Source organism: Balaenoptera ricei, chromosome 1 (assembly GCF_028023285.1).
Source record: "Balaenoptera ricei isolate mBalRic1 chromosome 1, mBalRic1.hap2, whole genome shotgun sequence".
NCBI classification, from domain to species: Eukaryota; Metazoa; Chordata; class Mammalia; order Artiodactyla; family Balaenopteridae; genus Balaenoptera; species Balaenoptera ricei.
In genome coordinates, this window is record NC_082639.1 from 12,776,147 (window position 1) to 12,838,913 (window position 62,767).

The 62,767-nt window shown below is 45.4% G+C and overlaps 3 protein-coding genes and 2 pseudogenes across 7 annotated transcripts in view; all 5 read right to left on the minus strand.

Moving 5' to 3' along the window:
• Window positions 1-163, minus strand: part of ATP13A2 (ATPase cation transporting 13A2) — a 21,527-nt gene extending 21,364 nt beyond the window's left edge. For all 5 annotated transcript variants that reach the window (XM_059914679.1, XM_059914689.1, XM_059914698.1 and 2 more), the window contains exon 1: window positions 1-163. This exon is cut by the window's left edge and continues 18 nt beyond it. The gene's annotated coding sequence lies outside the window, so the exon portion shown is untranslated.
• A 6,955-nt stretch (window positions 164-7,118) lies between these two features.
• Window positions 7,119-44,328, minus strand: SDHB (succinate dehydrogenase complex iron sulfur subunit B). The gene is made up of 8 exons (XM_059914720.1): window positions 44,060-44,328; window positions 33,833-33,960; window positions 17,348-17,433; window positions 14,644-14,780; window positions 13,880-13,996; window positions 11,372-11,473; window positions 9,967-10,089; window positions 7,119-7,352 (listed from the first exon to the last, which is right to left on the minus strand). The coding sequence occupies exons 1-8, from the start codon at window positions 44,129-44,131 to the stop codon at window positions 7,275-7,277; spliced, it is 843 nt and encodes a 280-aa protein (XP_059770703.1). The 5' UTR covers window positions 44,132-44,328; the 3' UTR covers window positions 7,119-7,274.
• On the minus strand, window positions 21,804-23,627 carry LOC132348018 (E3 ubiquitin-protein ligase makorin-2-like). The gene has a single exon (XM_059895164.1). The coding sequence runs from the start codon at window positions 23,611-23,613 to the stop codon at window positions 22,363-22,365; it is 1,251 nt and encodes a 416-aa protein (XP_059751147.1). The 5' UTR covers window positions 23,614-23,627; the 3' UTR covers window positions 21,804-22,362.
• On the minus strand, window positions 29,763-30,987 carry LOC132348027 (protein FAM210A-like; annotated as a pseudogene).
• Window positions 44,329-52,077: 7,749 nt separating the features above from the next.
• On the minus strand, window positions 52,078-54,071 carry LOC132348033 (polyadenylate-binding protein 4-like; annotated as a pseudogene).
• Window positions 54,072-62,767: the final 8,696 nt, after the last annotated feature.

The window sequence follows — 62,767 nt, forward strand, 5'->3', positions numbered from 1 at the left end:
CTCGCGCTCATCGCCGGGCCCGGGCGTCGCGATGCCCCGCGGTCGGGGCCGAGGCGGAAGTCCGGGGGCGCGGGACGCGGCGGGGCTGGGCGGCCCGGGACACCTGCAGAACTCAACAGCTGGAGCGTCAGCGAAGGTGCCGCAGTCAGGCTCTGCGCACCGCCAAGCCCCGCCCCGTCCTCTGCGGCCCCGCGTCCGCCCGCGCGCCGCGGGGTCTGCCGGGATTTGTAGTCCGAGGTCTCTCCCAACGCGCACGCAGGGGCGGGGCGCCGAGAGACAGACGCGACAGCCCTGGGCCAGACCGACACATAGAGAGGAGGACACTCAGGGAATCCGACAGGACAGCCCTCAGACACATGAACACATAGACACACTCAGAGGAATTAGGCCTTAGATGCACAAACACAAGTACACAACGCCCCTCCCACTCCTCACAGATTCGCATAAAGAGAGAGTTGTGACCCAGAGATACACAATTCTCAGACACGCACACAAAAGCAGGACACTCAGGGAAACAGGACAGCTTTGGTACACAAACACACAGGTACACAACAACCTCGGACACCCACATAGATACACACACACAGAGGCTAGACTCCCAGGACACAGACACAACACACAGATTCACACACGGAGGTGATACTTAGAGACAATGCACACATACCCAGTAGTGTGACACTTAGAAACAGGTAAGACAAGCCCCCACCCCCGCCGTTAAGTACAATGCATGGCTGGTTCAAGCTGGTCCGTCTCTTGTAGGCTCTGTGAACTTGGGCAAGCCACTTAACCTCTCTGGGCTTCATTTCTTCACCTATAGGAGGACGATGACATTAGCAATACCTGCTTGATAGATTGTTGTGAGTCCCACAAGAGAAAAAGCAGGTAAAGCACTTGGGACAGTGCCTGGCTCTGCTGCATAAAGGTCAAAGAAAGAAGATAACACCTGCCCAGAGACTCACAGGCTCAGATACGTGTCACAGGGATATGTGTGGACACAGGGAGGTACTGCAGTGATGCACGGAAGGCCTCTAAAATGCCACAGAAACAGCCGAGGCATAACCCCCTTCTCAGAAGCCTCGCAACGTGACCACAGACAAGCCTGCACAGGTGGGAACAAGGAAGCCCCTGAAGGGCACCAAGACCTCGTGTTTGTATGCAGTGTTATCACATTACCTCATAGCGACAGGCACAGACAAGGTGTCCCCTGACCCTGGGGTTGATGGCTTCTGGACTAAGGATCTCCAAAGGATCAGAGACCCCAGGCTCTGGGGCAAACCAGGGAAGGATCACATTAGGGCCAAGGGTAGGACTGGGCTTGAGACATCATCATGTATCCAGTATGAATTTCTGCAGTGCCAGGCACTGTTCTAGGAGCTAGGAACGGGAGGGTGAACAAACAGACATGGGGAGCAGCCAAAGGCCAGCAGAGGAAAACTCCAAAGTAACCTGTGGTGGAAAGGGCTGGAAGGAGACAGAGCTGTGATGGAGAGTAATGGTGGGGGAGAGACTCCAGAGGGGAAGCAGGGAAGGCCTTGACAGCATCTGATCCATACCAAGAACTCAATACATACACTTGATAAAGGGGTGCATATCGGCAGGACTTGCTGATGCATGGGAGGTGGAGGTATAGGAATGGAATCAAAGATGCCTCTCCTCCCTGGGTTTTGGTCTGAGAAGGTAGCGGGTGGTGGAGCCATTCGCTCAGCTGGGGCAGGCTGCTGGTGGAGCAGGTTGACCACCTGGGGGATGGGGCTGGCTTCACTCAGTTCAGCTGAGAAGACCTGTTTCTTCTGCTGATGCCTCAGTGAGGGTAGCCTACTGAACTTCTCAGAGCCCCTGTTTCCTCCCCCAGGGCTTAGCTGGATGTCTGGCGGACCGCTTAACCAGGGGAACCCTGATTTCCATGGCAGGCAGGATGGCTAGGTTTGTATAAATGACTTGCTCAGATGGCCTTGCCAAGAGGCAGTGTGGTACAGTGGCAAGGGGCTGGGCTCTGGCACCAGAGAGACCTGGGTTTGGATGTGCATCAGTTGCTGTCTAGCTGTGTGAGCTTTAAAAAGTCACTTTCCCTCTCTGAGCCTCTCTCTTCATCTGTGAAATGAAAGCTGCTGGAAAGATGAAATGGGGTAGCAGGAACTTGGCAGAGGCCAGTTGCTTTCTTGAGATCCTGGTGCTGGGCTAGAAGCTTCATAAAAGCAGGGGGCTTGGGGACGGCGTCGCAAGATTGGTCCCTCATTCTTCATATTGCTACTTGGCATTTAAGAGACTCCATCCTCTGAGCCATCTGGGAAGGAGCCGCACCTGCCGCTTGGTCCATGGTCTTCATGGGGCAGGAGACCAGAGGAAGCTTCCTTCCAAACCACAGAGGATGTGGGAGGCCTCGCCTCTGCCCAGGGTTACCTTTGGGGAAGCGGCTCTCCCTGTGGTCATCTGGGCGGTCTGCGGGCTGGGCTGCAGTCATCTGTGGGCTAGGACCCATGGAGGAGATTCCCTTCTGGGGCTGTTGCTCCCTTGGGGGCCCACAGGAAGGACATAATATGCCTGGTCCTGCAACCAGGTAGGGTAGGGAGAACCCGGAGAAAGAAAACCAGGCACGGCTTTCTTGACATAAGAGAAGCCGTCTTTTGTGATCTAAGCCTGGCCACAATGCTTGCCCTAGGACAGGTCTCAGTAATTAATGATCTTAAGGGAACAAAAGAATAGACGACTGTTATCAGGCAAGAGAAGTAACAATAGCAAAGATATCAGTTGTAAAGACTCCCAGTTCTGTTTCAGTGGTGAAGATTAGCCTGAAATGCTCAACCACCAGATCAACTGGAACCTGAGGGATGATGATGTTGACCTTTTCTGACCCTCGTGACTTCAATCAACTAAAGCTTGGACTCTGTCGACCGCCCAAGCCCCTTCATGAATAGGTATGTACCCTTAGCTTAAAACTTCCCCAATTTTGCTGTTGGGGAGACACTGCTTTGGGAGAGATCCCAGTGTTCTCCTTACTTGCTGCAAAGAATAAATCCTTCCCTCTCCTGATCTTTGGCTTGGTTGTGTCTTTTGCCTCAACACCTACCAAGAGGTAAACCCAGTTTTCGGGTAACAGTCCGAGTGGCAAAAAGCTGGAGAATTCACTAATTTGTACTGGTTTATTCTAGAGCATTGCCAAACTTCTCAGTTTCTCTAGTTTCACTAGATTTTTGCAACAAAAGGGATTTTCTCACCTAGTGACAAACCCCATGACAAGATTATGGCTGTCTAGACACATAAGGTGCAGTTTCAGCAGTCTGTGTCGTATATAGTTTCCCGGGCAAGGAGGAGGCTGGAAGAGAATTTGAGTGTTGGGAGTCAGCGGCACACCCTCTGGCACCCAGCAGTCAGTGTGATGTGGGAGACGAGAAATGAGCATTTTTAGTCTTGCACAGATAATCCATCCTCTGAACAGGAGGTCTCTAACTCTGGCCAGCTGTGTTGGAAATACACCAGTTTTCAAGTCCAGAGAGCTGGGAATTAATCACCTTTTTTCTTTTTTCCTGGCTGTGCTGCGTGGCTTGTGGGATCTTAGTTCCCTGACCAGGGAGTGAACCCGGGCCCTCAGCAGTGAAAGCATGGAGTCTTAACCACTGGACCGCCAGTGAATTCCCAGGGAATTAATCACCTTTGTAGTAGGATTCAGCCTTCCACACAGTAGGTATTTGAGACAAATCAGTTAAATTGAGTTTATGGAGCATTTGCTCAACTGCAAGCTAGATGCTTTTCACATTTATTATTATTATTTTTTAAACTCATATATGTTAAGAATTTATTTTTAAAGTTTTTTTTTTTTTTCAGCTTAAGTATAATTGACAACATCGTAAGATATTTAAAGGGTATGATGTGGACTTCCCTGGTGGCGAAGTGGTTAAGAATCCACCTGCCAATACAGGGGACACGGGTTCGAGCCCTGGTCCGGGAAGATCCCACATACCGAGGAGCAACTAAGCCCGTGCGCCACAACTACTGAGCCTGCGCTCTAGAGCCGGTGAGCCACAACTACTGAAGCCCACTCGCCTACAGCCCATGCTCCACAACAAGAGAAGCCACCGCAATGAGAAGCCCCCACTCGCTGCAACTAAAGAAAGCCCGCACACAGCTATGAAGACCCAATGCAGCCAAAAAAAAAAAAAAAAAGTGTGTGATGTGATGATTTGATATATCTATATACATTGTGAAGGGATTTTTCCTCATCAATTAAGACATCCACACCTCACATATTTACTTTTTTTTTTTCTTTTTGGTGAGAACTCACATTTATTCTTATGTAGACTTCACCCACAATTCTGAGAGGTAAATGCTCTTAATTCCCATTTTACAGATGCGAAAATAGAGGCTCAGAGGTTCAACAACTTGCACAAACACCAGGTAAGAAGGGATGGCTGGCTTCAGCCCTAGAGAAACTTGAAGCATTCCACAGGATGCTTTTTGTGAGTGAAAGCACATTGTCTGGACAATATCAGAGAACAGAAGTAGCATAAAGGACAAAACACTGTCTTTCTCCGCTCAAGCCTGCAGTTTCATTAGGAAAGTCTTTGTGACTTGAAATAGAACATTTGCCTGCAATCCAATGAAAGATTAAATAAGCAGTAAGCTAAACTATCAGTTGATAACATATTCTAGTTTAGCTCGAGTTTAAATGGGGTGAGTGACCTACAGTTGCAAACTTGATGTCTGATGAAGCTGATTTGAAGTGGCAACTCCCCCGCCTCTCCTCAGAAGCTGGCTGGTGCAGAACTCATCTTTACAAGCCATTAAATTAGTCATGAGAAAAAAAAACCCATCTTTCTCCCTACAGGTCTAGTGATTAGAAGCAAAGTCAAATTACCCATGAATCCAAGGAATGCGACCTTCCGCGGGGCTGTCTGAAACCAATTAGGTGTGAACAGACCTGGAAGGCAGATTTCGCCCTACTGCCCTCCCAGCCCGGGTATGGAGGGCTCCCTGAGGGTTTTTCAGTTCTCACTTCCGAATCTGGAGCTTTAACATCTGAGGACTGTGTACTGTGTGGTCTTACTGAGGTGGCCGAGAATTTTGAGATGCTAACATAAGAGCAAAGACTGTGTTCTCTAAATTTCTAATAATTTAATGTTGGTTCCTTTTTTTTTGGTGAACTTGGCTCCTAGGTGGGAGGGGACAAATCTTGTTCATCTTTACCCCCAGCACCTCACCTCTCACAATGCCAGACACTAGTGCTTTTGAACCCATCCCCTTTTCAAGCCAGAAATACTCATTAAGATTCATTCTTGGTGAGTCAGATGTTTTTCTTAGCCTCCTGATACAAGAAGCCTGTTTCCAGGATGATCTCAATGCTACAACTTAAAAACAGCCTTGGAGTATTCCTAAGAGTGAAAATAGGGTCCACCCGAATGTGCGTTAACAGGGGAAATGGGTAAATAAGTAATGGTGCATCTACGCCACAGAGCAAGAAACCAGTGGTTAAAAAAGCTAAGGTTGACAATAAATTTCACACACACACAGGTAGATCTTTAGTAGCACCAGAGGCCCTTGTGTATCGTGGGGTAAAAGTAGAAAGCTGCTGTTATTCACAACAGCTAAAACATGGAAGCAACCGAAATGTCCATTAATGGATCAATGGATAAACAAAATATGACACGTACATACAATGGAATATTATTCAGCCTTAAAAAGGAAGGGAATTCTGACACGTGCTGCAACAGGAATGAACCTTGAGAACTTTATGCTAAGTGAAAGGTGTTACAAAAAAGACAAATACCATATAATTCCACTTATATGAGATAGAGTAGTCAAAGTCACAGAAATAGAAAGTAGAAGTATGGTGGCTAGAGGCTAGAGGAGAAGAAATGGGGAGTTAGTGTTTACTGGGCAGAATTTGAGTTTTGCAGGATGAAAAAAGCTCTGGAGATAGACTGGAGTGAGGGTTGTATGATAACGTGAATGTACTTAATACCACTGAATTCTCCATTGAAAAATGGCTGCGGTGGTAAATTTTGTGTGTATTTTACCACAGTGAAAAAAAAAGACAAAATAGAAAGTTGCTAATATCAATATTTTGTACCTTATTTTTTTTTTTTTTTTTTTTTAATTATTAGCACCTTTAATTATTATTTATTTATTTATTTATTTTTTGGCTGTGTTGGGTCTTCGTTTCCGTGCGAGGGCTTTCTCTAGTTGTGGCAAGCGGGGGCCACTCTTCATCGCGGTGCGCGGGCCTCTCACTATCGCGGCCTCTCTTGTTGCGGAGCACAGGCTCCAGACGCGCAGGCTCAGTAATTGCGGCTCACGGGCCCAGTTGCTCCGCGGCATGTGGGATCCTCCCAGACCAGGGTTCGAACCCGTGTCCCCTGCATCGGCAGGCAGATTCTCAACCACTGCGCCACCAGGGAAGCCCTTGTACCTTATTTTTGAAGGGAAAAAAAAACTTTACATATGCTGCACATTGTAATGACATAAAGGTCTGGAGGAAATGTGTGAACTGTCAACAGGGGATGTGAAACTTGGGGAGTTTGAGGGGTTTCCATTTTTAACTTGACAAACTTTTACACTGTTTGCTTTTTCAGTGTTTACCTTACGCTTTTGTAGTAAGCGTCAGAGCCAAGGCAGCAGTGGTGGGAATTCATGCTTCCCGTGCGAGGTCTCTGGAGGTCATTTGTGGAACTAACTGGAGTTTATAGCTGTGCTGGAAGTTATCTGTAACCTGGCCTCAATGAGACAGAAAAAGACTTACCAAGATTTGGTTTGAAGTAATTCTAATAGTGAAAGCTGTAGAAACTGGGATGCCGTATAATGACGAGCCGCTGTTTACCGAGCACCCAGAAGTGCAGGCGTCCTCACGCCAGGTGGCTGAGGGTGGCACAGCTAGGAATCCCATTTTACAGATGGGCAAATGGAGTAGCAAAGAGAAGGGACTTGCCCAGTGTCGTCCAGCTGGTGAATGGCAAAGCTGGGAACAGGCCCCAGGTCCTGCGTGACACCAATTCTATGCTTGTCCCCATCGTAGCCACCCCCAATGGTGGCTCAGTTCTGGAGCCCTGGCCCCCTCTTCAAGGACAAGGACTCCTCCTTCTGGCACCTTCACATCCCACTGCAGCAAGTACAAGGAACAGGCTTGCTTTTTTGTTAATAAAGTAGAATAACATTTATTTATTTATTAAAATTTTTATTATACATGCTGTATTTGTGGGAAATCGAGACCTTTGAAGGAACTCAGATTAGATACAAATTACATTCAGCTGAGCTGGTTACAGTCATGTTTAGCATGGGAACACTTAAGCTGAAACTTTCTTTTCCTTATAGGTTGCCATCATTTTCTTGATTTCAGCAATAGCTTTCCCTGGATTCAGCCCCTTGAAAAAAGAGAAGAGAATCAATACCAAATGGTAAGTGAAACTGAATGGAAGAACCCCACGACCTTGGGCGACCCAGGACCTCCTGACCTAGCTGGTCAAAGCACGGTGATTACAAATCAAGTCCTTTAATACCCAGGGGTTTGGGCTAAGAGCTCTCTTCTGTTTCCACTCTTAGACGTTTGAAAACGGCCAGCTCTCTCTGGCAGGAGCCCTGTCTCACTGAATTCCTGCTGCTGAGCCTCACTGTGGCAGGTCAACGAGCCCAGGGAAGAGTCATCTCTTCTACGACTACAGTGTCAAAATCAGCCAGTTATCTCTGAAGGTTTCACATCATTACCATTATCATTCAATCATCATCACCAGAAATCTGCATCTGCAAGCCCTCAAAGGTATGTGGGAGAAAGAAGCCTCTGTTAACCTTCCTAAGCACCACTGGTTAAGTGGCCCACAACACTGGATTAGCTGCAGCTGGCCTCACAGCTGTACATCTGTCCTGCACGAGGTATGGCAATTAAACCCAGTGGGGGCCAGTCTCGTAGAAGCAGGAAGTGAGATCACCAAATATTTGGTAAAATTAGACAAGTACTCATCTGAGGCTAGTGAAGGGTCCCCTCGTTCAATTTAATTAACTTATTTATTTTACGTGGCTCTGCGCTGAGCGGCATGTGGAATCTTAGTTCCCGTGCCCCCTGCAGTGGAAGCGTGGAGTCTTAACCACTGGACCGCCAGGGAAGTCCTGGGTCCCCTCCTTTTAGAAGGACAACTTTAACTCTGAAATTAAAGTGTGGAAAGAAAGAAAAAGAAAAAAGATCTTCAGAGAGACAGAAAGGGAAAGAGAAGACACTCCTTAAAACACTGATATGGAAGGAACCCCGAAATGTGTTAAGTGAGAAAAGGCAGACACTGTGACAAAGGACACGTGGAACATTTGCGTGTAGCACAAACTATCCCTGGAAGGACACACAGGAAGCTGATAACACCACCAGGGAGGGGGCTGGGGCTGGGGCAGGAGGAAGGCCCTCCACAGTATTTCCTTTTGAACGCTGAGCCGTGTACGTACCTGCCCCATCAAAAGGAATTTAGAGTCAGCAACCAGACTGTACCCAGTCCCAGCGCGGGAAGGAGGCGCTGGGAGGCGGGTGGCCTGCTTCTAGGCCTGCCCTGCCCCCAACCGGAGAGTGACCTTGGCAAGATGCCCCCACCCCCAACTCCCGCTCATGGGCTCAGCTTCCCCACCTGTAAAAGGGGCTGCACTTGACGATTTTTGAGGTCCCTTCTAGTTCAAACAATCTGGGCCTATGTCTAGCTTCACAGCCCCAGTGTCCATCCCTGCTTTACTGAAGGGGAGGGCAGGACAGAGAAGTCTGTCCTTGGTTGTCTGGTCTGTCTGCTGTCCTCTGCGATGCAAACATTCACGCCTAGGAGTGCACCTCAGGATCCTCTGCGGAGCTTTTGAAGAAATACGCAAGCCAGGCCCCAGCCTTGGAGAGGCTGTCTTCTGACTGACCGGCTCAAACGGGCCCAGAACCCGTTTGTTTTGCTAAATAACAGAAGGTCCCATTAAGTGCTTACTATGCGCCAGGCACTGTCCTAAGCACTTCAGGGGCATGACTGGCCTCAGAAGCCACAAGGCTCGCTGAGCAGAGCTGGGTAGAAATGCAGGCAGCAGGAGGCGGAGCCTGAGCTCTCCCGCGCTGTTCGGGACCCCACCAGGCCCCGTGGCCCACCCCAATGCCGATGTCACATGAGAAGCACTCTGGCAGGGGAAGGGGGGGCCCTTGAGACACTGTGGAATTACCCAGTCTGGATTTCATGTTTGTTAAGATGTGCTGCCTTTTCTTTCTTTCTTTCTTTTTTAAGCTGCTAACTGGTCGTGCTAGAGTTTTCCATCTCGCTGCCTGCTTACTCACTGCACCTTTAAAATGAAATTGCTCTGCCCACGGTCTCTGCTCGAAGGGCAGCCCTGGCCGCTCCCCGCCCACTGACGGGACCAGGGCTGGCACCTGACGGTAGCTGGCCGGCCAGCTCTGACGTGGGCTGCGCCGTGGAAAGCTAAGCTGGGCCAAGGAGACTCCCTCCGAGGAATGTGAGCTGAGAAATGCGGAGAGAAGCCAGGCAGATGCCGAAGCCGCAGGCAGGGCGAGTATGAACAGGAAGCAGGAAGTATGAACAGGAAGGGGGAGTGAAAGCTGAGCAAGCAGGAGCTCCGAGACTGAGGAAAGACGCGCAGAGGAGAAAGCACAGGCTGGCTGCCAGGGAGCCGAGCGGACCGGCAGCCGTGTTGCCACACAGAGACCTTGGGGCCCGAGAGGGAACGTAGCCCCCACAGCTGCCTGTGCCCAGACGGCTTTCCCCCCGTGCTTCCCACAAAGTCAGGGCAAACCCAGGTTCCTGTTCATGGGTCCTCGCGGCATCCTTGACTCCCACCAGGCCCGTGTGAACCCGACTTGGAAACCCTTCTCAAGGGGGCCCGAGTGAGCCTGTGCCCCGCAACGAAGCGCCAACACCCGCAGGCTCACACGGAGGGGAGAGAGCTCTCTGCTCCCCGCCCGCTGCCTCCTCACGAGCACACGGCAGCGCTGGGCCGCGCGGGGCGCCGCAGCCCGCGTACCTTGGGACAGGTATTCGTGCAGTTCATGATGGTGTGGCAGCGGTACAGAGAGAACGGGTCCTGCAGCTTGGCCAGGCGCTCCTCTGTGAAGTCGTCTCTGGAGTCGATCATCCAGCGATAGGCCTGGGGGAACCGGGGACTGGTGGGCTGAGCTGTCACCTTAACTGGCCAGAGCAGCGCTCTGGGTCAACTCAAAGCTCCAGGCGCGCAGAGGAACAGGAATTCTCAGCTTGGAGGCCATCTCCACACTTTACTTCTTGCCATCTTTCAAGGAAAGGCTCCCAACTCTTTTGTAACATCTCTTGATCACCTTGACTAATGAGCCCCACCAACTTTTGAACCACATGCACCTGGTCGCTTAATTATATACCATCAGGCATGGTCTTCTACTGATTTCATGTTGCTCGTTAGCTTCCTCCCTAGATCATGAATGAGTGAAGGCATGGGCGGTATCCTTGACTCTCTTTCACTGCCTTCAGAGCACCTACCCACTGCCTTTGAGTGAACTGATAACAGACCTGCACAGAGAGAATATCTGTTCTACTTATTGATTCTTTTGATTAGCGTATCCGTCGCAGAAGCCTGAGATCAGCCAGCTGAAAGCTGATTAAGCTCCTGATCACCGGGCTGGCTCCAGCAGTGTTACCGACACCACTTTTACATCTCCCAACAACTCAGATCACTGGTACAAGCGCCAGCTACAAATGTACCTCATTACTCCATCTTTAATTTGGCCAGGAATCAATCAGTACAGCTGCTAACTGGTCACACAACCACAGAACTTCTCTTTTTGTGGGAAAATGAGAAACAAGAAGTTGTTTTTTTTTTGAGTTGCTTCAGAGTCTATGAAAAGCACTGACCACAAATCTAAAAAGTATGAGCTTTCTGGGAACAATGACAGTGACTCTGTCTGCAGTGAACTACACATATAGTGAAAGACAATGAAAAACAATACTACTTTTTTTCCAAGCAACCCCTAGGCCCAGTACTGCAGGCCTTCACTAGCCTGGAAACAATTTCCAACCTTGCAGCTGGGTAACTGCTCCTCAACGAAATTTCTCTCTCCCCTGCTTCCATGTTAAAAATCCCGTGAGAGGGAGATGGGGAGCCTTCTGACGGACGCAGTCCGGGGAAAGCGGGCAAGTGGGCAGGGAAGAGCCAGCAGCACAGGGAAACATCTGGAACATCTGCAAGGCATGGTGTGCCCACCCGCAGCCACCGTGCCTTGGCGTGACCCTCACCACACTAAATGAAGGCATTTTGCAGATGAAGCCCCAGATTTACTGAAAGCCAAGCGAAGGTGATGCAACCAAATACCATTTGTAATGGATGCCAAAGAAGGAAGCCATCACCCCTCAGAACATCTGGTTTCCATTTCTCTTACAGTAATGAAGGAGCACCTTACCTGCATAAGAACCGCAGGTCCCAAGTACTTGTCTCCATTCCACCAGTAGCTCGGGCAGCTGGTGCTGCAGCAGGCGCAGAGAATGCACTCATAGAGCCCGTCCTGTGTGGGGAGAAAGGGCAATCAGGAGTCCACCATGGAAGAGATGGTCGTGTCCTGAGCTGATTAAATGTGAGGTCTGGGGTCAGTGCACGAACAAAGTGCCTATTCGCACGTGAGTTTTCTTGGCAAAATCCTAGGAGTGGTTTGCAGAGATTTATCAGATTCATAAAAAAGATCTTGGAATTGAAATTTAGACATTTGCTGGATTAGAGCCCAGAGTTCTTAAGTCCAAGTACAGTGTACTCATCCTTTAATAAATAACCCCTCACTTATCTTAAAAAAAAACAAAAAAACATGGGAAGAACTTACCACCTTGCATGCAGTCTAGCAGCAATTAAAAAGGCCCTGAGTGCTGAGGCATCTAGCATCTACACCAGTCTCTGCCCTGGCTCAGCAGACACCTCAAGTTTTCGATAGGAAGATCAACATCATCCTAAACAGCCAACCAGCACTGAGTACCATGTGCCTTACTGACTACCTCATTTGATTGTCACAATAATCCTGGGGTGAGTGCTATTAGATTCCCATTTTACAGGTAAGGAACTGAGGCTCAGACAAGTTAGGTCACTTGCCGAGGGTCACACAGCTGCAAACAGCAGAGCTGGGATGGGCCCCCAGGCGGCCTGACTCTGGAATCCCTCCTCTAACACTGCCACACTGACTCAACATGCCCAACCAGTTCTAACTGGACTTTCTGATTTGGGGAACAACAGAAACTGATTAAAAGTGGCAAAACAGGAGGGCACGCTGACATCTGAAGTGACAGCTGAAAACAGATGACACAGAGTTGATGGTCATGATTGTAACCACGAGTCTTCAACAAAAATTATGTTCTGTTCAGGCAGCTGGTGAGAGTGTAAACTGGCCCCACTGTCTAGAAAGCGTAAGGTCACAGGATTAAGAGCCTTCACGATAGTCATATTCTTTACTTATAAAAGGGTAGTTGTCGATAGAGATTACCTTTGGGTGGTGGAATTATAGATTATTTGAAAATTAGTTCTCTTTTCCAATTACCTATAGTGAGCATTATGGCTTTTAAAATCACGAAAAAAAGTTAGGTTCAGCAATATTAATTGGAAGAAGTGAAAAATGCTAAATAAGCAAATGTTTGGTATTTAAATGAGTGAATTTTGACTACCTAGAAAACATGCTCAGGGGAACCCTCCAATCCCTAAAAATAGTACATCAAGGAGATGTTTATAAGCTACAAGCTTTCCTACCTGAGGAAAGCTGGGCCAGGGTGGCCAGTTCCAACCTGGACCCTGGGATGCGTCAGACTCCCTGGAGTTAGAAACTGGGGCAGAGCTATGTCCTGAGAACAAGAAACTCTTGGAAGAGAAGGCAGCTCTGCTTGCTCTGAATTACAACATCACCATGCTGACCCTCAACATCTCGATGACGACAGAGCTGGGTATTCTTACCAGGACCTTCCTTTCTTAATATTTTATGGGGAAGAGGAGAGGGGCTAAATGTTCCCCCAGACCTAAAAGGCAGAATTCATTTATTCATTCACACAACTCATATTTGTTGATAAGATAGCACATGCCAGGATCCTGGGATCCAGAAAGGGGTATAAGACACAGCCCCTGCCCTTGAGGTGCGCTCAGTCTGCTCACGGACTGTCATGTAAACGAATGAAGTGGTGACCGAGACAGCACGAGTCCTTCCCTCGTGCAGGCATGATGTTGGGACCTATCTCCATCTGGTCCCCTTCCCACTTCTTCCTCTCCAAAGGACACCAAGTGTGCAGGGAGTGAGTGTGCGTGCCTCCTTCTTAGAGGAGGTAGTAGTGTACACGAGAAAGAGACTACAAGCTTGCTAATAACCCCTTCACTTTCAGAGACTTCATAGCCTGTACCCAGGGTAGCAACTCCAAGAGTGAGTGGGCCTGTCACAAGCCCACACCGCGTCACTAGACGTGTGGTGTCAGGAAAGCACAAAGTTCTAGTTCCAGTTTTGCTATCGCTTCTCTCACTCCCATCTGCAAACAGGGTGGTGGCAGCAGGACTGCAAACAGCCAGCATGTGCTTTATTTGCCCACAGGGTTAAAGAGTAACTCTGATTTAGCTGTCAACTTTTCAAGACCTGGCGATCTACATACTGGTTTCTTTTGAAAAAGACAAATATCCGGCAACATGGCAGCAGTGAGCCCCTCTAGGCAGAGCACTCCAGGGCCTTGGTCCTCTCTGGGCCCTTCACAGGTTCTCACTACCCACCTGGCCCCGATAGGATGGGTGTCCAACCCTTGCACAGATGGTTCTGAAGTTCCTTTCCAGAAGACGCTGAATGGTCTGCATCATCTCATGCTGTGCCCCCCCCATCCCCTCTGCCCCTAAGCCCCACTTCCTGGCAAACATCTTTGCAACAAAATTCCTCAAGTCAAGACAATGAACAGGGACTAATGACCAGTTTCTCACGATCTTCTATGGACTGCAGATACTGCTCCTTGCCTTCCTGGGATTCATCCTTCTTCTTTAAATAAGGCTCAATGGACTTGTACTGGGCATAGAAGTTGCTCAAATCCTGAGGTTAAGAGGAAGAAGAAGAAATGGGTCAGATTCCACCACCACTCCTTAGCTTTCCTCCTTATCCCATTTTTGGGACACTGCCCTCTTTTCTGCCCTGTGACAGGCAGTAGTCAGACTCTCTTCCTTTGGCATGGATACGTGCAAAGATCACGAAAGGAGAAATGGTCACATGTAAGCGTGGTTAGGGAATTTCTCCTTCACCCACTTGGGAAACTTTCCAATCCCACAGTCCTTTCTCCCCAGATGCCCTTGAAAACACCCAGTCAGGGAAAGGGAGGTGGCCAAATATAGGGAGGTAGAAATTAAAACACATAAGAACGGCTGCATTCCCAACTGATATTTGCCACATGAATTCTTTGTTGTTATGGCCAAATTCTTCATTTCTGAAACTGTTCCAAGTCTAAAATTCTGTGCCCTGCTATTCCCAAACAATCCTCACCAAATGAGCTGCTGGATGATCTAGGCCATTTACCTTCTGCCATTCAAATTCCTTAACTAAACTCAAGACAGGAAAAAAAGCCTGCCCTGAAGAACTATAGCACAACACACATACCACCTGCCCCCCTTAAAAAAAAAAAAAAAGCAGGTGGGAGGTGCCGGGGAGGTGGGGAGAGAGACACACACACACGGGCAGGAACTCACAGGAACAAGATCCTTTATCACATACATATGTGGAAGAGGGTAGATTTTTGAAACTTTGTTGAGGTTGGTGTCAATCCTTCGGGTACAAGCGAGAGTGTTGCCTCCATTGATGTTCATGGCACAGGAGCCGCAGATGCCTGAGACACAGCACAGTTAACACTCCCCTACCCAGCTGCGGGCAGTCCAGCTGCAATCCTCCCTTCCGGACTGTCCTTGCTCTACCAGCAGGAGCAGCACTGACATGGAATACACCTGTGCAGAGGTGCCCGCTGCCTTTTCTCCTTCCCATGCTTCTTAGAACGTAGATCTAACGGCTGTAGTTCCAAAAACCACGTTGTGAAACCAGGAGGCAACCCTGAGGTCGGAAGCTATCTGCTCAGGATGGCACTGGAGCACAGAGGAGCCTGGGGTGCTGCTGGCATCACGGAGGGCCCACGCCAGTCCTAGCTCTTTGCTTCATATATTTTGAGAGAAAAACCAGCCTTTGTTTTCTTTTTTAAAGTCACTGTTATTTGAACTCAAACTCTATTTTTTTTAAACTTTTTTTTTTATTTGGCCACACCACAAGGCTAGTGGGATCTTAGTTCCCTGACCAGGGATTGAATCCAGGCCCGCGGCAGTGAAAGCGCAGAGTCCTAACCACTGGACCGCCAGGGAATTCCCTGGACTCAAACTCTTAACAGATATAACACCCCAAAATAAATCAACACTGTCTTGGTCATCTTCAAGTTGAGGCCTGGATACAGATTGTCCAGAGACAGCTCTCATTCTATTGTCTCCACAAAGCCTATACTGGGGACATGAAACCCACAAAAGCTGCCTTGGCACTGACTTTTCAAGGAGAATGAGCTAATGTGAAACCAAACCAAAGTCAGCAAAATAAGGTGCTGACCAAGGACCCTGAAATGAGAATTTTCTTAGCCTGGACTCATTTCCTGTGTATGGACTTTCCTAGGTATTTCAGAGTTACAAATGACTACGCACTCTAAGCCCCTGCTACCACTTCTTCTGAAGCTGTTTTTTGAAGGTAGTTAGGCCGGAGAAATGTGGTTACTTGTGAAACTTGAACTGGGTTACCACTTTCTCTCCCTCTCCTGTTAATCTTAATAAAGGTATAACAGGACACAAATATCCATCTTAAGCAAATACTCCTACAGTTCCCCAAGAGATCGAATATTATCAGCACATTTATGTGTGCCTGGCATACAACAGAGCAGTATGCTTTTATAAGAAATGGTATACAATAATAATAATAAAAAAAATCCAACGAAACTTCTCTTAAAAAGGTTCCCCTGGAAATTCTCTTCACAAACTACAAGGGAAACAAAAGTAGCCGCAATTAATATCATTCTGCCTCATTTTTAAATTTTTGCCCACATGGGCCACACCTTGTGCTCTTGGCTCTGAAAGAGTCTTATGGGGAAACTTACTGAAAAGCGTCTATTTCCTGTGTTGTCAGGACTTATGTGGGAAGGCTGGTACTTAATTACAGCAGAATGTTCCCTAAACAGCAGGATTCAGCCAAACTACCATACCCGTTAGCATCTGCTACATTGAATCCAATCCTGTAAGATTAGCTGAATCAAAACAGATGTCTTAGAAGTAGGACTTTAAATGCTTGAGATGTACAGCAGAACACAGATAAAGAGCGATGGGCCAATAGCTATAATGACTTTTTCTTTTATGGAAGGTTATTTTAGGGAGAAAGTTCGATCACGGCCCTTGGTCTTGGCCCCAGCTGTTTTGGTTTTATCCCAGGTTTTCCGAGCCCGGCCAGGGAGTGTATCACCTGAGAGTGCAATTCTGGAATCTGACAACTTTGGCTGAGTCCTGGCTCCCGACTCACCATCTCTGTGTCCTTTCAGAAGTCCCTTAACCTCCCTGGGCCTCAGTTTTTTCACACGTACGCTGAGTGTAAATGGTAACAGCACCTGTCTATCTCACGTAAAGTGCACAGAATGGAGTCTGCACAGTCTGTGTTCCACAGCCATCAGGATCAGTTAGCCGTCATAGCACCCCGTGTGATTTTTCCCACACCTGAGAACCATCTGAATGATTACTTGGGAGTTTACTTTCAATCAACTCATTTTACCTTAAATTCATATTTAAAAATCATTTCTATCACTGTTACACTGTCATTAGTAATTATATTTTTCTAGTACATAAAATCAATACATAGCTATTAAGGAACATTGGTATGCACACTGCCTGGAATCAGCAGCACACTGTAGGAATCGCTGTTTCCATCCAGAACATTCCTACTGACCACCTGCCCTGTGCACGTGTAATGCTGGGAGCTGGAAGGGGACGCATGTCCCCCTTGTTGGACAAGTGTTAAGTGTGCACGAGCACCAGCGAGAAATTCCCCACTACCCCCCTAAAGAACGAGCTCCGCGGTGACCAGCTAGCATATCTGAGCTGGTCCTTGAAGGGTGCAGCAGCTCACAGGGACCGCCAGAAGCAGTAACCATGCAAGTGAAAGCTCCTGAAGGGAAGCAAACTTAGAAACCAGAACTTATACCACAGTTCAAATTTCCAACACTTCTGCCCAAGAAAAGGACGTGTGACTTGTGGCAAGGTCACCTGGCAGAGCGCTGCAGCCATCCTCCAGGTATCCCCTGGTATCAGTTCTGGCCAGCCCAGGCCTCTTTTGGGAAACAGAACAAAAGTGTCCAAGCCTAACAACAGGGAAGGAAATGCTTACCTTCTCTGCAGGATCTTCGGAAGGTCAAGGTAGAATCAATTTCATTCTTAATCTTGATTAAAGCATCCAACACCATAGGACCACAGCTGACAAAAAAAAAAGAAAAGAAAAAAACTCACAAAAATAACAAACAGACCCAGTTGTATTTATGTGAAGTTCAATCTCCCTACACTTTATCATAATATGATCTGAGACAGCTGCATATATTAGCTGCTCTTCTTATCCATGGCCTTCTCAGGTCACATTCAGAATTTTTTCCATAGTTTTATTTGTGCACATTCTTACACATTTTAAGTACAGCAGAGTTCTTACACATTTTAAGTGCCACACTGCATGTACATTTCTAGGAAATGGAAAGTTAAAGATGAAGAGAAATATTTAGGTTAGGAGACAACTTCCATATACTGGCAGTTTTTAGTTTTTCTTCTAAAGCTCCCTGAAAAGTTTTCCCAAATAATTTATTTCAAATTTTAGTTTTATTTTTTTGGACAAAAATAGTAAGTAGCTTTATATGGTTAGTTAACAGCTTCCCATCTACAAAGCACAGAGAGCAACGCCCACATCTCACAGGACTGCTGCAGGTGAATTAACATACAGGAAAATGAAACACTCAGAGCAGTGTCTGCCACATACATTCGGTCTCACTATGATTATTATCATGCAGAGACTGTGACTCTATGGAAATGGCTTATTCTCTCTGAGTCTCAGTCTCTTTATCTGTAAAATGGAATTATTATTTGTATCACAGGATTATTATGAAGATTAAATAAAAACATGCAACAACAAGGTCCTACTGTATAGCACAGTGAACTATATTCAATATCCTGTGATAAACTATAATGAAAAAGAATATGAAAAAGAATATATGTATAACAGAATACATGTATGTATAACTGAGTCACTTTGCTGTACAGCAGAAATTAACACAACACTGTAAATCAACTATACTTCAATAAAATTAAAAAACAAAACAAAACATGCAATTGTCATAGCACCTGGCACAGAGAAGCGCTCAGCAAATCTATTTCCTGGTTGCCACCCCTACCCGTGGTCCTCTCAGTAATTTTCTATGAATGGGATTTAAAAAAATATGCGCCCCCCCCCCCAATTTCCTTTCTTTGTCTCTATTTCTTTTTTCCCCTCAGCTTTGAGATGATTGACAAATAATAGTGTGTAAATTTAAGGTGTATAACATGGTAATTTGATATATAGTGAAATGATTACCATAATAAGGTTGGTTAACATACCTGCATTATCTGTACGTATTTCTACCGACAATATACTATACCCTTTTCACTATACCTCTGCTAACACTGGGAATTGTAACCTTTAAAAACCTCTGCTATTCTGAGAATGGAGAAGTGTTATTACTGTCAGTGTTTTAATTTGAGATCTCTGAATACTACAGTGGTTGAATATTTGTCATAAATTCACTGAGCTTTCCTCACTTACCAGTTATTTACTGAAAGCCTGCTCTGTACCAGGTTCTGTTCTAGGTGCTAGAGATACACCAGAGGACAAAACAGATGCAAATTCCTGCCCGCACAGAGCGTTCATTCTAGTGGACTAATTCTATAGACTCAGTCTGTCCATGTTCTTTGCCTTTTGTTTACTGAAGTCCGGGGATTTTTTTTTTTTTTTTTCTTTTAAAGATCTGAGCCTACCATCTTCTAAAACAAAAACTCTTCTGTTTTTCTGTACTACTAACTCCCAGTACTTCACTTCTAGTCACCAAATGTGTGGGTGTCTTTCCCATGCCAAGCAATTCTGCAACACCAAGTGGGTGTCCCACAGTATAACTCAATTCTGCCACTATCAATCGGAGTGGCTCACAGAATTAAAAAAAAAAAGTTTACTGACTATATTACTGGTTTATTATAAAAGGATCAACCCTGCAACAGCCAAATGGAAGAGGTGCACAGGGCAAGGTATGTGGGAAGGGGAGGAGAGCTTCCATACCCTCTCCTGCAGGCCACTTTCCCAGCACCTCCTGGAGTTTACCAACCCAAGTTCTCTGAACCGTGTACTTTAAGGATTTTTATGAAGGCTTAATTACGTAGGGATGATTGACTATACCATTGGTCTCTGGTAACTGATTCAACCTCTACCCCCTCTCCCCTCCTGGGAGGTCAGGGGATGGGGCTGAAATTTCCAGCCCTCTAATCACATGGTTGGATTCCCTAGCAACCAGCCCCCGTCCAGTGGTTATCTAGGGGCTTTTAAGGAATCACCGCATTAATATAAACTCAGGTGTGGTTGAAAGGGGCTTGTTATGAGTAACAAAAGATACCCATTTCACCTTTATTATTTTCTGAAGCTATTTCAGGAACTGGGAACGAAAACAAAATATAACAAAAGATGACCCTATAGTTCTTATTCTTTAGGATTACAAGGGTTTTAGAAGACAGAAACGTAAGACCAAATATATATCACAGTATCACACATCTAATACATCTGTTGCTAATCTTGCTCCCGCCCTCAACCAGCAACTGGCTATCTGACTTCTGATTTTGGTAATCAAGTTTTTTTTTTCACTTTTATTTTTTTTAAAGGTCGCTCCACGCAGCATGTGGGATCCTAGTTCCCCGACCAGGGATCAAACCCGCGCCGCCTGCACTGACAGCGCAGAGTCTTAACCACTGGCCCCCCAGGGAAACCCCCAGTAGTCAGAATTTTAAAACACACATAAAATTTAAATGTTTACATTGTTAAAAGCTGACCACTTTTCCCCTTATGATACTATCCTCTTTTAAGTCTAAAAGACCACACTCCTTCCTGAGGTTTGATGAATATTTTGAATTTTCTTCCATTTCTTCCATTTTAAAATTATTTCCCCCAAATTGCAAAAATTGCTAATCAACTGCCCCAAATCACTGACTGACTAAAAACCCTCTTTTGCTTCTGATTTGTGATACTCCCCCTCCAACCACCCCATTCTATACTAGAATTTTATATATAATGTAGTCTATTTTGGAACTCCTTTTTTTTTGGCCATGCCGCGTGGCTTGTGGGATCTTAGTTCCCTGACCAGGGATTGAACGTGGGCCCTTGGCAGTGAAATCATGGAGTCCTAACCACTGGACTGGCAGGGAATTCCCTAGAACTTTTTTTATTCTAATGATCTGTCTATTCTTGTCCTGGCATGTTTTAAATTACGTATTACAAAAGCTAGTATTTGCATTTTATAAAAATTAAATATAAATAGCTAAAAAGCTAAAGCTCTTCCTTTAAACTGTCTCATGCTAAATTTCATAATAGGTAGGCAATATTAAGAGTCTGGTATAAATTTTCTCAGACTTAAAAAAATGCAATATATATATAATAGTATCTTGCTTTTTTCATTAAAAACAACTCTGCCAAGGGACTGTAATTACGTAACCATTTTCCTATGGAAGAACACTTAGGTTGCTTAAAATCCTTCCCTATTACACACAATGCTGCAAATAACATTTTGGTACATAGAAATCGATTGTTTTGGCTATTCTTTGTCCCTTGCACTTCCATATGAATTTTAGGATCAGCTTGTCAATTTCTGCAAAAAAAAGGCTACTGGGGTTTGAGAGTGATTACAATGAATCTGTATATAAACTTGGGGGTGCACTGCCACCTTAAAAATATTAAGTCTTCCAACCCAGAAACATGAAATATCTTTCCATTTATTTAGGTCTTTGTTAGTTTCTTTCAACAATGTCCTATAGTTTTCAGTCTTGCGTTTCTTTTGCCAAGTTTGTTCCTAAGTATTTTATTCTTTTTGATGTTACTGTAAATGGAATCATTTTCTTATTTTAGGATTGTTCATTGCTGGTGTACAGAAATACAATTGATTTTTATATACTTAACTTGTATCCTACAACTTTGCTGAACTAATTTATTGATTCTAATAATTTTTTGGTGTGAATTTGTTAGGATTTTCTATATACAAGGTCATGTGATCTGTGAAAAGAGAGTTTCCTTTTTTTTTTTCTTGATAATTTGGGTTTAATTTTGTTTTTATTGCGCCTGACAAAATACAGTTATTCAATTTGTTATTTTAATAAAATAAATTAAATGTAGGTTTAATGGCTGTTTCCTCCTTTTAAATCCTGAGCTCACAGCTTGAACTCCATTTGTTCATGCCTTTGGGAGCAGAACTCTTGGACTGAGTTCTGATTCACAAGGTTATGTTCGTTCAATTAAAATCACTACTGATGACAGAACTCAGTTCTCTTCAGGACCACCGCTAGATCAGAACCAGAAAGTGTTGTTGGGTGCTGTTAAGTTATTATAAAATTTCAAATCAAAGCCAGGTTTTACAGATAAAAACACACATGAGCCCTCGGGGCACAAGCCAGCAGGTGAGAGTTTCCCTGGAGGCATGTGTGCAAGATTACTCCGATTGTGACCCTAACACAAACCGTAAAAGAGGGGCCGTATCTCTGCTTCCTGCTACTTCAAGAGCCCCCACCCCCACCCCACCCCCAGGTAAGAAGGTTTATACCTGTCTGCTGAACGTCCCGCAGCAAGACTTCTCCCCTGATTTGGGACACTGCGGAGCCCTAAGTCAAGTTTTGTGCTAAGGTGTGCAGCGTGGTTTTGAAAAGCAATATACAAATCCAGTGTTGATCACACTATTTCAGTATACTAGGGAGGTTCACCACACAGGAATCCTTTGGTAAGATAAATGAATCTGCTGCTTTTAGGGGCACCTGCACGGTCCTCGAGGACGGGAGCCAGGCTGGTCTGAATCAATCAATGAAAACTCTGGCTGGTCAGCTGCCCCCCCTGAGGAGTTTGAGGTGCAACTAAGATAAATAGCAACTAGAGAAGCAGCGATTCCATATATGTGTTAAGGTTATTTTATATCCTCACTCTTCCCATGGCTGTAATAATGGAGTGGATGAGACCAAGGTTAAATACAACCCCACTCAAATCCAAGTGACACGCCACCCCAGGCTGCCGTGAAAGAAGCTCTGCACACCCTGGCTTGGGGAAGGCTCGGCTGGTGGAGCCGAAGATGCAGGGCGACCACCTACTCTTCAGGGTTCTGATGACTCCACTCCGGAGAGGTGCATGAAGAGGTCCCAAAGCTCTGTCATGTCGACGTCTTCAGTGTTGTGGACATGCTGGCTCTCTCGGTTCTCAATGAAATCCCAGAGCCGCACTGAATTAAAGAACCTCACAGTGCCTTCAGAACTGAGCTGTTTCCGAGGCTTCTCTGGTTCCGCTAGCCGCCCATCAGGGTAAGCATGGCGGTAAAGGCATTTGCTTCCAAACGGGCAGGTCCCTTTGCCTTGCTCAAAGTATTTACAAACTTTTTTTCCCATTCCCTGTTTGAAAGCTTCAATCAACTCGTTCTTTTTATTCTGATCTTCTACCCAATACACACTTGGAATTACAAACTCTGATATCACATGGCACTCTGGACAAGACTTGATGATTGGGTTCTCAAACTGCTTGGCACACCTCCACTGCCGGATGCAGGACAGGCAATACGTGTGGTTGCAGTTGGAAAGGATCCCGAACCTCCGCTCCGAGGCTGACGCCTTCTCGAGGATAACCTCCATGCAGATGCTGCACACTTTGTCCTGACTCGCCTGGAAGGCAAAGGCCTTCTCCATCTCGTGTTCGAATGTTGACATGCAGATCTTCTCGTGAGCTTTCCTGTGCTCTGGGTCGAAGGGGTGCAGGACTTGTAACCTACAGATTTCACAAACTTCCCCATGCAGGTAGACACAAGCATCCCCAAATCGGCACTCCCCGGCAGCTGCGTAGGGGCACAGCTGCTGCTCGCTGCTGTAGGAGATGCTAGCTTCTAAGTTGTCGAGACCACTGCTGATTCTTTCTAGGTAGGAATGCGGCTTCAGCTCCGGGCTGTTCTGCAGGTCGCTGCAGCCTCCGGGATTACTCACCACACTTGGGCAAGTCTTTTCTTCAGCCATGCCAGAGAGATTTCGGTCTCTAAGTACCAATGTCCTCTTTTCACGTTTCCCAGGCTCGTGTAAGTTAGTTTTCACGATTGATGCAGTGAGGTAAGAAGGAGGGTGAGGACTGTGGAAACCGAGGGAGGGCACCCCGTGGGGAACAGTGCCCATGGCCCCACCAGCTGCAGCAGAGGGCCTCGTGTGATCGTATCTGCAACAAGTTCCGTAGGCGCAACAGCCCTTCTGGTAGTATTTGCAGATGGTAGATGGCTTGCTGTTTGCCAAGTCCTGTGAGAACAGGCACTGGTTTCCTTCCCGACACATACCATGCATAAAATACCTGCAAGTGACCTGCTTGGTGCTCATGGCGGTCGGGTGGAAGGGCCCGAGAGTTTCCTTCTTACTTTCCAATTTCCTTTTCTTTCTTTTTCTTGCCTAATTTCCCTGGTTAAAACCTTAAAATTCTGAATGGTTGATGCTAGTATAAAAAAATTATTTTTGCATATTGACCTTGTATCCTGCAACCTTGCTAAATTTACTTAGTATGTTCTTGTAGTTTTGTAGATTCCTTGGAATTTTATATGTAAACAATCATGTTATTTGTAACTAGAGACAATTTAATTCCCTCATTTTCGATCCTCATGTCTTTTATTTCTTTCATTTGCCTTTAATGCACTAGTTAGAATGTACAGTAAAATGATGAATAGAAGTGGAGAGTGGACATCTTTGTTTTGTTCCAGGTCTTATGGATAAAGCATTCAATATTTCACAATTAAGCATGTTGTTAGCTGCAGCTTTTTCCATACATACTCTTTTTTTAAAAAAAAAGATTCATTTTTATTTATTTATTTACCTGTCTATCTATCTTGGCTGTGTCGGGTCTTAGCTGCGGCATGCAAACTCTTAGTTGCGGCATGCGTGCAGGGTCTAGTTCCTTGACCAGGGATTGAACCCGGGCCCCCTGCATTGGGAGCGTGGAGTCTTACCCACTGGACCACCAGGGAAGTCCCTAGATACTCTTTATCTGATTGAGGAAGTTTCCTTCTTTTTCAAATTTGCAGAGTTATGGCTTTTCCCCTTTATCCTTTGTATGATGAATTACAATGATTGATTTTCCAGTGTTAAGCCAACTTCATATTCCTGAGATAAACTGAAACTTGGTCATTAAGGCATTATCCCTTTTTATAGATTGCTAGATTTGAACTGCTAAAATTTCTTAAGGATTTTTGTGTCTATGTTCACGAATGATACCAATTTGTAATTTTCGTTTTTGTAATGTCTTTGTTAGATTTTGGTATCAGGTTATGATGGCCTCATAAAATGAACTAGGAAATGAATATTCCTTGTTTATTTTCTGAAAGAATATTGGTGTTAGATTTTTCTTAAATGTGTGATATGATTCACCAGTGAAGCCACCTGGGCCTGGATTTTTCCATGTGAAAATGTTTTTGATAACACATTTAATTTCTGTAACACAGAACTATTCATATTTTCTATTTCATCTTATGTCAATCTGGTAAGTTGTATTTTTTTCAAGGAATTTGTCCATTTCATCAATTATTGAATTTGTCATAAAGTTATTCATAATACTCTCGGTATCATTTTAATATCCATAGGCTCTCTTTCTATCTTGATATTGGGATTTTGTTTTCTCTTATTTTTCTCCAGTCTGGCTAGGAGATGATCAAATTTGTTGTTTCCAAAAAAACCAACTTTTGGTTTTATTTTTTTCTACCAGCTGTCTTCCCCCCAGCCCCCATCCTATTTGCTCTTATTTTTATTATTTCCTTTTTCTACTTGCTTTTGGTTTACCTTGCTCTTATTTTTCTACCTTCTTAGGGTAGAATCTTAGATCACTGATTCTAAACCTTTCTTCTTTTAATGTATGTATTTGAAGCTATAATTTTCCCTCTAAGCACTGCTTTAGATGCATCTTGCATATTTTGAAATGCTATATTTTCATTATCATTTAGTTCAATATCTTTTCTAATTTCCCTTGTGATTTCTGCTTTGATACCTAAATTATCTTGCTGTCACTGCTTTAAATTTTAATTCCACTGTGGTCAGAGATTATACCCTGTAAGATTCCAACTTTCTGAAATTTATTGAAATTTGTTTTATGGCCCAGTATCTTAGTGAATGTAGCATGTGCACTTAAAAAGAATGTGTATTTCATAATCACATTTATGATTGTTATGTCTTCCTGATAAAATGATCCCCTTATCATTATGAAATGTCCCCTCTTATTTCCAGTAGTGTTCTCTGCCTTGTAGTCTACTTTATCTGATATTACCATAGCCACTCTTTTTTATGTTTAATGCAGATTGCATGGATATTGTTTTCCACTCTTTCACTTTCAACCTATCTGTGTCTTTATATTTAAAGTGCACTTTGGGGGACCTCCCTGGCAGTCCAGTGGTTAAGGCTCCACACTTTCACTGCTGGGGGTGAGAGTTCGATCCCTGGTCAGGGAACTAAGATCCTGCATGCCCCACAGTGTGGCCAAAAATTTTTTTAAAGTGCATTTTTTGTAAATAGCATGTGGTTGGGCTTCGCTTCTTTACTTATCCTGACAATCTTTGCCATTTAATTGGAGTGTTTAGTCTCTTTTCATTTGATGTACTTATTGATATGGTTGGATTTGGGTCTATCATTTTACTATGTGTCCCAACACGTTTTCCCTGTTCTCTCTTTTCTGCCTTCTTTTAAGTAGTATTTTTAGATTAAGTAAATATTTTCAGAATTCCATTTTGATATATTTAATTTATATATTCCAATTCCATTTTAGCTGTATATCTCTCTGCATTAAAAAAAAAAGGTTACTCTAGAATTATATGTCCTTAACTTTTCAGTCTATTTAGAGTTAATATTGTACCACTTCACGCAACAACATTCCAACCTCTATATAAGTTATATTTTATGTAAGACAATGTTATAATTTTGTTTTGTTTTTAAAAAATGCTATTATTTATTTATTTATTTAGGCTGCGCTGGGTCTTTTAGTTGTGGCATGTGGACTTCTTACTTGTGGCAGGTGAACTCTTAGTTGTGGCATGCCAACTCTTAGTTGCAGCATGCATGCGGGACCTAGTTCCCCGACCAGGGATCAAACTTGGGCCCTCCGGACTGGGAGTGTGGAGTCTTACCCAATGGACCATCAGGGAAGTCCCTATGATTTTGTTTTAAACAGTCATATCTATTTTAATTAAGTTAAGATGAAAAAATGGTTTTGTATTTATCATATATGGTGCCTTTCATTACTTTTCTAAGAGTTGAGTTTCCACCTGGCATTATTTTTCTTCAGCCTGAAAAACTTCCTTTTTCATGTGGCACAGGTCTCTGGCCCACCTGGTATTATTTTTCTTCAGCCTGAAAAACTTCCTCTTTCACGCAGTACAGGAAGCTATGACTTCTTTTACTTTTTGTTATCTGAAAATGTCTTAATTTCATCTTCATCTTGAAGATCTTTTTGCTGAATACGGAATTTCAGTTGACAGAGCTTTCCTTTTAGTAACTTAGAGAAGACATTCCACTGTCTTTTGGCTTCCATAATTTCTGATGAGTAGTAAACAATCATTCATATCCCTGCATGCAATGTGTTTTTTTCTCATAGCTTTCAAGATTTTGTTTATCTTCAGTAACTTGATTATGATGTGCTTGGGTGGTTTTCTGTGTATCTACCTTGCTTGGAATTCACTAAGATCCTATTTATTTATTTATTATTTATTTATTTATTTATGTTGGGCTTGGAGTTCACTAAGATTCTTTTTTTAAAATTTATCTATCTATCTATCTATTTACTTATTTATGGCTGCATTGGGTTTTTGTTGCTCTGTGAGGGCTTTCTCTAGTTGCAGCGAGTGGGGGCTACTCTTCGTTGCGGTGCATGGGCTTCTCACTGTGGTGGCTTCTCTTGTAGCAGAGCACAGGCTCTAGGCGTGCAGGTTTCAGTAGTTGTGGCACATGGGCTTAGTTGCTCCGCAGCATGTGGGATCTTCCTGGACCTGGGCTCAAACCCATGTCCCCTGCATTGGCAGGTGGATTCCTAACCACTGCGCCACCAGGGAAGCCCTCACTAAGATTCTTGAATATGTAAATTATGTTTTTCACAAGCTTGAGGAATTCTTGGCCATTACCTTTTCAAATATATTTTTTGCCCATTCCCCCACTCCACTCCTTCTGGGACTCCAATTCCACATGTGTTAGACCTCCTGATACTGTTTCATGGATCAATGAGGTTCTTTTTTAAAAATCTTTTTTCCTTTTTGTCTTAAGAATAGACACTTCCTAGTAATTTACTTTCAGGTTCACCAAATCTTCCTACTGTCATTTCCAATCTGCTGTTAAGCCTATACAGTGAATTTTCTATTTCAGATATTGTATTTTTCAGTTCCAGATTTTCCATTGGTTCTTTTTAAATATCAATAGTTTCTCTCAAAAAAAAAAAAATAGTTTCTCTCTGCTGAGATTTCCTATCCCATCATGAGCGTATCTTCCTTTATCTATGAACACAATTATAATTGCTTAAAGTCCTTTCTGCTAGTTCCCACAACTGGGTTGCTTCAAGGCTGGTCTCCACTGATTGTCTTTTCACTTTTCACTGTTTCTTTGTATGATTAGTAATTCTGGGTTGTATGCTGGACCTTGTGAATAACATGCTGTAGTAACCCTGGACTGTATCATGCTTCTCAGAAGAGTGATTTTTTTTTTTTTTTTTACACCTTCAGAGAATGTTTCACTAGAGATTATCAAAGCACTCCCCAGCGCCTCACTTTCTGTAACTGGACAAACACAACACAATTATGAAACTGAATGGCAACAAATCTCAAATGGGCTGAACCAAAGGTGGAAACTCAGGATTATTAGTGCTTCTAAGATCCACAATTTATCCTCATTGGAAAACACGCCCTAGGCAGCGTGAAAAGTAAAAAGAAAGTTTCATATAACACATGATTTTACACCAGGCAGTCTCAGTGGTTAAAAATAAACAAATTTGTTAATATCTATCTTAGCATTTAATATACGCAAAAATGTGAATTATTTAATAAACAAGCTAAAACATGTTTACTGTTTTTTGGATTTGAAAATGTGCTGTCAATTTGAAATCACACGTTCGACCTGTATCAGGAGACAAACCATCCTGCCTTATCAGGCCTGCATGTGGCAGAGTGAGCCCTGCCCCCTCACCACTCCACCCACCCCCACAAAGAAGAGTCCAACCACAGCACAGCCAATATAATGATTAGACATATCAAATGTAAACATTATTTTCCCTTTAAAGTATTCTCTAAATTTGGCCAAACTCAGTATTTAATACGAAAACCCTGCCTCACAGCAGTGATGCCTGCGGGACTACTTCTGGCATTCTCTTGCCTTATCAGATCACCCATAACAAAGACAGTCTAGAAAGAGGCCCATTCCCTCTTTCAATTGAAAGGTTAGAACTGAAGTAAAGGCAGAGCAAAAGGAAACACACAAACACATCCTCAAACACACCCACACAAATTGGGGCAACTTTCACATCTGACATGACTGAATTTCATTCCAAGCAGGTTTTAATGATAGCTTTGCTATTTAAAAAATTCAAGTAAAATGCTCAAGTAAGGATGTTTCAATGCAAGAGGAAACAGCAGCTACAATCTTAAAATTTTACTCCAAAATGGAATCAAGACCGACTCTGGCTGGTGGAAACCAGGAGGCAGGGACAGGCAGGTCCCATCCTCCCAAACCTGCACTGCTGAGAACCACAAGCTCCAGGCACTGGTAAGGATATTTGATCTCCACCATAAACTTAAGGTGTAATGATTTTCCCTTTCCCTCTGAGAGATCAGTTGGAGAGGACACGATGCAGGAATAACAGTTTTACTTTCTGGGTGAGAAAGTGCTATGCCGCACAGATTTGCTTAAAAAATTTGATTATGGCAAGCTTCACGTAAAAATCATTTTTAAAGGGTCAATTTTTCATTTACATATAACCAATACATCTAATTTACATATACATGACCCAATTTTCATTCAGCTTTCTTCACATGAAGTCTACCTTTTAACTGGTATGTAACCGTTATATACTGTCTTTATAGAAAGACTAAATATCCTCTTATTCACAAGCAGTTCTGACGATAACAGTTTGTCTCCACGTTGAGAACTGAATATAGTTAAAACCTCAATGAATAACAAAGATGAAGACCTAGTGTTAAATCTGTGGAGGGCCGCACCAGCTATTCAAGGAGTCAACAGCTGCATCTGAACACAAAGCAAGGATGACTGAAGACATGGACCGCTGCTTAACGCTGCTACTGACACGAAATTCTTATACTGGATTCATTTTTTCTTTTCAAAAAACACTGATTTTCTCGTGATGTTTAACTTTAAAAAGTTATCTCAGTTCTTTAACCCTCAGAGGACTGCTATATTTAGGCTGCTAACCAAAAAAATATTCAAGAGCATGTACCTTTGTCCATAGTCTCCAAGGGTTAAAGTGCAGGAACTGTCTATAACCTGGTATATAAGGCACCTTATTCCACTTTTTTCTTAAAAGAAACCTTTCCTTTGGTTTCTTGCAGTTTTTCAGTGAGCCTGTCCTTTGTCTCCTCCATCTTCTCTGTGAGGAGCTCCTTTGTCTCCTCCATCCTGTCCTGCAGATACTCCTTCACAGGAGGTGGCGTTGACATGCAGCCGCGGCTGCGCAGATACTTCACAGTGAAAGCAGTCCCCCCCCTCCACCCCCGGGTCACAGTGTATCTCGTAGGCAGTGCAATCTTCAACAGGGCATATGCTGTTAGTGCATTTCCACTCTGGGAATTTTTCAGAATGTTTACTACGCTGTCAGGTAACCCAGTAAGTTCTAGAAAAGGAACGACATTCACTCCTTTTATGGCTGCATAATAAAACATTCCAAGCCAAACACTGGAAGTTATTAGATGCACTGGAATCAAAACTTTCCCATATTATCTAAATTTTTTTTTTTAATAAATTTATTTTTATTTATTTATTTTATTTTTGGCTGTGTTGGGTCTTTGTTGCTGCGCGCGGGCCTTCTCTAGTTGCAGCGAGAGGGGGCTACTCTTTGTTGCGGTGCGCCGGCTTCTCATTGTGGTGTCTTCTCTTTGTTTTAGAGCATGGGCTCTAGGCGCACAGGCTTCAGTTGTTGTGGCTCGCAGGCTCAGTAGTTGTGGCTCGCGTGCTCTAGAGCGCAGCAGGCTCAGTAGTTGTGGTGCACAGGCTCAGTAGTTGTGGCTTGCAGGCTTAGTTACTCCGCGGCATGTGGGATCTTCCCGGACCAGGGCTTGAACCTGTGTCCCCTGCATTGGCAGGCGGATTCTTAACCACTGCGCTACCAGGGAAGCCCTAAATGTTTTCTTAAATCGTTGATAAGGACCAACTGATCTGTCTTGTAAAGGATCAGGTTCTTCCTTTTTTTGGAGGGAGTTCCTGGGGATGTAGCACTGGATGACAGAACCCTCTTGGATAAGATATCCTGCTCCCACTGTTTAGGGTGAAGGACCCCCGGTTGGGGTGGATGAACAATGAATGGCTTCCTTTCCTTTGCAACACACTGGGCAGCAGGTAATGCAGCCATCGTTTCCGAGGGCCCGGTACCCAAACCACTCTGGATTCCGACATATGTAAAAGTAATGGTTCCTTTCTGTTTTGACAGTGTCCCCAAAGACCAGCTTTATCTGGTTCCATGCATGTCCTACGTGCCAGTCGGAATACAGTCTTTGGTACATTTCATTGCATTTTGAAGAAAGGAGATTGATGGATTTCAGCTTCTATAGAGACTCAGGACCTGAGGCTGCCGCCACCGCTCCCCGCTGTGCGGCCGCTTGGAGCCCCCCTGCCCCGTGTCCCTACAGAGTGACCAGCCGAGCATGGGTCAGGATGCCGGAAGCCGCGGGCTCAGGCGACCCAGCTTCCGGCCCGCCCACCTGACACACCAGCCCCACCAGCCACCTGCTCGCACCCGCTCTTGCCGGTGCCCTCAGCACGGCCTGATTTTTTTTTAAAGCAACAATTAGTATGGCTGAACTCAAGATCTGGGCACAGTTCATAAACAGAATTTGGGGCTCCCCCTCTGTACTTCTTTCCAGGATTTCCCCCTCATTTACTGGTGCTATGGTAGCTTCCAAATATATCATCTGGTTATTCAAGCTAGTGACCACACTAAGACTGTGGGGGTTTTTTGTTTTTGTTTTCAATAAATTTATTTATTTATTTATTTTGGCTGTGCGGGCTTTCTCTAGTTGCGGCGAGCGGGGGCTACTCTTGTTGCGGTGTGCAGGCTTCTCACTGCGGTGGCTACTCTTGTTGCGGTGTGCAGGCTTCTCACTGCGGTGGCTTCTCTTGTTGTGGAGCACGGGCTCTAGGCGCGTGGGCTTCAGTAGTTGTGGCGCGTGGGCTTCAGTAGTTTTGGCACACAGGCTCAGTAGTTGTGGCTCGCAGGCTCTAGAGCGCAGGCTCAGTAGCTGTGGCACACGGGCTTAGTTGCTCCACGGCATGTGGGATCTTCCCAGACCAGGGCTCAAACTCCTGTCCCCTGCATTGGCAGGCGGATTCTTAACCATTGCACCACCAGGGAAGTCCCTAGACTGTGATTTTTTTTTTAATCGAGTTTTAGCCCTTGCACTCCCACATCAACCGGGGCTTGCCCTCAGGTAAAAAAAAAACATGCAAAAACAGTTTATTTATCCAAGTAACACTCTATACTTAACAAGTGTCAACTCCCTTCCAGTGTCTGCCTGCTTTGGTCACTCTCCTGTGCCTTCAGGTCATTGTTTCTTATATTTATCTTATAAACCAGAGTGTACAGTTATTATTTGTTGAAAGGTTAGTATGAGGGAAACTATTCTGCCATTATTGGAAGTAAACGCAATCACTTTAAATTTTATCGTTAAAAATAGTTATGAATTTAACTCTTCCAGTTTTAATCACATTCTCTAGTTTTAATTTGCAATGTTTTTATTTTCTAAGTATCTGATAATAATATTTTTATTATTCCTTAATCAAGTAGTTATTTAAAAGAGTGCTTTAAATTTCCAAGTAATTAGGGTTTTTTTGTTCTTAATATGAATTTTTAGTTTTATTGTATTATGGTCAGAAAATGTGGCCTGTACAATTTCCCTTTCTTTGAATTTTATTAATAATTTTTGGTTGCTGAATATTTGATAATTTTGTCTGAGAAGAAGATTATGTATCAATTAACTCTATCTTATTAAAAGAGTTTGTGTGTTGATAGAGTTTAAGAAAAGCATTTAAAGTACCTGTGGTTTTCAAATAACTTTTTTGGTGCCATGGAAGCTTTTGTTCAAAAGAAATACTTATTCATTTACAAATAAAACAGATCATAAAACAGAGCAGCTCTGGTTCTACTTGGGAGGTGGAGGTGTGGAGTGGTGGGAAGCTAGAGCCCAGCCCACTAGATTCTTCTTTCCTTTTGGCTACCTGTGGAGATTCTTTAAAGATGGAAGAGGGGGCTTCCCTGGTGGCTCAGTGGTTAAGAATCCTCCGGCCAATGCAGGGGACACGGGTTCGAGCCCTGGTCCGGGAAGATCCCACATGCCGCGGAGCAACTAAGCCCGTGTGCCACAACTACTGAGCCTGTGCTCTAGAGCCCACATGCCACAACTACTGAGCCCACGTGCCACAACTACTGAAGCCTGCGCACCTAGAGCCCGTGCTCCGCAATAAGACAAGCCACCGCAATGAGAAGCCCATGCACCACAACGAAGACCCAATGCAGCCAAAAATAAATAAATAAAATTAAAAAAAAAACAAGATGGAAGAGGAGCGGTTCAGGAGTGGTAATGTGAAGGACTCAACGTGCTGTTGTTGGCTTTGAAGATGTGGACTATGAGCCAAGGAATGCAGTTTCTCTAAAAACTGGGAATGGCTCTCAGCTTTCAGCCAACAAGAAAACAGGGACCTCAGTCTTACAACCATAAGGAACTGAATTCTGCCAACAGCTCGAAGGAGCAGAAAACGGATTCTCTAGTCTCCAGAAAGGAACACAGCCTGCTGACACCTTGATTTTAGTCACGAAACCTTTACCAGACTTCTAACCTACAGAACTATAAGATAATAAATCTATGTTGTTTTAAGCCACTAAGTTTGCAGCAATTATTACGACAGAAACAGAAAGCTAATACATAGGTATGGATCATTTTTAATATTTAAACTACACCCCTATCTTGTCCTATCACCATTCCAGCCAAGTTTACAGTGCTTATCATTATTATAGAATACATAGGTCCATATACATAAATTAACATAAAAACATTGAGTATTTTAAAATTGTTAATGTGTTAATGACTTCAGATACTATGCATAATGCTATCTCTGTCAGTATTCCTAGAAACTGTTATACTTTGATTTGCGGGAAGGAAACGAATTTTGTAAAAGTTGTTCTTCTTGGTATTATGTTTTTGAATCAGGTATCTACCTTGTTGTTTTAAAAATAGATGATAAATTCCAGAGCCACTGGATAATCTGTTTTTAAACCTTCCAAGGATGGGAAAAGCATGTCCCTGATATAGATCAAGAGCTCACCTTCATTTATCAAATACCTAGCTTTCACAGAGATACTCACTTATTCAAATCAATTTCGTAAGTTTGCATATGAGGTTTATCTCCAGTCTTGTCTGGGTCCCATCGATAGATGGCAAATTTCTTGATGCGGGGAGCTGTGGCTGCAGCTGTCTGGGCCCCACGGCAGGCCTGAAATTTAAAAAGTTCATAAGAAGGAAAAAAAAAAACCATTAAAAATGCAAGATAAATCCTTCTGTTTAGTTGCCACTATAAACTGCAATACTGGATACAAACCCACACATTACTGACACAGTCTTCTTGGGATAGGCAGTCATCCAATATCCAACACACAATACTAAGTACCTGTAATATACCAGACATGGTGCTGGGGGCTGGTGAAATGGTGCTTAACAAAAGAGACATAGCCTTTGCCCTTATAGAATCTACTTTGTAGTGAGCAAGAAGATAAATGAAATATTCACAATAAAGTGTAGAGAGGGAAGAATGCAGCAGAGACTTGCACTAGTCTAAGTGGTCGGGGAAGGCTCTATAAATGATATTTAAGCTGAGGCTTGATGTATAGGGATGAAGGGGAAGGAGAACAGGGTGTTATAAACCTAGGAACAACACATGTAGAGGCCCGGGTGGGGGAGAGCACAGGCACCTGTGAGGACCGAGAGAAGTCCACTGTAAAGCAGGGTGACTTGACAAGGGATGGAAGAGTGGCAGACTCGAGGAACTTAAGAAAGACTTGTAAGTTTTGATTTTATCCTAAGAGCAATAAGAAGCTAATAAAAATTTATCAGGTGGGTGACACAATCATTTTTATTTTTGAGAAGAACATCACTGGCTTACAAGGGAAGAACTGTCACATGACATCTGGGGAAACCAGTTAGAAAGCCACTGCAGTTGTCAAAATGAGATGCTGGTGCTTTTCGATTAGGTGTCTTAGTCTGGGCCATTGTAAGAAAATACCGAAGGCTGGGTGGCTTAAACAACAATCATTTACTTCGCACAGTTTTGGAGGCTGGGAAGCCCAAGATCAAGGTGTCAGCAGATTCGATGTCTAGTGAGGACCTTCTTGGTTTGCAGAGACCTACATTCCTGCTCTATCTTCACATGTTGGAAAGAGATCTCATGTCTTTTCCTCTTTTTATAAAGGCATTAATCCCATCATACAGGTCCTACCCTCATGACCTAATTTAACCCTAATTCCCTCTCAAAGGCCCCATTTTCAAATACCACCACAGTGGGGATTAGGGCTTCCACATATGAATTTTGGGGGAACACAAACATTCCGTCCATAGCATTATGGCAGGAAACAAGATAAAGAATATTGTATCTTAAAATAAATTTAGGGAACTAACAAGCAGCTGAGACCTGCTCTCTCTGATGATACTGTTCCATCTCCTGGGCACTTGCAGTCTCTGCCAGTGGGTTTCACACAGCGAGCCAAGGAATCCTAGAGTGCCACCCAGGGGCTGCTGGGATAGATAAGGTTAAGAGGGTGGGCCTGACTTCCCTCACGCCTTCAACCACAACAGCCTCCGCATAAAAACATATTTGCAAAAAGGGTGCTGTTGCTCAAAAAAAAGTTTCATATTTAAGTTTATACTCATTTAAAAAACCACTATTTATTATTGCCTGGCACCGAATTAAAAGCTTTATATTAATTACTCCACTGAATCTTCATTTTAAAGACGAGAAAAATGAGGCTCAGAGATCAAGTGATGGGCTCGTGATTACAGAGCTGGTGAGTGGAGCCAGGATTGGAACCCAGGTCTGTCTGTCTGGCTCCAGAACCCACATTCCTAAACACTGTACTATTCATTTGTGAATATTCTCAGGTCTCTTCTTGGTGCTGTTTTCTTCTCTTTACGTCTTAACTCCTTAAGAGCAGGTGTATTAGTTAGGGTTCTCCAGAGAAACAGAACCAATGGTGTGTACATATATATACACATATATGAAAAGAGACTTATTATAAGGAATTGGCGCATGTGATTACAGGGGATAACAAGTCTCAAGATCTGCAGTTGGCAAGCTGGAGAGCAAATGGTATAGTTCTAGCCCAAAGGCCAGCAGGCTCAAGACCCAGGAAGAGTCGTTATTTCAAGTCCAAAGGCAAGCAAAAAAAAATCAATGTCTTAGTTTGAAAGCAGTCAGGCAGGAGGAACTTCCTCTTATTCGAAGGAGGGTCAGCCTTTTGTTCTACTGAGGCCTTCAGTTGATTGGATAAGGCTCATCCATGTTAGGGAGGGCAATGTGCATTACTCAGTCTATCAATTTTTTTTAATTTAATTAAAAATTTTAATACAATTTTATTTTTTTATTTTATTTTCTGGCTGTGCTGTGTGGCTTGTGGGATCTTAGTTCCCCGACTAGGGATTGAATGCCGGTCCTCAGCAGTGAAAGCGCGGAGTCCTAACCACTTACTGTATACAGTAAATCCCCTACATGAGAACCTTCAAGTTGTGAACTTTCAAAGGCGCGAACGTGCATCTGGTTCCAGCAAGGAACCATCTCCCACCTCCTCTCCCTCCTCTCGTCAGTAATTCTTGCCTGTTCACTCGATGCCAGCCCCTGTATGCCAGCTGTTATACTGTACTACTGTACTTTTAAGGTACTGTACTGTAAGATTAAAAATGTTTTCTTTATCTTTCGTGTTTGTTTGTTTTTTATGTATTATTTGTGTGAAAAGTATTACAAACCTATTACCGTACAGTACTATATAGCCGATTGTGTTAGTTGGGTACCTAGGCTAACTTTGTTGGACTTACAAACAAACTGGACTTACGAACGCGCTCTCGGAACGGAACTTGTTTGTATGTAGGGGACTTAACTGTAATGCTAAGCTGCCCCCATCCCATAGCCCTTGAAGCCCTTTTGCATTTAGGCAGATGAAACAAGGTCTCAACAAGTCCTGCTGAGCTTCTACTGTGGTGATGAGGGATCCTGCCAGTCCAAAGAGCACTTATAAGTTGAAGATAGAAATATTCAGATGGTATTCTGGGCCAACTAATTCTCTTATACACTGTTAAAGAAAGTAAAAACTCTTAAGGTTAATTGAGTAATTACAAGAAATGCAATGGAGTTTATTACTTGCTTGCAAAAACCGCCCCAAATTAAATGAAGCTGAAAATATCAGCTCTCAGTATAAAAGAAGAAAATGTATGAAGAAAATGAAAGTGAAGGTGAGGATGAAAGCTGTATTTTATCTTATCACCAAGCTGGCTAAGATCATTAATAAAAGGAAAGTCATTTCTACAAATGAACACTTTTCACTAGGGCCTCCATTGTGAAATGACAGGAACGTTTGGCTAATGCCACCTTGTGGTGTTTAAGAGGAAGTGGAAGAAGTGAAAAGATTCCTGAAGATATTATTATTATTATTTTTTGGCCGTGCCGCATGGCTTTCGGGATCTTAGTTGCCCGGAACCTGCAACCTCAGCAGTGAAAGCGCGGAGTCCTAACCACTGGACCACCAGGGAATTCCCTCTTGAAGATATTAGCTCCAGAGGCCTTTTGCTTGCTTAACACACCCCCTTTTTTGTTTTTGTTAGATTTAATGAGGTATAGTCATTACAATAAAATTCACTAATTTTAAGTGTATAATTTGATGAGTTTTGATGAAGTTGTATAACTTCTACCACAATTATGACAGAATATTTCCATTCAGAAAGTTCTCTAGTGTTTCTTTGCAGTCAGCACCCTCTCCCTACCACTGGCAACTGATCGGCTTTCTATCACTACAGATTTGCCTCTTATAGAATTTCATATACATGCCATGAGATAATACATCTTGAGTCTAGCTTCTTTTGCTCAACATGATGCTCTGAGATTCATTCATGTTGTTGCATATATCCATAGATTGTTAGTTTTTTAAATTACACTTTTCATTTGGAAGTAACTGTAGAATCACATGCATTTATAAGAAATAATACTGAGATCCCATGTACTCTTCACTCAATTTCCCCCAGTGGTAACACTGTACAAAACTACAGCACAATATCATAACCAGAATATTACCACTGATATAGTCCAGGTACAGAATATTATTTCCATCCCCGCAAAGATCCGCTCTTTTACAGCCATAGATAGCCATGCCCCTCAGGCCTCCCATTCCTACTCCTTCACCCCTAGCAATCACTAATCTGTTACATTTCTGTAATTCTGTCATTTTAAGAATGTTATATAATGTAATCATCTCATATGTAATTTTGGGAGACTGGCTTTTTTCCCATTCAGCATAACTCTCTAGAGACTCAGCCAAGTTGTGTGCCTCAACAGTCATTTCTTTTTATTACCAACTAGTGTTCCATGGTCTGATGCACCTCAGTTTGTTAAGCCATTCACCCACTGAAGGATATGCAGGTTGTTTCCAGGTTTGGGGCTATTATGAATAAAGTTTAATGAACATTTGTGGACAAGTTTCTGTGTGAACATAAGTCTCCATTTCTCTGGGATAAATGCCCAGGAGTGTAATTGTTGGGTTGTATGGTAGTTATATGTTTAACTTTTTAAGAAACTGCTAAACTGTTTCCCAGAGTGGGCGGCTGCTATGCCTGAGGCAGTAGTAGGGGGAGAGGGATAAAATGCCTTTAAAAAATATACAGGGACTTCCCTGGTGGCGCAGTGGTTAAGAATCTGCCTGCCAATGCAGGGGACACAGGTTCGAGCCCTGGTCTGGGAAGATCCCACATGCCACAGAACAACTAAGCCCATGAGCCACAACTACTGAGCCTGCGCTCTACAGCCCGTGAGCCACAACAAGCCCGTGCGCCTAGAGCCCGTGCTCCGCAACAAGAGAAGCCACCGCAATGAGAAGCCCTGAGAATCCTGCGCACTGCTACAAAGAGTAGCCCCCGCTTGCCACAACTAGAGAAAGCCTGCGTTCAGCAACGAAGACCCAATGCAGCCAAAAAAAAAAAAAAAAAATTAAAACAAACAAACAAAAAAACCACACAACAGAGTATCTGAAGGCGATAAAGCCCAACATAAGTTTTGGGGTACCCCAAAGTGTCATTAATTTTTTTCCAAAACAACTAATTTAAATTCATTTTGAGTTTTTTATACAACGTATTTTATACAACATTTGGTAGGGTAAGGGGGGGCTAACAGGAATGAAGAGAGAAGATACTGAAATCAAAATGGCCAGGGCAGGTTGTGGTTCTAAAAGTGATGGAACTTTGTTCATCTTGAGGGCTGAACTAAGAGTTAATCCACAGGATTTTTGGGAGCTGTGATTAAAAAAACATTCCCCAAAGAAATCTAAAAATTTGTTCTGTAGGTGTATGCAGTAGAAGTAATAATAATAGCTTTCATCACTCAGCCCTTACCACGTGCCAGATGTCGTACTAAATTATGTCTAATCTTTACAACATCTCTACGAGGAAAGTTTTTTATTCTTAATTAAAAAATGAGAAAAAGGTCATATAACAAAAGAGCCAGGATTCAAACATAGGTCATCTGACTCCAAAGTCCAACCTTTTAGCCGCTACATAGTGGTGAAAATGCAAATCCAAAACAGAACAGCACAAAAAGATAATTCCTCTCCCCCAAAAGATGCATAGAGCAAAAGTTTTTACTCTACTTAAACAATCAGCAAGATTTTAGGCGGTAGTTGGTCCAGATATAGTCATTCACTTATTTGTTCAACTACTATGCTCCAGGGACTGTTCTGGGCTTTGGGGGAGTCAAGGACCAAACAGACATACATCCCAGTCCTGTGCAGCTTACACAGTGATTGGAGGAGACGCACACAAATAAAACCTACAGTTTGTCAGACAACTGGAGACAACTCTAAACGGGGTGGCCAGGGAAGACTTCACTGAAAAGCTGACACTTGAGCAAAGATCCGAAGCAGGTGAGTAAGCAAGCCACACATAAATCTAGGGGAAGAGCACAGAAGGCAGAACGAGCACGGAGCACAAAGATCTTCAGGTGGGAATGTGTGTGAGGAGAAACGAGGCGCCGGTGGTAGCTGAGAATGGAGTGAGTGAGAGGGACAGAACAGGAGAGGAAATCAGGACGTTAATGGAAGAACCAGACCACGCAGGGCCTTGGAAGGACTTTTGCTTCTACTCCGAGTAAGATGGGAAACTACTGGAAGGTTTTGAGGAGTGACAAAGACAAGTTTTGGAAGGATCACGTTGTCTCCTGTTTTGAGAACCAACTGTAGAGGTGCAAAGATGAAAGCAAGAAAAGCAGGAAGTAACTGCGATAATCAGCTAAGAGATGATGATGGCTTGAACGAGGCTGGTGGCTGTGGAAATGGTGAAAAGCGGTTAGTTTTTAAATACACTTTAAGAAGGAACTGACAGATTTGCTTACAGATTGGGAGTGAGGCAAAGAGCAAGGATGACTCGAAAGTTTTTGGCCCACGCCACGTGAAGGATGAAGTTGCCATCAACCACGATGGGAGGGAAAGTTGGTGTGTGTGTGGCAGGGGAGTGGCAGGATTTTGGTTTTAGGCAAGAAAAGTTTATTAAATATCCATGAGGAAATTTTGAGAATATAGTTGGGTGGCCATCTGAATCTGAAGATTTGGGGTGAAGTCTGGGCTGGAGACATAAATTTAGGAGGTATCTAAAGCCCAAAGGAGTGTCTATAAAGACGAGGCCTAAGGACTGAGCCACAGCATTTAGTTTGGGGCAAAAAGGAGAAATCAGCAAAGGGAGACAGAAAGAACTGCCAACGTGCAAGGGGGAAAACCTGAAGCCTGGGATGTCCTGGGAGTCGGGCCAAAAAAAGTGTTTTGAGGAGGGAGTGAACAATATGCTTCAGAGAGCAAAGTACCATGAGAACTGAGGACTGACGTTAGATTTAACAAAGCCAAGGTCACTGGTGACCCTGACCCAAGTACTTTCCGTTAAGTGGTAAGCGTGAAAAGTCTGACTGGAATAGGTTCATGGGAAGATGTGGGGAGATGAACTGTGGTCAGCGAGTTTAGACACCTCTTGAGACATTTTTCTATAAAGATGAGTGGAGAACTGGGGTGGTGGCTGGATCTGGCTTTTTATTTTTATTTTAAGATGGAAGAAATTACACCATGCTTGTGTGCTGCTGCTGCTGATACAACAGAGAAGGAAAACCTGATAAGGCAGGGGAGAGGGGAGACTTTCTGGAGAGCTATCTTTGCCTTTTTTTTTCCCCATACGCATCTTGCGGGGTCTTAGTTCCCTGACCAGGGATTGAACCCAAGCCCCCTGCAATGGAAGCGTGGAGTCTTAACCACTGGACTGCCAGGGAATTCTCATGGAGAGCTATCTTTTTTTTTTTTTTAATTTTATTTATTTATTTATTTATTTAATTTATTTATTTATGGCTGTGTTGGGTCTTCGTTTCTGTGCGAGGGTTTTCTCTAGTTGCGGCAAGTGGGGGCCACTCTTCATCGCGGTGTGCGGGCCTCTCACTATTGCGGCCTCTCTTGTTGTGGAGCACAGGCTCCAGAGGCGCAGGCTCAGCAATTGTGGCTCACGGGCCTAGTCGCTCCACGGCATGTGGGATCCTCCCAGACCAGTGCTCGAACCCATGTCCCCTGCATTGGCAGGCAGATTCTCAACCACTGCGCCACCAGGGAAGCCCTGGGGCTACTCTTCATTGCAGTGCACGGGCTTCTCACTGTCGTGGCTTCTCTTGCTGCAGAGCATGGGCTCTAGGCGCGCAGGCTTCAGTAGTTGTGGCACGTGGGCTCAGTAGTTGTGGCGCACGGGCTTAGTTGCTCCACGGCATATGGGATCTTCCTGGGCCAGGGCTCGAACTCATGTCCCTTGCATTGGCATGAGATTCTTAACCACTGAGCCACCAGGGAAGCCCTGGAGAGCTATCTTTGAATAAGCAGTGGGACAGAGAACATGAGTGAAGGGCAGCCACTGGAGTGCTGCCGATTGTCCCACAGTAACAGGCAAAAAAGGAGAATATACAGGAGGAAGTGGGCAAAAATTTGAGGGTTTTTTTTCTTTGTAGCCTGTCCAGAAATTTATACCACAAACCCATGACCAAGGTGGCGGTGGGGGGTGGGGGGTGGGGTCCTTCAAAAGCATTTCTACCTCAATCTACAAAACTAGTGAGTATTCAAGGCTTAGCGCACCTTTGTAGGAAATCTTGGATAAGATGAAACCCACAGTTTATAACTTAAGGGAAGAAGCAAGATCATCAACAACTGGACTGAATCCGGACGGAGGATGAGAAGGGTGAATTCTGGATCATGCTGAAGGCAGCTTGTTATGTCCCTAGGAAAGCTTCCTTAAGGAGCAGGCTTGGAGCTAGATGTGTGAGCGGCATGGGTCCAAATCCAAGCTCTACCACTTAGTAGCTGGATGTTCTTTGGCAAATTACTTAACCTTTCTGATTTTATTTCCTCTTTTGTAAGAAGGTTGGGAGTATTAAAATCTACCTCATAGGATTAACTAGAGGGCCAAGTTTCTAGCATGGCTCAGAAAATAAGTTCTGCTTTTCAGCACTGGCAACCGTATCAGTTCTTGTATTATTCTGATTGGCAGATAGGTATCCTAAGCCCTGCCGGTGCTAGGAGCAATGATATACACAACTGAAAGTAGGTGGTAATTGCCTTCAAAGAATACAGAGTCTAGACGAAGAAATGAGGCAACAACACAAACAACAGTTAATACATTACAGTTAAATACTTACAGGCAGAACTGTGGTTCAGTGGTGCAAACTAAATAAAAGGAATTCAGAAGAGAAATCCTACTGTGTCCTAGACTCCTAGGAACCTGAATGTACCCAGAGCTAATACATCAAGCTCATTACTTTTTAGGTGGCTTTTGTGGGTATGAATGCATATTCCTACAAGGGGGTGCATGTGTGGGGGAATCTTCTATTTTCTCTGCCCTCAGGAGGCCCTACAATGGCCTCACCTGGAATTACAACACTGACCTATGAAACCAGCCTTTTCTATAATTCATGCTTGGAAGAGGGACCTGAGCTTTAGAACTCACTCTCATTGGTGGGGCTCCCACAACTTAATTGCTTGCTCAGCAGCTATAAAAGGAACTGGTAAACAATGTCGCTATCAATCACCAATTTAATGTTCAGAGGGCACCAGCTTGAGGCTCCGGTAGGCAGTCCTCTTTCTCATCCCTCCTTCTCAGAAAGACTGTAAACTGACTTGTCTAAATTCACGTGAAGCATATTGGAAAGAGCTAGCATTAGAAGATGGGCCATATGCACTGTGCTGTGTAGCCAGAGCAGTTACTTAAAATGAGACGTATTCTCATGCGAGCGCAAGAAGAGGAGAGGACAGAATATTTCTTGTACACCTACCATGTGCCCAGATCTGTGCTAGGAGTTTTTCACACATTATGTTCAAAACACTGAGTTTAGGTCCTGGATCAACTGGTTCTTGGCTGTGATATTTTTGAGCAAGTAAAAAAAATCTTCTTTCTGGGGCCTCAGTTTTCAAATCTCTAAAAAGGAGGTTAGAATTCCTGCTCACCCACCTTACAGGGTTTTTTCAGGAGCCCAGAAGAGGAAAAAAGATTTGAAACGGATTTGTAATACCTCAGTCCCTGAGATACACAGATTGCAATGGCAGTTTCCCTTCCCCGTCTACCTGTTCCCATTCAGAATGCAGATCAGGAGTGTGTAGTTTCCTGACAATACAAGGGGCGTGGAGGAAACATATCAATGCACCTGGAATAATATAAATAAGAGCAGCGCCAAGCTCTGTACCTGTGATCCAAGCCCAAACTCTGTCGGTATTATGATACGTCCTTTACAGACAGGGATACTGAGAGGATGACGCTGCTTTAAGGAACCCAGATCCTCAGGGGGCTGAGTGGATTTTCCTCCGTTTCTCCCTTCCCCTCTTTACTGAGCCCTCAACCTTGCACCCCGGAGGCGTGCCTCGCCTCCCAGTCCCATCCTTCACGCTCCGGCGGTTCTGTCTTTCTCAGAGGTGATGGTTTGGTGGCAGAAAAAGGGCTTGGCGTTCAAATGTTTGGATTCGAATTCTGCTTCCAAGTCAGTCGTCACTCGCTCGCCATGTGACCTTGGGCAATTCAAGTCCCCTCTCTGAACTTCTTTTTTATTCTTATGTCTAAAAAAATCCTCTCCGCCCAGACCAACTCACAGGCTGCAGAGAGGTGCAGAAAGATAACCAGCAGGTATGCTCCCGTCCAAAATCAGAGCCCTGAGCAAGCGGGAGCTGGTATCCTCCTCCCTGAGGCCTGGCCCTGTGCTCCCCTCAATCTCCTCCGCCGCCCCCTCAACTGCAAGCCATCTCCGTGACTTTCATCCCTGCCCTTCCCACCCCAGAGCCGAAGCTCACCTGCAGGCAGGCTCTGCCAAGGGTTGTGGCCGGGAACCGGCGCCTCAAGGAGACTGCGACCACCGCCGCCATCTTGGATCCTGACGTCGAGCCCCACCCCTTAACCCCAATGTCACTCTCCGCCGGCGTCCCGCCGAGCACCGCGGCACCGAGCCAGGATCCACCGAGGACCCGATAGCCGCGCAAGAGCCACCGAGGGGGAGGCGGCTTCCGGTTTTCCGAGTGGGAGGAGGGAAGGCGGAGACAGTCAACAAGAGCGTGCGCAGTTGTGGTGGGCTCAGCGCATGCCCACTTGGCTTCCCGCGTTGGAAGGTGACCTTCCCCAAGGAAGAGGGCGGAGTCTGAGAGGGAGGGCAGTGGAAAGGGGTGGGACAAAGAACATGATGGGGCGGAGCCATCTGATCCAAGTCTTATCCCAATTTTAACCCCTTTCTTCCTGAAAATTTATCACTCAATCACGTCACTCAACTCTGTCGCTGAGTTCTGTCAGACACAGTGCGGTTTGCCTGAGACTGTCCAGGTTTCAGCACTCCCACATCCTGAGAAACCCCTCAGTCGCGGGCAAATCAGGAGGGTTGGTGAATGAACCGAGGGGACTTCAAAGATGACTGGCAGAAGTGTCATTCATTCATTCATTCATTCTGATCTCGGGTGGCCTCCGCCTTGCAGCGGCTTGAAAGAGAGTTTCTGTTCCTGGCCAGTGACTGAGGTTAGGTCGCAGCAGTGAGAGCACGAAAACTAGCCACTAGACCACTGGTCAGTGGAAAGGCCTTGGTTCTTCAGCTTTGCAGAAAAAGAATTCCCACAAAGACGGAAAGTAGTGAAACAAGTAAAGTGTTTATTAGGAGAAAAAAAAGAGTACAGTACCTGTGGATAGACACACGGGCGGACTCATAGAGAGAGTCACACCATTTTGGTTTGAATCACTTTTATGGGGCATTTCTTCCGGGTTTCCTTTGACCAGTCATCTTGCTTTGCCTGGTTCTGAGTCGGTATTTGGTGTATCTCAGGGTCCTCCCCTGTGTGCGTGCACATCTCTTAGCCAAGATGGATTCTAGTGAAGAGGCCTATGGGTACTTGACATCACTTATTATGAGGTGGCGCCCCCCTCCTCCCTTTTTGACCTCCAAGGAGCCTTTCTGCACATGTGTAGTCAAGGAGGTCTCCCTGATTCCAAGAATGAGGAATAGGTGGTCTTTTATCTCTTATCTGGGCAGGGCCCAACTCCTCCATCATCCTGTTTTTATGGAGTTTCTGCTATTATGGAGTTTCTGTCCACAGGGGAGAAACTGTTCAGCCTGGGGCCCATCTATCTCCTGCCTCAATTCATTTGTTTGTTCGTTCCTTCGTTTGTTCAAAAATCTGCATGGAGCACCTATTATGTGCCAGGAGCTGGGGTGCTACAATGAGTGAACAAGCCAGGCATGGTTGCCGCCCTCACTGAATTTACTCTCAAATAGGCAAGCAACTGGACAATTGCAATACAGTAAGCTCTGTTCTGTAAAAGAGGGGCGAGAAGGGAACCAGGCCCTTCATGGCTTAGCCATTTAGTGTCAGAAGCCATTTCTTGAACACCTGCTATGTACCAGACGTTATGATCCATCATCTTACACAATCCCCACAACAGTCCTATGAAAGGGTTGTGTGTGTGAGCGTGTTTTTTTTTAATTACTTTTTATTGGAGTATAGTTGGTTTACAATGTTGTGTTAGTTTCTGCTGTGCAGCAAAGCGAATCAGTTATACGTATATATATATCCACTCTTTTTTTAGATTTCCTTCCCATTTAGATCACCGCAGAGCACTGAGTAGAGTTCCCTGTGCTATACAGTAGGTTGTGTGAGTGTGTTTTAAGGCTCCATTTCAGTCATCTCAGCTGCTTTTTCCAGACCCCTGCTTAGGTCATCGCAGACCTGGGACCTGGGACCTGAGACCCTTTTCTGCAGTGCTTGCACCTGGACAAACGGCTCCTGGAGCAACAAAATATAAAGAAACTATAAGGGACTAAAAATAACTGCATTCATGTGCAGTTTGGGCAAATTATGGACAACAAGATAAAAAAAGACCAAAAACCCAACTGCCACTTCTGAAGAGCCGGGAGCAAAAGCAGGGTACCGCGCATGCCCCCTGCACACAACACCACCAAAGTGGAGGGCAGACCCCTTAAGCCACCCCTCCGGCCTGACCCCTGGACACACCCCTACCCAGCTCACCCCTCCTCAGGGAGCCACCAAGGGAAACTGTTACTTGTTCTCGCTCCCCCATGCTGCAGCAGGAACCCCAATAAAGCCTTGCCTGAATTTCTTGTCTGGCCTTTTATCAATTTCTATTGATTAAGGAGGCCGAGAACACTGGTCGGTAACAACTCTGGGGGCTTGATTACCTTGGGCAGGTGTGACCTCTGTCTTCCAAGTCACATGGTCTCTTCAGTCTCCTCCCGCAGTTTATGTAGTTAGCTAACTTTGCAGGTACATGTGTTTCCCAGGATGATGTTTTTCCTTCTCTGCCCACTTGTTTTTGACATATGAAAGGCAGGTTTTTATTTTTATTTTATTTATTTGTTTAATAAGTTTATTTATTTATATTTTATTTTTGGCTGCGTTGGGTCTTCGTTGCTGCGTGCAGGCTTTCTCTAGTTGCGGTGAGCGGGGGCTACGTTTCGTTGCGGTGCGCAGGCTTCTCATTGCGGTGGCTTCTCTTGTTGCGGAGTATGAGCTCTAGGCGCGCAGGCTTCGGTAGTTGTGGCTCGCGGGCTCTAGAGCGCAGGCTCAGTAGTTGTGGCATACGTGCTTAGTTGCTCCACGGCATGTGGGATCTTCCCGGACCAGCGCTCGAACCTGTGTTCCCTGTATTGGCAGGTGGAGTCTTAACCACTGCGCCACCAGGGAAGTCCAAGAAAGGTACCTTTTTATTTTTTTATATATATTTTTAAAATATTTATTTTAATTTATTTGGCTGCGCCGGGTCTTAGTTGCGGCACATGGGATCTTCATTGCCGCATGCAGGATCTTCTTTGCCGCACGGGAGATCTTTAGTTGCGGCATGCAGGATCTAGTTCCCTGACCAGGGATCAAACCTGGGCCCCCTGCATTGGGAGCATGAAGTCTTAACCACTGTACCACCAGGGAAGTCCCTGAAAGGCACCTTTTTAAAACATTGAGGGAGTTCCCTGGTGGCGTAGTGGTTAGGATTTGGCACTTTCACTGTGGAGGCCAGGGTTCAGTCCCTGATCAGGGAACTGAGATCCTGCAAGCTGCGTGGCATGGCCAAAAGAAAAAAACAATTGAGGTTATAGTTTATGTGTAATATTATATAAGTTTCAGGTGTATGACGTGATTCACAAAATTTAAAGGTTATGCTCCATTTATAGTTATTATAAAATACTGGGTATATTCCCTGTATTGTACTATATATCCTTGTAGCTTGTTTATTTTTCTTAGTAGTTTGTACTTCTTAATCCCCTACCCTTGTGAAAGGCACCTTTTTATATTCTTTGGCTTCCACACACATAATTTAGATGCTACTGGAGAAATTAAGGTGGCCGAATGAATTGGTGGATGAGCCTTAGTTTCTGGAGTCCTGGGCTAGAACTGCCATGTGGTCTCATTAGAGGAGGTGTGTAGTGAGGCCACAAGAAACAGCCAGGACCCCTGGGTCTAACCTTGAATCTTCCCCTGGAGACTGTGTGACCTTGGACTAGTCCCTCCCCATCTCTGGCCTATAGTTCCCTTGCCTGTATCATCAGGGTGTTGTGCCACCTGATTTAAGATTCTGTGATTCACATGGCTGCCTTGGGGGGCTGCCTTGGGTGGCTGCCCTAAGGGTAACTGGTGACAGGGCTGTGGTCACCTTGACTTTTCACTGGGGCTGACCCTGCACTGGAATAGGGCTCCTCCAAGTCTGCCTCAAGGGGCTACCCAAATTGGATGAACTCCTGGGAAGATTATCACTCTCCCTTGAAGTCCTCCTGGTTGCATTACCTTCTGAGGTGAAGGAAGAGTGACCTCTCCTTCTGAGCGATGTGTTTCTAGAGAATTGGTCCTGTAGGCATTTGCAGGGTTCTTTCTTCTCAAAGGCAGATGCCACCCCTAGGTTTGTGACTACCCTTTTACTTTGTCCAGTCACCTTGGAAAAAGCAGTCTGAGGCCAGCGGGAGTGAGACCTTGATTTATGGAGGTGCTCTTGGTGCTAATGGGCCCACGCGCCCTGCAGTCACATCATTCCTGGGCTTCTTGGGGATTTGGGGAGCTCAAATTTATGGAGAAATAAATTCCTGGGCAGCTGTACCTCCGCCCTGAACTTTGGGATTCCAGAAAGGCACAGCTACAGGAGGACTTAGAGATTTTCACGGCCTGCTCCTGACGTATCTTCCCAAGGTGTCTGTGATAAGACCCAAAGTTATTTGGTTTGTTTCCACTTGTCTAGCTAGTGAAGTACTGCTTTTCGCCGGTTAGCTAGAGGCTTTATGTTTATTCTGAACTTCAATCACTCACAAATGTGTTTACATAAGCAGTCTCCTTTAGTCCTCATAACAACTTTTTTTGGGGTTGGCATAACTAACTCCATTTTACAGACTTAAGTCTTTGGATAATGAGAAAGCTGAACAATTATGGGTGGGGATCTTGCTTCAGGACCTCTTTCTTCTCCAAGGGCTGGAAATTAAAAATTAAAACCAAAAAGCATAGAATCAATTGTCATTTGTACACTCAACTATGTTTTGAGTGTCTTGTCATTTAGGGCAACCAGACTGGATTCCCTCCAGGCAGAGGGCTAAGGAAGGTTGAATTTAGGGGGAAAAATACCTGATGATTTTATAGCCTGGGAGATTTTTGTCTCTGAGAAAAACTCACTCCACCCCAATAGATCCCTGTGCTGGGACTCAGGGGCCTTCTCATCTAAAATTCAGAATTTTATTTGCTTTCGACTAATGGGCCATCGTCTTCCATCGACCCTCTCTCGTTTCCAGCCATCTTCTGAGCATTTCCACCTGGGGTCCCAGTGGCCTCCAAGACTGGCCCCTCCTGTCTCATCTCTCCCTGTGATAAAACCAGCTCTGTTCCCCTCCTTGTTCCTCACCTCCAAGCCTTTGCTCACTTCCATAATGGGATCTGGGGTGCCATTTCCTCCTTTTCTACGTGGCCAATTCCTCACCATTTAAGATTCAGTTCCAACTTTCTCCTCCCTAGGAAATCACCCCTTGACCACCTCCATCGAAACATCCTCTGCATCTGCCATCCATGTACATAACACCTGGTTTAACAATTACCCATTTATATGTGTGTCTCCCCAGACTGTGGGCATTTTGAGGGCATGGCCTATTCGCTTTATTTTCCTTGTAGAACTTATTGCTATCTGCAAGTTGTTTTTAATTCTTTACGAATATATTTATCATCTGAACTTCTCACACCAGAGGTCAAGAACTATGTCTATCTTGTTCACTGTTGTGTCCCCAGGGCCTGGCACAGTGACCGGGCACCCAGAAGGTGGCCAAAAAACATTTAATGAATGAAAAAATTCGTCTTTGTCTCCAAAGTGCCTGGCTTGGGACCTAGCAAGGAGTCAATAAAAACAAAGAATAAGCTGTTCCTGTTCCTTGTAGAAGGTGAAAAGAGAGATGGGGTTAAGGGTGGGTTGTGTGGGGAGAAGGGAGCCCAGTGGAGACCCAGGCAGCTTTAATCTCTGGGCCAGAACTAGAGCAAGGTGAGTGCATGGAATTTAAGGTGGTCAAAAAACTCTGTTCGTTAAGATAAGTAATATTTTAGTGCACTATTAAAAAATGCAAAAAAGTTCATGATGAGCAAAACATCAAAATTTTAAGTAAAGGAAGTATTCTCCAAGAAAAACCAGAGAACTGAGTCAGTCAGGGGAACTGGGAGCAATCAACCTGGTTCCTTTTTGTCCTGGTGAAGACCAGAGACTACTCTTCCTTTACTTATTTTCAGTAACTTCTCCATCTTGTCTTCGTCTTGCTAACCTGTTTGTTTCCCTGTAGTTAGCATTAGAGACCTTTTAGGATACGTCAAGAGGGTTGGGTGCTTTTGCAGGGACCAGAGTGAAGGAAGGAGTGAGCCTGGGTGGGCAGGAATGGTGGAGGAAAGGGATGGTGGTGATCACAGCCCAGGCCTCCACCTGGTCCAGCCCTCTGATCTATGGGGGGTGGGGGGAGGTGGGGAGGTGGAAGGAGGGGGAAAGCAGGACACCCTTACAGAGAGGCTGGGGGCTGAGTCATGGTAGGAGACAAAGTTAGACAGAAGGGGCTCCTTCCTTCCCTTCAGCTGTGGAAAGAGTCCCTTCTGTGGATCAGTGTGAGCAGGTCCACCACCACTGTGAGATTTGCAAACATCTGGGCTCCTCCAAGTATATCCCAGCTCTCTGCCTGGGGTATTTTGCTTCCAGGGAGCAGAGTAATTCGGCACCGTGGGGCTCTAGGGAGAAGAGGAGGTGAAAACTGTCTCCCAGAATTGGAATAGACATAGTTGGTAAATCAAAATGCTTTTGGGCTGCCTGGCCCCGATTTCCTCCAGCCCCTGCCCCAGCCCTGCCTGTGCTTGCTCTCAGAGAAGCCCTTCTCCCTCTGCTAGATCACTCCGTCGTCATCTTTACTATTGTTCAAGATGCCAGTGACAGTGATAATGGGGCTGTTGCTGCTACTGCCTCTGCTGGTAGTAGCTGCCACATTTGGAAGACTTACTGCGTACCAGGCCCTCTGCAGAGCAGTTTGGGTGCCTTTTCTCTCTCTGATCATTACAGCAACTTCACGAGGTAGGGGTTTTTGTCCTTTACAGTTGAAGCAACTGAGCCTCAGAGAGGGTCAACAACTCACCCTAAGCCACACAGCTAGGAGGTGAGCATCTTCTGTTAGGGGGATGGCTGGGCTATGGACATGCCCCCAAGGCCCATGGGAACACAGTGGTTGCAGCCCCTCTGGTTTACCTGCAGAGGGCGCCCCTGCCTCGCAGAACTGCCCAGGGCTCCCTACCAGCCCTTTCCAACCTGCCCTTAGAAAGGGCTTATCTAAACCTTCTCCCTTCCACCCTCACTATATAATTAGACTTCTCAAAATATTCTGTCTGAGTGGGATGGGGACAATCATATGCTACAAACTTCTCCAATTTCATGAGCAGTCTCTATGAACTCCCGGAGCAAAAAAGTCACAAGCCACCCCCATTCCAGACGGGGCTGCGTTTCACACAGCTGAAGTCAGCTCAGCTGCTGGGACTTAGCAAGTGACCTGAGGCTTTCTGGGGACTGCCACGTTGGTGGACCCTATAGCACCACACACACACAAACAAATTAGAGCTCACCCACACTGCTAACCTCTGTCTCGCTCTCATCTGCCTGCCACATCACCAGCATACTCTCAAATTAGCAGTTAATTTGGTCCTCTCATGTGTGTGGGTGTGTGCTTTTTAAACACAGTATGTGATAAAACTCCCTTTCCAGCTGAATCTGAATTTTGAACACCCCTTTGTATCAGAGACAGAACAATGTAAATGAAATGCAAAAAGGGAATGGTGGTTAAATTTCATTTGTAATGGCTAGATATCGACTCAGTGAAAGCAAAAGATGTCAGAGGGATGCAGAATATTAAAAGCAAGTTGACTTTCCAGAGAGGCAGGGAGATGGAATGGTTAAGTATGCAGTCCTTTGGGAGGTTGAGATCCTGTTATATCAGCCATTTATTTTTATTTATTTATTTATTATGGAGATTTTTTTCTTTATTGAGAAACTTAAGACTTGGGTACATCAAATAACACCAATTTCTGGGGGAAAAAAATCAAAACTCACAATAGAAAAAAAAAGTTAACACTGTCTGGGCCATATCAGAACCCAGAGAATATATTCTTTTAATTGAAAAATTCTAGGCACGTCATAATTGACCTTTTGATACAAAATGACCTATTAAATTTGCCATTTGTGGTTCTTGGTGTTGAGGTCCATAGGACAAGCTAGGAAGTCTTCAAACCTTGAGCTGAATTCCATGAGGGCTTATTTGGCTTGTGAATCGTTTTGTCCTTGTCTAAGAGGTAGCCGCAGCGACAGCGCCCACCTTCTGGGCACCTTCTTTCTTGGCATGATGAGCCTGTAGGACCGCCACAGCTTCCTCCACGTGGGAGCGGAGAGACTCGGGGACTCCAGCATGTGCAGCAGCTCCGAGCTGTCGATCTCCAGCAGCATCCCCGTAATCTTCCCGGCCAGGTTTGAGTGCATCGTCTGGATGAGCAGGAACAAACGTTCACCCAGCATCTGCTTCTGTTCCTGGGGGGCTGCTGCGGCCAGCATGGAGGCGGTCAGCGGCTCCTGCCCCTGCACATGGACCGCAGGCTGGGGTGCCTGCAGGGGCCGGATGGCAGGGTGAGGGCTGTGGACACCGGAGGCGTATTTGTAAGGTGCAACAGCCCGAGGAGCAGTGACAGCAACAGCAGCACGAAGCGCTAGGTTCTGCACAGCTGCGGAAACACCTCCAGACTGGCAGCTGTCAGTCGGCCCTTGCTGGGCGGCACCAGCCCCACCAAAGTCCATAGCCAAGCGGTCTGGGCACTCAGATCCGACTCTCTGAGCGGTAGTAGGGAGGCCGCGAGAGGCCAGAGCATTACCAGTTGGAGCCAGATGGCGAAGAGCTGGATGAGACCCAGACTGGCGTATAGCACTTGGCATTCCTTGGAAGCCTTGAGGTCTCCCCCCCTTGCTGCAGCGTGGATTAGGCCTCATCTGTGCTAACTGGTTAGGTAATACGGAGGTCTTCCCTGGGCCTGTGCAACTGCTGGCACAAAGTAGCCCCCAGCTGCTGGAAATGATTTAAGATGGCATTGGCGGGGACTGCTCTCATCCTGGCCACCCGCTGCATATACTGGTTGGTCAGCTGAGCCTTTCTCTCTTCCTTTCTCTGGGCCAGGGCGACATACAGTGGCTTGAAGCCCATGATGCGTCCGTTCATCTCCGTGACTGCTTTGGTTGCCTCTTCAGGGGATGAGAAGCAGACAAAGGCAAACCCTTTGCTTCTCCCATCCTCCAGCATCACCTTAGCACTGCTGATTGATCCAAAAGGAGAGAACTTTTTCCTTAACTTCTCATCATCAGTGGTGTTATCCAAGTTCTTAATGTAGAGATTCACCCCCTGATAGTGAGTAATTCTCTCCTGTTTCAGCTGTTCAAATTTTCTCTTTAACTCGGCCTGCCGTTCCACTTTGTTCTGTGCATGGTCGATGAAAATGACTTTCCCACTGATTTCTTTTCCATTCATCTCTTCCACGGCCTTATTGGCATCCTCGTGTTTTTTGTAACTCACAAAGCCAAAGCCTTTGGATTTCCCACTGGGATCTCTCATCACCTTGACACTTAGAGTCTTACCAAACTGGCTGAATAGCTCTTTCAGACTCTCATCATCCACCTCTTCCCCAAAGTTTTTGATATAAACATTGGTGAATTCCTTGGCTTTGGCTCCAAGCTCAGCTTCCCACTCTTTTCGATACTTGAATCTGCCCACAAACACTCTGCGGTCATTGAGGAGCATGCCATTCATCCTCTCGATGACCTTGCCGGGAGCCTCCTGGGTCTCAAAGTGGACAAAGGCATAATTCTTAGAGCCGTTCTCATCACACACCGCCTTGCAGGACAATGTTTCCAAAAGCAGAAAAAGTATCATACAGTGCCTTGTTATCTATATGTCCAGGGTTCTTGATGAAGGTATTTCCCACACCAACTTTTCTCAAAGAGGGATCCCTCTGAGCCCACATGATATGGATTGGCTTTACCTTAATCACATCAAAGCTCGTGGTATCCAAGGCCCGCTCCGCGAAAGCTGTCTGCTGGAAGTTGATGTGGGCATAACCCAGGGAGTGGCGGGTGGGCATAACCCAGGGAGTGGCGGGTGAGCATATCGCGGCAGACCCAGATGGACAGCACAGGTCCCGCAGGACTGAACTTTTCGTTCAGCATGGCCTCGGTGACGTCCGAGTACAGGTCACCCACGTACAGGGAGGCCATGGGGTAGCTGCTGGCCGCAGCGTTCATCTCCCCACCACCCTGAGCCCCGCCAGGAGGACTTCTTAGAGGGACCACACAGGACAAAGGGGGCTCCCCTCCGAGCCGTGGCCGGTGCCGCGGCTCACAGGTGGCAGTGACGCTCAGAGAAGCTGGAGTCGGCTCTGAGGTGAGGGCCGGAGAGGAGTCCGGGGACGGCTCGGACGAGACTGCCAAACCGCAGACAAAAGGCTCTCAAAAACAGGGCTTCCCTGGTGGCGCAGTGGTTGAGAATCTGCTTGTCAATGCAGGGCACACGGGTTCGAGCCCTGGTCTGGGAGGGTCCCACATGCCGCGGAGCAGCTGGGCCTGTGAGCCACACCTACTGATCCTGCGCGTCTAGAACCTGTGCTCCGCAGCAAGAGAGGCCCTGATAGTGAGAGGCCCGCGCACCGCAATGAAGAGGGGCCCCCGCTCTCTGCAACTAGAGAAAGCCCTCGCGCAGAAACGAAGACCCAACACAGCCAAAAATAAATAAATAAATAAATACAATTCAAGAGGCTCTCAAAAACAATATGGCCCTCCCTGGGAGTTTGTAATTTTCAGCTGCCCTGGTCTGGAAGCTCCCAATTTCAAAAAGTGAAAAAAATTAAAACGGGGACTGTCCTCCAAATTACAAAAATTCTTCCAGAGGTAACCCCATGGTGCCCACGGTGGCCTCCGGAACGTGCGTTTCTCTATAAATATAGGCCTCGGGCTCCCGGCGGTTTAAGATGACAGCAGCCCGGGTAAGAGGGAAACCAAATACTTGTCGGTGCCCACTGGGCAAGCGCGGGGCGGCTGGAGCGCGCAGCCGCCTGCCACGCCGGGCGGGAGAATGGCTGCGCGGACACGTGGAGCGCGGAGGCCGGCGCGCTGGGGGCGAGGGCGGCAGGCGCGGGGCTGCCACGCTGCGCGGCGGGGCGGCGGGCGGAGGCGCGTGAACACGGCCATGCGAGCGGCTCACCACTGCACCGAGGGACGGGGACCGACGGACGCCTCGGTGCGGCGGCGGCAGGCAGGCCGGAAGCGTGCAAAAGTGACTGCCCCGCGGGTCCTCCGAGGAGGATTCGCTCTTTTTTTCCCTTTCTTTCTTTTCTTTTAAGATTAAAACAAATTTTTTATTTATTTATTTTTGGCTGTGGTGGGTCTTCGTAGCTGCGCGCGGGCTTCTCTGGTTGCGATGCGTGGGCTTCTCATTGCGGTGGCTTCTCTTGTTGTGGAGCACGGGCTCTAGGTGCACGGGCTTCAGTAGTTGTGGCACATGGGCTCAGTAGTTGTGGCGCACGGGCTTAGTTGCTCCGCGGCATGTGGGATCTTCCCGGACCAGGGCTCGAACCCGTGTTCCCTGCATTGAAAGGCGGATTCTTAACCACTGTGCCACCAGGGAAGTCCTTTTTTTAAAGGTTTTAAAGCGTTTCTGGGTTGTTGTTTTTTTTAATCCTTCTCTCTTTTTTTTCTTCAGGCTGCTAGGCCCGAAAGCGGCTGAGGCTGCGGCGACCCGGGGCGGAGAGAGGACAGCCATTTATTACGTGACCTTCAGCAAGTTACTTAACCTCTCTGTGCCTTAGTTTCCTATTGTGTAAACTGGGGGAAAAAATCATAGTCACCTTACAGGGAGGAGGAGAAAATGAATTAGTATCTGTAAGGAGCTATCAATTTTCAACTGGTGGTGGGAAGCCCAGCTGGGGGGAGAAAAAAGGTAAAAGAGAACTGTGAATTATTAGGAGGAAGAGATTATGCTAATCAGGATGGAAAGACTTCAGCATAAATAAGATGTCAAGGGTTTCAGGCAGCTTTAAAAACTTATTTAAAAGTACATATGTAATTAAATTCTCACTGTGTAAAAATTTCAAGCAACACAAATAAATTTAAAATCCCCTCGGTCACGCTTCTTTCCCCAGAGGTGATTACTATTGTCAGTTTCATGGGATTTCTCCCATACCTTTTTCTTTGCATGTGTATACACATATATGTTTCTACAGAAATCCATGGCTTTGCTTGACTTTTTTTTTTTTTTTATACCAACCTCAAGTGCTCTGTCTTGGAGCTCTTTCCATGTCAGTACACATAGATCTATTTCATCTTACATGCTGCAAAATATATAAATGGGATGTACCATGGTTTGATCATTCCTCAGGTAGTTTTTTTCTTTTAAATTTTATGTTATGTGTATTTTTAAAAAATATTTTATTTATTTACTTATTTATTTAGTTGCGGCAGGCGGGCTCCTTAGTTGTGGCATGCGAACTCTTAGTTGCACATGCATGTGGGATCTAGTTCCCTGGCCAGGGATCAAACCTGGGCTCTCTGTATTGGGAGCACGGAGTCTTAACCACTGCGCCACCAGGGAAATCCCTCCTCAGGTAGTTGCTTAATAGCAACAAAGAAATATATGTTACTGTCCTCTTTCTAAAATACAGGATTTGTCATGTGACTGCAGCAGCCCCAAACCTTCAGGGGGTTCCCATTGCTCAAAACCTAGTATTTCCAGTATGACTTCAGTCCATGTCTTTGCCATTCTCTATGATCATCATTTCTCAAGCTTGTCATATACATACACCCCTTTGTATCCTTGCTCAGCTTGGCAGCCTTTCCTCCCTTCTCTGCCCAGTCATGCGTTCCTGCGTTCATTCAGCAGTCTAGCCCAGATGAACACCAAGGCCACCCTTGGTCACTCTCCTAGTTGGAAATAATTGTATGTGCGTGCACGCGTGTGCGCGCGTGTATGTATGATTCCACAGCTGTTGTGCCTTATTTATTCCTCCCTTCAGCAAATATTTATCAAGTGTCTATCCCATCTGTTTGCCTCTTTGTTCTCCTGTCTCCCTGACTCTCTCAGTTCCTTGAGGGATGAGATCATGTCTCAGACACAGGGTTTTCAGGGAGAAGAGACATCCTGGTTTGCTCAGCATGGTTCCAGTTTTCATCTGTTAAACTGGTAGAATTATTAGTAGTGCCCCCTCTCATTCTGGTTTAGATGAAAAATTATATGATCACTCTAGTTTTACACACAATAGATGCTTACAGTAATATTAACAAAAAAGAATGAATGGGTGGATGATTGAGTATGATTTACATTTCATGATTTTGAGATGCCATCTGACTCCGAGCGGAAGACTTGAGAGCATATTCTGTATTATGTAGAAGTTATTTCACTTTGGGCTCTATTGCCTTTGAAGGGTTTATAGGAATCCTATAATCTCCAGACACTTGCTTGCAGGTAGCAGGTGTTCTCGTTATAAGATTCGAAATAGTTCATCTAGTATGCTAAAAAATGACAAGTGCAGAGGCAACATTTATGAAGAAAAGAATGATGACTCATTGAACTTGGGTTAGAAAGTTGTTCCTAAGATGAGGTAGTCAAGAGCAGGTGTTCAGCGGGTGAGCTCTGGAATCAGACCACTTGGGTACAAATCCAGGTTCTGCTGCTTCCTGCTGTGTAAACTGGAGCAAGTCACTTCCTCTCTGAGCCTCAGTTTCCTCATCTATAAAGTGGGGATAATTCTCATAGCTTTGTTGTGAGAATTAGATGAGATGATGAATGTAAACTATTAGGCTGAACCATATGAAATCATCTCTATTTGACCCTTGTGACCTTTAAAAATGGCATTTCATATAGTTCAACCTGGCAGGTGCCTGGCAGGTAGTCAGTGTTTGAGAAATGGTGGCTATTATTACCTCATCTGATTGGACTATTTCTGCTTCCATTGCCTAGCTGAACAGGCGTTTCATTGTTTTATTCAAAACATATTTGCTGAGCACTGACTATGTGCCAGGAATTGCCATCGGAGGAAAACAAATCAGTCCTTTTAAAGGTATCTTTTAACACTTCAGTGGCAGAGAAGCGTGTGAGTAGGGCCCTAGAATGCCGGTCAGAGACTGTCCTTAAAGGGTCATCATGGGGTTTACCCATGACTGTGATAAAGTGGGCCTTAGCTTGCAGACCGTGAGGGGCTGAGGCAAAAGCAAACTGAACTGGGTAGTTTGCTTAGAGACTAGCTGGAGACCAGGCCTTTGCTTTCTCAGAAATCAGGGCTGAACCAGAGCCCAGCTGGCTGGGGGGTGAGGCATAGGTAAAAAACCAGATTGCCACATCAGCCAGGCTTGAGACAAGGCTGCGGAGTTGAGCTTTCTGCCTGGACATGTCTTTTTCTGGTAGTCCAGCCAGAGGAAAGATTCCACATGCTGCCATTTGGTGTCACCGCACTATATTGAGTTACCAATAACATTGTCGTCAGTCCCCTGGAGCTGATGCCACTTGGGCAAGGATCCTGGATAAGTCCCACTGGGCAGGCAGAGTTCATCCCTGGCTGCTCTTTTGTTTAGGGGGGAGGGATCCCACTCCCACAGGCTTTTGGCTATGTTAGGGTCTGGATCAGATCCTATCTGGAATGAAGGGGCTGAGATAATGGGGACCCCAACTCCCCTCACCTGGGAACCAAAGACATCTTACATTAAAATGCAGAATCAAGTTGTATCCCAGGGAATGATGAGGGAAAAGAGGCTAGAGGTGAGGGAGTTACGTTTTCCCTTTCCATGGGGCTGGTAGGGATTCACTTCCTAAAGTGGGCAGAGGGGACTTGGCCAAAGGCACTCCCCTTGCCAAGAGAGAGCTCAGTACTGGTAACGGGGCAGCAGCCACGGTTCAGGCAAGAGGACCTTCTGAAGGGACAAGGCTCTGTACACCAGGGCCAGGGAGGGCCGATGTCTATCTTCTGTCTCTCTCTCTGGTATTATAACAATCAACTTTTAGGAATTCCCTGGCAGTCCAGTGGATAGGACTACTCTGCACTTTCACTGCTGAGGGCGCGGGTTCGATCACTGGTTGGGGAACTAAGATCCCGCAAGCTATGTGGTGCAGCCAAAAACAAAAACAAAAAAACCCACAATCAACTTTTGTTAGCATTGCAGTTGGCCTAGCTGGATTCTGGGGATTTAAGGAATGTACCTATTTCTATAACTGGGACTCAGCCTGGTAGAGAGGATTCTACAACTGCGCCTTCCAATATGGTAGCCGCCTGTGGCTATCGAACACTTAAAATGTGGCTAGTCTTAAGAGAGATGTGATATAAGTATAAAACATATCAGCTTTCAAAGACTTACTACCAAAAAAGAGAACGTGAAATATTTCATTAATATTTAAAAATTTGGGTTACCTGTTGAAATGATAATTTGGATATACTGCAATAAAGAAGACATTATTAAATTAACTTCACCTGTTTTTCACTTTTTAAAATGTGGCTACCAGGAAATTTAAATTACATCTGGGGCTTGCATTTTATTTCTTTTCTTTTTTTTTTTAAGGGGATGGGGAGCTCTCTGGGAACTCCTGTTTTGTTTTATAAGTTTATTTATTTATTTATTTATTTATGGCTGTGTTGGGTCTTCATTGCTGTGCACGGGCTTTCTCTAGTTGCGGCGAGCAGGGACTACTCTTCATTGCGGTGTGCTGGCTTCTCATTGCGGTGGCTTCTCTTATTGCGGAGCATGGGCTCTAGGCGTGTGGGCTTCAGTAGTTGTGGCACGCGGGCTCAGTAGTTGTGGCTCGCGGGCTCTAGAGCGCAGGCTCAGTAGTTGTGGCGCACGGGGTTTGTTGCTCCACGGCATGTGGGATCTTCCTGGACCAGGGCTTGAACTTGTGTCCCCTGCACTGGCAGGCGGGTTCTTAACCACTGTGCCACCAGGGAAGCCCCTTGCATTGTATTTCTATTGGAAGGTGCTGTTCTAGACGTCTCAGGGTGACTTCCAGCAATCCTGAGGTGAGTGAGTGGCCAAGATGTGAAAACACCAGCAGGATGGGTTTAACACACCAGCATCCCTTGGGGAGTCTCAGAAATAGGTGTGTCAGGAAAACCCCATAGAAGATTGGCTTGGGCCACATTAGTTGGGTATAAAAGGGAAGAATGACCTCAGAGGGCTGGACCCATGGGCTAAGTCCAGGAATAAGAGAACTAGTGATTTTCATTTTGCAGTGGCCTTTGAAAATGGCTGCATCAGAACATCTGTCCAGAAACCCAAGATGGGGCTGAGGGGTAAGAACCCCCCAGCTGCATTCCAAAGTGCTTGGAAGTGGCTTCTAGGTGTAGCAACCAACTAGGTGGTTCTATTTTAGAGCCTCAGGGGTTTGTTCACAAAGACCTTGTTAGATCGTGGCTATGTTGTATGGATTTTATACCATGGGTCAAATCATAAATACCCACGTGCAACAATTCCATATTACGAGAACATGATATTACTCAGAGCAGTGGACACAGTCGGTGCTCTGCCCAGATCCTTTTCTGGCCCATTCCCCAGCTCTTGTGACTCTGCTGCTAAAAACTACAGCTGTGGGGAATTCCCTGGTGGTCCAGTGGTTAGGACTCTGCACTATCACTGCCGCCAAGGGCGCGGGTTCAATCTTTGATCAGGGAACTAAGATCCTGCAAGCCATATGGTGTGGCAAAAACCAAAACAAGAAACAAAACTACAGCTGGATGATTGCCCGTAGGCTACGGGTGCCCCCTTGCCTGTTCAGAGAGCCAAAGTCCCCATAGCTAATGACCGACTCGTGTACGTACACGAAACTCGGCCTCCAGATGGAACAACTGAGCTGCCACTTATGCTCTAGAGCTCTCCTGTGACCAGGCTGAGGCTACATCTGAAATCACACTCTTGGCTTCTTCCCATTCCTGGTCCTGTTCCCTCCACTCCCTGGTTTCTCCTGGAGGCTCTTCCTTAATAAGTCACTTGTTCCCAAATGCTCACCTCGGGGTCTGCTTTTGGGGAGCCCCACCAGAAACACTGTCAGACTTTATTGTGGGTGTTGGTCTTGACCTTGGGTGGTGGCCATTTGATACACACCTACTGAATGCGTGTGGGATTCCAAACCCTTGAGATACCCTTGCTGAGAGCCCTGACCCTGTATGCAGAAGGGCAGGGGCTGGAGGACCAGGAGAGGGCCCGCGTATGGCCTGCCTCCTTCCAGGCCGTGGCCGTGAAGCAACCATGAACATCACACCAACAGCCACATGACTTCCCCTCTGACCATTTATTTTCTTGCTGTTTACTCAGGTTCTTCCCCAAACATCTTTTGATCTCCAGCATGGCCTCTCGTCCAGAAAGCTGAAACTGTGCCCCGCTTCTTGCCATCTTCATGATACCCTCTGCTCTCTTATACAAAATATTTCAAAATAAAGATTGAAACAGGAACTTAGCTGAGTTTTGCAACACAGAAGTGTATTCTAGGTCTACATTTACAGAGAGTGGTGGGTGGGGAAGAGTGATGAGTCCAGGGGGGACTGGGGGAGATGTCCACGCCAAGGGTAGTCACACGAATGGGCAAGCAAGATGGGAATGAGTGAGTCCTGGGGGCTCCAGAATCATCAGAAGTTACTGACTTATTGATGGGGAGAGCCTTAGAAAAATCTAGAAACACACACTGTCTCCACCTGGGAAGCACTCACTTCCCTTTAAGGCAGACTAGAAAAAAATGAAAGAAAGCCCCAAAACCCACATTAACCAAACACACACACACACACACACACACACACACACACACACCCCAAAGTCTAAGTCTCCAGATAAACATCCACAAATAGGCACTTGGTGTCTTCAGCTCTGGGGTTGGAGAGATCTGGGGCTTTGGCCCCCAAAGGCAGGAGCCACTGTCCCCAAATGGGGGGACAACAGCTTCTGAAGGCACTGGGGTCTGATCTGTTAGGTGGTACTGGCCCAGCTGGATGGGAAGGAGGCCTGTTTAAAGAAGACCCAACCCCCTCATTTCACTGAGATAGTGACCTCCTGGAAGCTCTGTGTCCTGTGCATTTCCTGAATATAGCGAATTGGTATTTCTAAAGAACACATCACTGAAAGCGCAGATGCTGGCCATTTAAGTGTGGGCATCTCAGGTTGGGAACTGACCGGCTCCATGAGGCAGGGGCCAGATGCAGTTTGCTACTAAGCACTGTGTCCTCGGGGCCCACCACTGTGCCTGGCACTTAGGAGGCATACAATATATGTTTGTTGAATGAGTGAATAATCCAAGAAGAAAATCCCATTCTCCAAGAATACAAATTTACAACCTTTTCATTGGTTATATATCAGTTCCTCTCTAACCCTCAAAGTGGAATTATAATTCACTTATTCTCCTGAATCAGCTGGCCTTAAAGGAATTTTTTTTAGCTGAAACTGAGTCTTTTCAGTTGGAGCCAGAGAATGAATCTGATTATGTCCAAATTAGAGGGTCTTCAGCAAATGCACTGAGAAACTTCAATGGGATAATCAATCCGTCTCTAAGGCCAGCAGCTGGTCCAGAACTGGCTGTTCAGGCTGGAGGTTAGGACAGGGTCTTTATGTGTTGGATCTGAGGTCTGGAGAGGAGGGGCAGGTCTTTAGTTGTGTCCTGGGGGAAGGTCTGAGCCTGGCTGGTGGGGAAGAAGTCCTTGTCTAGCTGTCTGGAGAGACGGCATTGGAACAGGAAGTGGAGGCTGTGAGAGGAGGGAGGTCAGGGACTGGCCAGAGAATCAAGAACCCAGCAAGAGAAGATGGATATGGCTCACCCTGGGGCATCTTTATACAGTGAACTCTCAGGCCACAAGGATGCTGGTGTGGGGAGAAACCCCCAAGCATCTGGGAGAGCCTGGGTCCATGAGAAAGAAGAAGCATAAGAATCTTGTAAACAGAGAAGGCTGCTCTGATAAAATCCACTTCCAGGGAAGGTTCTAAGC

Bases quoted from the DNA above. Each gene is read 5' to 3' on its own strand.
- LOC132348018 (XM_059895164.1), bottom strand. From the start codon at position 23,613: ATGAGCACCAAGCAGGTCACTTGCAGGTATTTTATGCATGGTATGTGT.
- SDHB (XM_059914720.1), bottom strand. From the start codon at position 44,131: ATGGCGGCGGTGGTCGCAGTCTCCTTGAGGCGCCGGTTCCCGGCCACA. The intron at 33,961-44,059 runs GTGAGCTTCGGC...TTTAAATTTCAG, and splicing joins TTGGCAGAGCCTGCCTGCAG to GCCTGCCGTGGGGCCCAGAC. The intron at 13,997-14,643 runs GTGAGTTCCTGC...TCTTAACCTCAG, and splicing joins TGATAAAGGATCTTGTTCCT to GATTTGAGCAACTTCTATGC.